At 36.5% G+C, this 72,089-nt stretch overlaps 2 long non-coding RNA genes and 1 pseudogene across 2 annotated transcripts; 2 read left to right on the top strand and 1 right to left on the bottom strand.

The window, feature by feature from the left end:
• Nucleotides 1-7,637: 7,637 nt before the first annotated feature.
• LOC148697391 (uncharacterized) lies at nucleotides 7,638-8,849 on the top strand. The gene is made up of 2 exons (XR_015961219.1): nucleotides 7,638-8,198; nucleotides 8,288-8,849. It is a non-coding gene; the product is annotated as an uncharacterized LOC148697391 (long non-coding RNA).
• A 36,262-nt stretch (nucleotides 8,850-45,111) lies between these two features.
• LOC148697390 (secreted RxLR effector protein 161 pseudogene) lies at nucleotides 45,112-45,840 on the bottom strand (annotated as a pseudogene).
• A 16,664-nt stretch (nucleotides 45,841-62,504) lies between these two features.
• LOC148697389 (uncharacterized) lies at nucleotides 62,505-66,376 on the top strand. Its single transcript, XR_015961218.1, has 5 exons — nucleotides 62,505-62,717; nucleotides 62,785-63,006; nucleotides 63,516-63,882; nucleotides 65,158-66,024; nucleotides 66,174-66,376. It is a non-coding gene; the product is annotated as an uncharacterized LOC148697389 (long non-coding RNA).
• The last annotated feature ends 5,713 nt before the right edge of the window (nucleotides 66,377-72,089 follow it).

The raw sequence follows: 72,089 nt of genomic DNA, 5'->3' as shown, positions 1-72,089 counted from the left end.
AAAGACGTACAAATGTGAGATGTCAACTCGTACCAGTCAACAATTGGAGCATAGAATAAGGTTGGGTTGAGACAAGCTTCAGACAAACTAACATGATGCATGAAGTACTGCATGGCCCTAAGTAGATACCGAAAGTTTAGTGCACATGACCAAAGTCTAAGCGATCATTTGAATACACTTAGGGATTGTGATTCTCCTTATGTATGTACATTTATTTATAGTGAATCATGAGGGAAGAGTAACTTGTCCTCCAAGTAAATATAAAGTCTAATAGGATGAAATCACTAGAATAGTAGGTAATCATAAACCCAATCTAACTAGGATTTACATAATCACACATGTACTAATAATGTTCACAACATCATTTGATTTATTAAAAAAAAATGCGATAGCTCAAAATTGCATGAACTATAAGGGTATTAAGTTAATAAGTCATACAATGAAGCTCTAGGAGAGAGTAATTGAGCATAAACTAAGGCAAGAGACACGGGTCTCAGACAACCAATTCGAGTTCATACCAGGGTTCTCAACCATGGAAACAATCTATCTCTTACAAAGATTGATGGAAAGATATAGAGATATGAAAAAGGATTTGCACATGGTCTTTATAGATTTGGAAAATGCGTATCATAGGGTCCCAAGAGACATTCTTTGGAGGATTTTAGAGAAGAAAGAAGTACGAGTAGCATATATCCAAGCTAGAAAGGATACGTATGATGGAGTAAGGACTGTCATAAGAACTCATGAAGGACAAACCAAAAGCTTCCCCATAACCATAGGGTTACATCAAGGCTCATTTTTCAGTCCTTACCTGCTTGCATTTGTAATGGATGAGTTATAGGGACGTATTCAAGATGATATTCCTTGGTGTATTCTTTTTGCAGACAATATAATGTTGATAAATAAAACTCAGGAAAGAGTAAATGCGAAGCTTAACCTTTGGAGAGAAGTGTTAGAATCTAAAGGTCTTCACCTAAGTCGTTCAAAGACAAAGTATATGGAATGCAAGTTCAGTGCAAATGGAGGCTCAAATGAGTTAGGGGTGAGGATTGGAGATCAGGAATTACCAAAGAGCGACCGCTTTCGCTACATATGATCTATCTTGCAAAAGAACGGAGAGTTGGATGGAGACCTCAACCATAGAATACAAGCTGGATGGATGTAATGGAAGAGTGGATCCAATGTGTTATGTGACTGTCGTATGCCACTGAAGCTCAATGGAAAATTTTATAAGATGGCAATAAGGCTAGCAACACTACTACAAAAGGGTCTTATTGTGTCGGTGGCTGGTGTCGCTTTTATAAAACATTGCGGCGCTTAAGACATTACAACACCTACTTTACATGGTGTCGGAATTACTGTCGCCTATAACCAATATAAACTGTTAATGTCGCTTATAACTGACATAGATTTTTTTTTTTTTTTAATAGTGGTGTCGCTTTTTTTCGACATAATGTCAGCGTCGGTTAAAATAAGATTGGTGTCGCTTTTTTTCGACACTAATGATAGTTTTTAAATATTTTCAAAGCCAATGTCGGTTGTAGCCGACATGAGTTTTAATTTTTATTAAATATTTTGAAATCCGGTGTCGTTTGTAATCGACATAAAGTTAGCGTTGGTTAAAAGAAGACTAGTGTCGCTTATACCACACTAGAGAAAGTTTTTAAATATTTTCCAAGCCTGTGTCGCTTGTAGCCGACATAGATTTAAAAAAAAAATTAAATATTTTGAAACCCGATGCGGTTGTAGGCGACAGATTGGTGGCCTTTATATACCCTCTAGAATAGGCCTGGCAAATGGGTCGTATCTGTTGTATTCGTGTCGTTTTCGTGTAACACCTGTTATCTTAACAGGTTGTGTCGTGTCACACCCGTTATCTTAACGAGTCCTTAACAGGTCGGGTCACTTTACCCACCAGACCCGTTATGACCCCTTCAAGAAAAAAACAAAAATTTCTTAATTTTTCACATACCACACATTGCCACATAAATATTACTTCAAAATAGTAAAACACATTTGTCGTTTAAGTACTACATCTACACTCGAAAATAAGAGCCTAATAAATAAACATCCATACATTACTAGTCTATTACAAAATATTAAATGTGCAAGGATATGCAAAATGAAAGAGTTTTTGTTTTCAAGGTTGTGAAGCCTTTCTCAAAAGTTTAAACCTTGCCAATGGAACTCAAAGCTTGCATGTTATTCCTTTTACAAAATCCTTAATTTTCATCGATCATCATGACATAAGATTTTGTGGTATCCACTAGTGTAAATATTTTAAATTGATAATCAAATTAGTTCATTGTATTCATATAGGATCAAGGAGTGTAGTGATGCGAGATTGTACTTGACACTCAAATTAAACCCTCGTTTGACAATTGTAGTAGAATGGATAAGTGAGGGATCGTTCTAGACCGGGGATTAGGAGGGCTTGCTAAAACCTTCTAAATTGACTTAAAAACATAAAAACTAAATTAAAATACTCTTAACAAGATTACTATGACTCAGAAAGGCTTTGAAAAACTCAAATTGTCTAAAACAATCAAATTGACTCAAATAGAAGCTAGAACTTGATTTAGACGAATTTGCAATTGTTTATGACTCCAAAAGCTTAAAGATACAAAAATAAAACAAATACGAATGATTAAGACTTAACAAAATAGGGGGGGGAATTGTGGTTGGATGATATTAAATTAAAAAGACAGAATATAATTAAAGACAAAATGTAAATATGAATGTGATAAAAATATGGATGATGGAATAGCTAAGGGGTTTTCCTCCACACATGTTACACTTGCATACAAGATTGATTTTCGGTTGGTCTTTCGATAAATTATGAAACTCAATGCTCCAAGTTAATTAGGTCCGTTTAAATTAACTTTCAGATTTCCCTAGATTCGTTGGATTGAATGGAATACGCATTACAACCAAATTATTCTTAATCAAAGTCCCTAACTATGGAATACGCATGATAGAGACATTCAACAAAGATCATTAAATTCAACGGAAATCATAAACATTGACGAGGCATTCGTTACTATGGATTACGCATGAAACTTATGCCAAGAATTCGTTTAACGCGATTGTTTATAAGCAACCTCCACTACTTGTGAATATAAGTTCGTAACTATTAGGTGAAACTCACTTATATTCTAGCGTTATATTCATTCAAATGGTTAAACAAATTGAATCCACAACTTATGAAATTCCAACCAAAAGTAATCAATTCATAATGCAAGCATAAACATGTATTTTGAATCACCCCCTAGCTAAAGGGGGGTTTAGTTCCTCATAACTTTGAAATCAAAGAAACACCTAAACATTCCAACAACTCAAACGTGAATTGTATGAACGTTTAGGCACTCTTCTCTTCCCTTCTCATACGTACAAAACAAAGAGAATTAAATTTAAACTTTGAAATCAAAGAAACACCTAAACATTCCAACAACTCAAACTTGAATTGTATGAACGTTTAAGCACTCTTTTCTTCCTCGTTGTTGTAGCACAAGATCTAAGGTGAGCTTAAGGGCTTTAGGTGTATGTGGAATGGAGTAGGGAGTGGTTGGAGATGGAAGAATGAAGGAGAAAGGGAAACTCACGGTTAGGGAAAGAATGGAAGTGTTTGAGGGGTGTTGTGTGTGAATGAGATATGAGATGTGTATGGAAGAGTAAGTGAATTTTGAGGAGTGTTGGATGCTTATTTATAGGTGAAATGGGGGAACAAAAGAGGGAATATTGCAGCTAGGAGGGGATGAATGATTATGGGTGCATGTGTTTGGAATAATGAAGGGGGAATGTATGTAATAAAACAACTAGGAAAAGTTATGAAAAGCTGGAAATGGGAGTGGGAACTCACGGCAAAGTGTTTTGGGGATGGTTCTTTGTGGTTGTGATGCATGTGATCACATGTGTTGATTGCTAAGGTGTGTGATGATGAGTGTAAGTGGAATAAAGAATGAATGAAGGCATGTGAATTAGGTGGGAAAGAGGTGGAAATGGAATGTTATGCAATGATAATGTCTTGTAAAGATACTAATAAATAATGCATGTAGGGTTAGGAAATAAAATCATAACTTAAAGGGGGAAGATTAAAGGGTGTTGAAAGGTTTTGCATGGCTTTGAAGTGATTGTGGATTGGGCTAGAGTTTAAGTACATGAATTGGACCCAAATTGCTCCCCCTTGCATGGCAAGGAATGGTGTTTGTGTTAAGCCCAAGGCAAGGTGAATGTAATTGGGTTAGGGCCATTGTTTTGTGTCTTCAAGTGCATACAAGGCCTTCAAATTCGTCCATCCTCTTGGCTCCATGGATAAGCTATCCAATCCATGCCCAAAAATGCTCCAAATGGCCTCAAAATGCACTTTCTTGCTCCCTAGGCCCTTAGAACCTAAAAACACACAAAAGAAGCATAAAGGACTAAAATAACGAGAGAAACATAACGTAAATGCACGAGAACAAGCCATTTAAGTCGCATGAATATGCTCCTATCATGTAGCTGTAAAAAATCATCAAAATCGGAGTTAAAATAACCGTTAAATCGTGATTTTTTGGTGTATGTGATCTCAAAGTATATACAAACATGTTTGACGGTTGGATCGTTGAAACTAGTTTCGCAGAATGCGTATGCCATCAAAATAATAGATTCACTAACACTTAAGAGTTTATTCATACTTTCATTAAGTATTAACATAAGATTTTGTGGTATCCACTAGTGTAAATATTTTAAATTGAAGATTGAGTTCATTCATTGTATTCATATAGGGTCAAGGAGTATAGCTGTAAAAGATCATCAAAATTGGAGTTAAAATAACCGTTAAATCGTGATTTTTCGTTGATAACCGTCGAAATGTTTTGTCCCGTTACTTGATCTCTGAAAGTTTTTTTTTTTGCAATTTTTGGCGTATGCGATCTTGAAGCATATACAAACAAGTTTGACGGTTGGATTGCTGAAATTAGTTACGTAGAATGCGTTTCCCATCAAAACGATAGATTCACTAACACTTAAGAGTTTATTTATGCTTTCATCAAGTATTACATAAGATTTTGTGGTATCCACTAGTGTAAATATTTTAAATTGAAGATCGAATTCATTCATTGTACTCATACAGGGTCAAGGAGTGTAGTTGTAAAAAATAATTAAAATCGGAGTTAAAATAACTGTTAAATTGTGATTTTTGTTTATAATCGTCGAAAAGTTTTGTCCCAGTACTTGATCTTTGAATGTTTGTTTTTTGCAATTTTTGGTGTATATGATCTCGAAGTGTATGCGAACATGTTTGACGGTTGGATCGTTGAAACTAGTTTTGTAGAATGCGTATCCTATCAAAATAATAGATTCACTAACACTTGAGAGTTTATTCATACTTTCATTAACTATGAAATAAGATTTTGTGGTAGCCACTAGTGTAAATATTTTAAATTGACGATCAAATTATTTCATTGTATTCATATAGGATGAAGGAGTGTAGATGTAAAAAATCATCAAAATCAGAGTTAAAATAACCGTTAAATCATGATTTGTCGTTTATAACCGTTGAAAAGTTTTGTGCCGTTACTTGATCTCTGAATGTTTGACGTATTAGAGGATAACGATGCAATTGATGATTATGTCATACCAAATTTGGATGATCAGATACTTGACCATGAAAATTTCCATACAAGGGTTGGCGTGGAAGAGACTCATTTTCATGAATCATTACTGTTGCCTACCCAGTTCACTAGTTATGCCAATGCTGACGATGACATAACGAATGATGACATGGAATAAATATATTAATTGTTTTATGTGTTTTAAGTATTAATTAGACTATATTTTTGTTTTTTATTATGTATTTTATTTAAGTTCGATTTTATTTAATAAAATCTTAAAATGTTATATGAGGTAACACAAAAAAAAGGGTAAATTACACTTTATCACCTCAAGTTTGGGGTCGATTTCAATTCCTTACAACATCTTTAAAACATTTCACTTTCATTCCTCAAGTACTATTTTCTTTCAATATAATACCTCCGTTACATTTTCCATCCATTGATCCGTTAAGTGCGACTGCCACATTTATGCCACGTGGCAAAAAAAAAAATTTAATTTTTTTTTAAAAAACCTTAATCTTCTAAATTAAAAAAAAAAAAAAAAAAAAAAAAAAAAAACCAAAAACAAAAGCTGAACCCGTAACCCCCTACCCACCTAACCTGCGGTCCAAAAGAAGAAGAAGAAGAAGAAGAGGAGAGGAAAAGAAAGATAAAAAAACCCATCTTCATCTTCCCCGACTCCCCTTACTTGCAACCCACCCCTTTCTTCCCCCTCCCGTCTTCCCCAAACCCATCGTGCACCCATCCTCCACCTCCTCTTCCGCACCCACTACCTGCAACCCAGATCTTGTCTTCCCCAATAAGGAGTGGGATATGTAGAGGAAGGAAGAAGATGCGTGTGAGGGTGGGTGCGCAGGGTTTTTTTTTTTTCCTTCTTTCTGGGTTGCAGGTTGGGCTCGGGTTGGGGAGGGGGAAGATGGGTGCACGAAGGAGGTGAAGGATGAGTGCGGAGGAGGTGGTGGAGGATGGGTGCAAACGGATGGAAAATGATGAGGCTCCAACCCGAGAGAGGGGGGATATGGCATTTGGGTTTGATGGGGAGGGGGGTATGGCATCTGGGTTTGGCCGGGGGTGGGGGGATATGGGATTTGGGTTTCCCGGGGGGGGGGGGGGGGGAGGATATAGGATCTGGGTTTCGCGGGTGTTGGGGGGATATCCGGGTTTTTTCTTCTTGTTCAAGGTTCTAGGGGTGGGGGAGTGGGGTGATGGGATTTGAATTTTCTAACCTTTTTTTTGTTTTATTATTAAATTTAGAAGATTAAGGATTTTTTAGAAAAAAGTTAAAAAAATATTTTTTTTTGCCATATGGTGCACATCTGGCAGCCACGTGACATAAATGTGGTAGCCACGTCAGCACTTAACAGATCAATGAATGGAAAATGTAACGGAGGTATTATATTGAAATAAAATAGTACTTGAGGTATGAAAGTGAAATGTTTTAATGATGTTGAAATGAATTGAAATTGACCCCAAACCTGAGGTGGTAAAGTGTAATTTACCCCAAAAAAAAAAAAATTCTCGTTATTTTTTTTTGTATGGGAAATTTAAAAAAAAAAAAAAACTATTTTCCTTGCATTGGTTAGATAATTTGAAATACACTAGGCATGAACTTTCCCGCTTGTTCTAATATAGTGTTGTTTTAAACCGACGCCAAATGCATTTAAACCGACGCAACGTGCAGTTCATTAAAGCTTTTCAGACTATGGTGTCAGTTTGAATTGACACCAAAGGTTAACTAAAGCAACGCCATGTGAATTTAAAAAAACTATGTTAGAAAGTGGTTGTTTGATTTAATGTATCAGTAAAGTGTGTCAGTGGTGGTGTCAGTTTGAACCGACACCAAGTTTAACTAAACCGATGCTACGTTTGGTCCAATAAATGTTGTCAAAAAGTGGGTGGATTTAATTCGACGTAATGCATGTCAAAAGTGGGTGGCGGTTTTAACCGAGACTAAGCCTCACTTATTGTAACGCCAATGGGTTTTAATACGACGTTAGGGACTTAATGTCGGTTTCAACCGACGCCAACTCAGCATCCATATTCAAATCCCCTTTTCCCCATTTCATCCGTGCTTTCATTTGTTCCCTTATTTCAGTCTCTCATTCTCCTTCCCAATTTTGTTCGTACTTCCATTCCATCTCCCTCTTCATTTGTTCCCTTATTTCAGTGGGTTTTTGTACTTCTTCTTGCAGATTGTTTTGCTATGGATCATTTTGAAGATGAGCAAGCTGATGAAATCCAATTCGAAGAAGAAGAAGTCAAAGGTGGACCATTTTTAATTTATTATGGTTATTAGTTTCAGTTTTTTGTTTTGTAGTCTAACTAGTATGATGCCCAAATTGAAAATTGTTTTTTGGTCCTTGGTTTTTGATTCTTTTTTTCCTATATTGATAAGGAACAACTCAACGAGGACGAGGACCCTCAATTCCCAACTGGAAGGAACAACCTTTTTCTTTTGATGTGTCTGGAAAATGCATTAGTGAAAATTCTAGTGCTTTTTCAAAATATGTAGCGGCGGAGGTTAGAGATTATAGAAATATTCCGTTGGTAAGAGATTAGCGCATGATCAAGGAAGATCGCAGGGAAGCTTTCTAGAATAGAATAAAGGTATAAATATTTTTTCTTACTTGAAGAGAGTATAATAAGTCAATGTTTATAGTAATAATTAATTTGCTTGATTTTTTTTATGAGTATAGGAAACTATTATTTTCAAGAAGATAATATGGCGAAAGAAAAACATTATACTAATAAACCAGTCAAGGAGCACGAGAACACACCTCCTAATGTGGATCCTCGATAATGGGCTGATTTGGTGTCCTACTAGAATAAAGAAAAAACGAAGGTAAACTTTTTATTATAGCTTGAAATTTGTTTAATAAATTCTTTTTTTTTCTTCAGGAGATTGCTGCAAAAAATAAGCATAATAGGCGGTTGAAAACAATGAACCACACAACTGGTGCAAAATAATTCTTCCAGAAGATCATCTAGGAGTTCAGTAGCAGTGTTGATGACTGAGAACAATGAATTGAAAAGGAAGGTCAGCTAATGCTAAATGGTTGGCGGTAACATTTATTAATTTTTTTATTTTTAATATATCTTGTGTCGCTTATAAGCGATGTCAGCACCTATGTCAGTTTTATCGAGATGTTAGGTAATGTCGGTTACGACCGATAACAGTTTGACTATTTTATTTATTTAACTCAAGTGATGTCAGTTGGAAGCGATAGTAACTGTGATATTTTAATTGTTTATATGTTACTTAATGTCGGTTTGGAGCGACGCCTTTGTTCCTTTCTATGTCGCTTATAAGCGACGTCAGTACCTATGTCAGTTTTAAGTGACGCCTTTGTTCCTTTTTATTTTATAGTACTTTGCTTCATGGTGGTGGATTAAGGGGCCTTAGCGATGTCAATACCTTTTTTGTGATGGTAGCATTGGTCTCGGTTCCTCTATCCAACATTGCACAATTTAATGTCAAATTTTTACCAATAATTCGACAATAGTGTTTCTTGTCGTTTTTACTCTGACAATAATATCCCCTTTTGTAGTAGTGCAATGCTTTATGGTACAGAATGTGAAATCTCATTCCTTGATTTCACTGTTATAATCTCCATATTTGTATTATTGAGATTTTATATTATTTTTTGAGAATTTATATTAATTCATTTGAATTTAGATTTTAATTAAACTAGTTATGAAGTTTGAAGTTTGGAAATTAGTTATTTAAAATTTGTAGGCCTTTCGATGTCACAATTTATATTTTCGAGTAGAGCACGATCTCACGAACGCTTAGGCGCAAACCGTTCATGAAACAGAGCTATAACGAAGGACTTATTAACATTTAAAGTTAAGGACATTTTGATAATTCTCCTTCAATCTATAAGGCTCCAGATTTTCTGGAGCAATAAGAAGTGCCACATGTGTGCCTGGGATGAAAGGAAAACAAGAAAAATGAGAAAGATGAACGGCTAAGATGGAAAGGAGAGGAGAGAAAAAGGAAAGATAGGGGGAACCGATGGACCAATCAGAAACAGAAGAAATGAGGGAAATGAGGGAGGGGATAAGGAGGGGGAAAAAAAGACCTCAGTCCTCTTCATCTCCTCAGGCGGTTTTTTGTCAATTTTTCTGGCAAACCATGTAAAAAAAAAAAAACACCTGGAAAACACTACACGACCTCCCCTCCACCAATTCCACCCCAAAAATGAGAAGAATTGGCCTTGAATTGGTGAAACCTGCACCAGTGGGTGCGGTGGTAACTTATCGAAGATCCACCAATTTTGAAATGATTTATTTCGATCACCACCATTTTAGCATCATCTTGAGGCCAGGAACAAATCCCAAACAAGTTTGGGGGCGATGAAGCTATTTTGGAGTCGAATCAATAACACCTAAATTCAAGGGTTTCTGGCAAGTTTGAGTGAAATTGGAGCTTTTCCCAACCACATTGACCTTGGTCACAGGTATGAAACTTGTTCTACTCATTGAGATCTACAATTTTTTGAATTTTGATAATTTTTGGAAATAGTTGAATTTTCTAGCGAGTCGAGACGGCCGACCACCACCTGCGGCGGCATGTGGCTGTAACACGTGGGCCAAGACCCCACCTACCCTTCCTAGACTAAATTGAATACTTTGATTCCATAGGGGACGTTTGATTGACGAAATCTCATCGTATGACTATAGTTTTAATAGAGACCGCCACTTAGTCAATATATGAATAGACGATCCGACCATTGGATTGTCACCAAACCTAAATACATTATAGTACATAATATTTGAGGATATTAGAAACTGATGGATGGGGAATTTGACATATGGATCTTCCTGAATTAGATTTCTAAGTTTGTAAAACTAAATGTTGGCCACCGCATAACTTTAGCGATTGGCGAAGATCCGACCGTTAGATTGTAACATTCGTGGGAATCCCGATGTTGGGTGGCTCTTCATCAGCGTCTGCATTCCTTCTAGACTGCATAGCTGGCTTGTCCGTGTTCCTTCACGAGCTTCTCTAGGTAACTCTTCCAAGTGTAGCAGTCGTCAGTTGTGTGACCAGGACTTTGATCGAATTCGCAGTACTTGGTATGATCCAACTTGGAAGTATCTCCCTTTGATTGTTTTAGCAGCTTGAACCATAGCTTATTCTTAATGTGGCGAATGATTTGGTGGATTGGGATCGAGAACTTTAAGTAGTTCTTGATCGTCGGGCATCCTTTAGTCTAGGATCAGTCCCTATGTTTGGCCCTCTGTCTGCTTGTATTGTTGTACTGCTTTCCGTCTTCCTTTTTTCTGAGTTACTGCTGATTCTCTTCAAGGCTGCTTAGGTGCCTTGTCTGCTCGCCGAGCCTCATCCCAAAGTGCATGCTTCTCTGCTAGAGCGAAAGACTCCGCCAGAGTCATATCTTCTTTCATAATCCAAACAATGGATGATCTACTAAAAGTCCTTTTTGGAAGGCTGCACTAGCTATCGAGTCATCGCATCCAACTATCTTAGCCTTCTCTGCTTTGAAACTCTTCATGTAGTCGTAGAACGACTCTTTCGGATTTTTCTTCACATTGAACAAATGATTGGACTTCTTCTTAATCGAGCAGTATGACGAGTATACTTTGGTGAAAACCAAGGAAAAATCATCAAAACTCTGGATGGATAGTGGCAATATGGTGTGAAACCAATCTTGCACCTTACCTTGTAAAAGGGTGGTGAATATCTTACACATAAAAGCATCGTTGTTCTGGTAAAGGACTATGGTGCTTCAGTAATGATTCAAATGTCTTTCCGGATCTCCACTCTTTTTTAAAATGTGAAATGTGGCATGTTAAACTTGCGTGGAGGCTCTGCCTGCTCAATCTTCTCCATGACTGATGACCTGCTCATATTGGTTATGTCTCGTCGTAGTGCCTTATCAGTGACCTCGTTACTTTGGAAGTTACACAATCGCTCGGTCAATAGCCTCTCTACTTCTTCCTGAATTTGCCTTTGTTGGGATAACAGAGCTATCGGCTGCCCCCGTTCTTGACCTGCTGGTCTAGGCTGCTCTTCTATATACTCAGCCCGTCTACGCAACGACTGCGGTGTATATGGTACATCATTAGCTGGCAAGTGAATTTCTTATAGATTGCCAATTGAACTTGAGCTAGATTGAGTGATTGTATCTTTCTGTCCATCTTCCTACCTACTCCGATGTGAGGTGGAAGATACTCTTTATGGGCCCAGCCACGAATGAACATTTCGCTTGGAAGGTTGATCATGTTGATCATTGGAGTGTGGTTTCAACCATGAATGTATGCTTGTCTATGGGCCTAACAGAGAGTGCACGCTCCTCCACGCGCTAAGACATGAGTATACACTATTTTGAGGGCCCAGTCGAGAGTGTAAACTGCTAGAACACTTGGTTCGTGGCTGGTCGAGTGGCTGCTAACTAGGACGCTGCTGGAAAGGTTCTTCGTCTACTTTTGTCCTACTTCGAGACACCTCGCCAGGGGCACGTTGCATCTCGGTAAGCTACAAAAGCTGATTCACCAAGGTCGTCTATCGTGAGATGGCGCTCGTCCACTCTATGACTTGTCAAGATAAGTGTTGCTTGTCATTTGGGTTGGAAGAGCTTAGACATAATGCTTCTTCTTGAGTAACGGAAGTGTAATGGACTTCGAGCATGAAATTTCAGTTAGAAAATGTCAAATCAGCAGAGAAATAGGGTGAGAATGCCCCCGATTTAATTATCGGCCCAAAAATCTAAAGCTAGGATAGTTAAACCCGTCATGGACCGGTTTGGGCTACTTGGGACACCACTGGAGTGGGTTGGGCCACGGAAGTGGGATGGATTGCATGTGACACATGTTGGGCCTTAGCTCGACTCGGTAGGTCCAGGGCTTGGGCACGTGGAGCTTGGAATGGCGTGGGGCGCTGGTTTGGCGTGTCTTAAGCTCGTGGGCCTTGGGCCGTTTATAGAGCTCGAACTTGAGCTGCTAAGGCAGCGGCTTAGGCTGCCCTTGGCGTATGGGTTTGTTGTTCCCCATGAGTTGTGGGCCTTCCAAAGGTGGCCACGGTGGTTGCTGCTGTGGTGGTTGCTGCGGTGGTGCCCCATGATGGTGCCATTCTACTTGCCATCGCGTTGAGCCTCGTGGATCGCCGTGGTCCTAATTCTTGAATGTTAGAATTTTCGTTCGTCATGGTTTCTGAATCTCTTGTTATTGTACTTTTCTTTTACGTTGATTCAAAGAATTTTTATATAAAAAAATTCTAGGAATGAGAACGTAGGAAAAATCTACAAATGAACAAGAAAACGAAAAACCTTGAATACGAGAGTCTTTTTTCGAGCGTTTAAATCAAGGCTCTCAATGAAAGCACCAATTTATGGATGCAAATTTCCGCCTTCTTCTCCTTGGACGAAAATGTGCCTGCAAAATAATTAACACCTTAGGTCAAGGCCAAGAGCCTCATGTGCCCATGATGAATGAGGGGCTTTGGTCGTAGAACCTCCGATGCCAAAGTTAGAGTTTGTGAGAGAAAGTGTTTAGAGAAATTTGGAGAATTTTAGAAAAGGATTGGACTTAGGTTTTTAGAGAAATGAGGGGCTATATATAGGGGTGTGGCCAGCCTTATTTGGAGAAATAGGGACCGGCCACTTATGGTGGTGATTTGAGTGTAACTGCAATCAATTAGGGAATTAATCAATTAATTAGCTAATCAACCTAATTCGAAAAGAATAATTTGGGAGCTACCTTGTGTGAAGGATTTGATGAGGATTGATAAAAAGGGTTTGAAATGAATACCATTTTGATCACCTTTGACCTTGATTGGGCCGTTATTGTCTGTTACATGCACGTGGGAATCCCGATGTGCCTCGAGGGTAATTTTGTCCTTTTAACCCAAAAGTCTACGTGTCGCCTCCATAATTTTCTTAATTTTTTTTGGCTCTACACACACTTCGACTATGATCCAAGGGCTCACATTTAATCAAAGCATTTAAATTGTAGAAACCAATCTTCATTTCTTGCAAAACATTTATGCACTAACACTCATTTCTCAGTGTTTGGCTGCTTTCACACCAAGAGCATTTCTGAGATACTCAAATCGATTCCTAGTAAATGCTTTGGTGAATGTGTCTACCAATTGCTCTTCTGTCTTGCAGTATATCAAATCAATTGTCTCATCTTGGAGTGCATCTCTGATAAAGTGGAACCTTCTGCTTATGGGCATTGTTTTCTAATGAAACACAGGATTTTTAGTCATTGGTATGGTTGAAGTGTTGTCACAGAGCAATGGTGTAGAATCAACTTGTTCTTCAACAAAATCAGCTAGTGCAAACTCTAACCAGATTACTTAAGTTGTGGCTTCTGCAGCACTAACATACTCAGCCTCTGCGGTTGATAAAGCAACACTTTGTTGTTTGACAGATGCCTAAAAGAATACCGATGAGCCAAAGGTAAAAGCACAACCAGAAGTGTTTCTCATCCCATCATTACTTCTTGACCAATCATTGTTATAGTAGCTAATTAGCACTGTAGATTTACCCTTCTCATACTTAATCCCAAAGTCCAAAGTCCCTTGAATGTATCTCAGGACCCTCTTTGTTGTTCACTTGTGTTTCCTCGTTGGATTATACATATATCTAGCTAATAGGCATGCTGCAAACATCACATTAGATCTTGTTGCAGTTAAGTACAGCAAACTGCCAACAATTTTCCTGTATAATTTTTCATGAGCACTTTCACTTCCGTTAGATTTACTTAGTTTTTCATTGACTACAAGTGGTGTAGCCACATATTTACAGTCCTTAAGTCCAAACTTCTCCAGTAACGTTTTTGCATACTTCTTCTGGTGAATGAATAAACTTTTCTTAGTTTGAATCACTCACAAACCAAGAAAGTGATACAAAAGGTCCATATCAGTCGTTTCATACTGTTTCATCATTTCCACCTTGAATTCATTAATCATATCTTTAGAACTTTCAATATAGATGATGTCATCCACATATAGTGAAACAATCAGAATACTTGAACTAGTGGACTTGATGTATAGAGTAGCATCACTTGGACTTTGTTTTTACTATACTTCACTTATTCCGAAACTTCTAAGCACTGGTCAACTTTGTACCTTTAGAGACTTACTGAAGGATTCACGCTGAGGCATTCCTGCTGAAGCACAAGATTTCTCTCCAACCAGAAGGCCGATCATAACACGACACCTGTTTACATCAAAATAAAAGAGATCATTCTCCTATAGTTAATCCCTAATGCCATTATTGTACTTAAACTCGTCATTAGAATTCACTAATGATGATTATACTTGAACCTATGTATTATGTAAACTCTTTACTATTAATGGGAACTTTTCTACCTTATGGACATAGCCCAACTTAGGGTGAACCACTTACATCTTGTGTTTGCTTCCCTATCTCTTTCTGTTTACATATTATCTTCACTAGGTGACCAAAGCAACTATGCAAAGGTCACAAACTTGACACTTTACGTTGTTCCAAAGTCTCACCGATTTTGTGCATCATCAAACTCCTTTTGAAACCAAATTTGTTGAAATAAGTATCAATTTCATCGTACCAAGCTCTGGGAGCTTGCTTTAACCCATATAATGCTTTCTTTAATCTATATACTTTATCTTCTTGATACCCTAAAGTTTCGTCCATATACATTTGTTTATGCAGAACACCGTTTAGAAATGCAGACTTGACATCTAATTAGAACAATTTCCAACCCTTTTGAGCTATGAGTGCAATCAAAGTTCTAATAATATCTAATCTTACAACTAGTACAAAAGTCTAAACTAAGGTCAACTCATGGATTTTTGAGAATAACCTTTACCTATTAATCTTCCCTTACTCTTTTGCACAGAACTATCCAAGTTCGATTTTGTCTTAGAAACCCATTTAACACCAATAACAGGTTTATCAGATGGTCTGTTAACCATTTCCCAAGTACAATTATTTTCTATCATCTATCATCTCAACTCAGTACTCATTGTTTTCTGCCATGATTCATCTTTTGATGTTTCTTCAAAGCACTCAAGTCCAATTATGCATAAATTACATCTTTCATATACTTCATTCAAACTTCTGAACTTGAGAGGAGTGTGAAAATACTTTTGTGGACATGTAATGCCCTTTCCAGTGACATTACTTGCAGAAGAAGCAAGATCAATACCACTCAAATCTTGAGGTTCTTTTGGTGAAGGCAGTGTTTCTTCAAGTTTAACTGTACTCCCTTCATCTTTATATACTTAGTGAACATCATCAGCATTGATTGACAACTTCATAGTCTTCTCAGCCTTTGACATCCAATCCCAATAAGCATTTTCATTAAAAATCACATCCCTAGATATAACCACTTTCCCAGTTTCAAAGTTATGGAGCCTATAACCCTTTTCACATCCTCCATATCCTAGAACTATATACTTAGAACTAGTTTCATCCAACTTTTGCCTTAGTTGATGTGGAATGTAAGCATAATATAGAGATCCAAACACCTTCAAATGCTTGACTCCAAGCTTTCTTCCAATATAAGCTTCTAAAAGAGTTTTTCTTTCCAAAGCATTAGTAGGACACCTGTTCAGTATATACACTGTTGTTAACAGCTTATGCCAAAAATTCCAGGGGATATTCTTCTCAATCATCATGCATTTGCCATTTGAACACTGATCTTATTCTTTCTTTCTTTTTCCAACACCATTTTGTTGTGGTGAGTATGCCACAGTAAGTTGTCTTTCCAATCCCAAACTTTCACAAAATTAAGTGAACTCCAACGATGTATATTCACCTCCTCTGTCACTTCTTAGCTATTTTAGCTTGTAGCCACTTTTTAACTCTACAGTTGCTTTAAACTTCTTGAACACAATTAATAGGATCATTATTAAAATGGAAAAGTGCAATCATCCATAAAGATGAGAAAATATTTGTTTCCAGCCTTTGTAGGAGTTTGCATAAGACATATGTCTCAGTATACCAATTTTAGAGGGAATAGTTCTCCAGTAGCGTATCTTGGAAATGCATCTCTACTGTGTTTGCCAAGTGCACAGCCTTCACAAATTGTTTCAACATACTTCAATTCTGGCATACCAACCACCATTTCTTGCTTCTGAAGTTGTTTCAAAAGTGACCCAACCTCATATGCCAAATCCTTGCAGATTGGCAAACATTGGCTCTCATTGCAATTTGTGTTCCTGAATGTAGATTCAAAGGGAAACTTCTGTTGCTTTTCATTAGATCTTTATTACCAAGTTGGAGAGAGTACAATCATCATAAATGTCAACCTTATTTCCTCCAAAAATGAGAAAATAACCATGCTCCATCATTTGCCCCACACTTAAAAAGATTTTCCTTCAAAGTAAACCCCAGCACCACTTCTCTGATATACCTTTTCCCCAATTTTATTTCAACTACCAAATTTCCTATTCCAATAACATCAACAAGTTGCCTTGTGCCCATTTCAACATTGGCAGTCACTCTTCTATCACTATCAATTAAGAGATCTTCTCTACCAATCATATGGTTGCTACAACCACTGTTAACATACCACACATCTTCAAGCTTATTTATAGTAGTAACATAACGGGCATAAAACATGGTAGGAGTTTCTTCAACATGATTGGCATAGTTCACATGCTGAATGGCCTTCTTGCTGTGACAATCCTGTTCAATATGCCCAAACTTATCAAAGTTATGGCATTTAGGCTTTCGCTTAAACCAACAATCTCCAAAATGTAATGTGTCACAATGTTTACAGCCGTGTAAGTGAAGATCCAATTTTAAATGATATGGATAAAGACATTTTCAATTTTAGCGACAAGTCTAATTACAGTAATGTTGATCATTTAGTTGGCGACAGATACATTCGGAATTTCATATCTGATGACACTTTTTTCGTTAGGGATAGTAATAGGGACAGTTATTCCATATATTTTGATATTGAAAATAAAAATTTTGAGATTGACAACAACCGTTCTTTTCTAAGTGAACTAAAAAGTTCTTTTTATAGTTATCAGACTTCTAGTTATATGAATAATGCACCCCAAAGTGACGATACTCGCCACGATCGTTACATGTATGATATTAATTCTCATCATAGTTGGAATAATCACATTAATAGTTGTATTGATAGTTATCTAGGTTCTCAAATTTGTATTGATAGTTATATTTTAAGGAATAGTAACAATTACAGTGACAGCTACATTTATAGTTACATTTGTGGCGAAAGCGTAAATAGTAGTAAAAGCGAGAGTTCCAGTATAAAAACTAGCACAGATGATAGTGATTTTAGTATAAGTTCTAATAATTTAAATGTAACTCAAAAATACAGGCATTTGTGGATTCAATGCGAAAATTGTTATGGATTAAATTATAAGAAATTTTTAAAATCAAAAATGAATATTTGTGAACAATGTGGATGTCATTTGAAAATGAGTAGTTTTGATAGAATCGAACTTTCGATTGATCCCGGTACTTGGGATCCTATGAACGAAGACATGGTCTCTCTGGATCCCATTGAATTTCATTCGGAGGAGGAACCTTATAAAGATCGTATTGATTCTTATCAAAAAAATATAGGATTAACTGAGGCTGTTCAAACAGACACAGGTCAACTAAATGGTATTCCCGTAGCAATTGGTGTTATGGATTTTCAGTTTATGGGTGGTAGTATGGGATCTGTAGTGGGTGAAAAAATCACACGTTTGGCCGAGTATGCTACCAATCAATTTTTACCTCTTATTCTAGTGTGTGCTTCCGGAGGAGCACGCATGCAAGAAGGAAGCTTGAGCTTGATGCAAATGGTTAAAATATCTTCCGCTTTATACGATTATCAATTAAATAAAAAGTTATTTTATGTAGCAATCCTTACATCCCCTACCACAGGCGGGGTGACGGCTAGTTTTGGTATGTTGGGAGATATCATTATTGTCGAACCCAATGCTTATATTGCATTTGCAGGTAAAAGAGTAATTGAACAAACATTGAATAAGACAGTACCTGAGGATTCACAAGTGGCTGAATATTTATTCCATAAGGGCTTATTCGATCCAATCGTACCACGTAATCCTTTAAAGGGCGTTCTGAGTGAGTTATTTCGGCTACATGCTTTCTTTCCTTTGAATGAAAATTAGATTAGAGCCTTAGAGTCTTAATTGAATATTTAATAAGAGTATTAATTTAATAAAACTTAATAAATTTTTTTATGTGTGGTGATCAAGTAGTTATTTAATTTATAGGAATCAAAGTCAAAATCCGAAGAATGGATTTTGACTTTGGTAACATAAGATTGAATTGTAGAAAGAACCATCTGGATCATTTTTTTATTGATATTCCTGGTTACTAATACTAACTAGGAAATCTCTATTAAACAAAAGAGTGAATTCTTTCAAAATAAAAGAGTGAATTCTTTCGCTTTCTTCGGTGGAATTAGTTAACAAGGTCTTGCATCTTTCTATATCTCCCAAAAATAATCCCCCACTAAGAATCCTTTTTGTTGGATCGTATTATAACGAAATCTTTGGGAGTTTTTAGGAAATACTTTAAAATTTTATTAAATTATGAAATTTCTAAGACAAGAAAAGATAATAACTACTAATACGAATATAAAAAGGGTGGATTATCGTGTATATATATATATATATATATATATATATTTCATGTAGAAACATGTAGAAAGATGAATTAGAAACATGTAGAAAGATGAATTAGAAACATGTAGAAAGATGAATAGGTCCATTTATTTATATATTTATTGTATTTTATTAATTAATATATATTTCTTAAAATATATACTTATAGACTCCCTATCCCTATTAAGTATATTATATATGAATTATAAGATATCTTTATAACAATATAAGGTTCAAATATAAAACAATAAATATAACAATAAATAACAGGTACAAATATTAAATCGAGGTACCCATTCTATGATAACTCTCAACAGTCTCCCCTCCATTTTTGTGCCTTTAGTGGGCTTAGTATTTCCGGCAATTGCAATGGCTTCTTTATCTCTTTATGTTCAAAAAAACAAGATTTTTTAGATACAACAAGGACAAATCTTATATATATATATATTTTTTTTTTTCTTTTTTCAAGACTTACTTGGATCATAACACGGATATCTATTTAGTAAAATATGGTATAATATGCGGCTTCCTTCGGGCATAAGCTCTTATGTATGTGTAAACATGATAAATGAATTATAACTATTTTCAAATAGATCGGGATCGGGGAGAATTTCTGGAATGTAAAGTCAATATATCTATATGTATTAGGAAATCATATGAAAAGGATGTTATTATTTTAGTTTGGATCTAAGAAATTCGATGAATTATCCCTAAAGGTTCACATCATAATAGTGCTGGTTGATGAGAGTTACTTCGGAAACAAAAAAAAGTAAAAAAAAAATTATTTTTGTTATTCTCCCAATTCCAATAAAATGCAACTAGGTCTAGTTAGAGTATGAGTTGGCGATCAGAATGTATATGGGTAGAACTTATAGCGGGGTCTCGAAAAACAAGTAATTTATGTTGGGCCTTTATTCTTTTTTTAGGTTCATTAGGGTTTTTATTGGTTGGAACGTCCAGTTATTTTGGTAGGAATTTTATATCTTTATTTCCCTCTCAGCAAATCATTTTTTTTCCACAAGGTATCGTGATGTCTTTCTATGGGATCGCAGGTCTTTTTATTAGCTCCTATTTGTGGTGCACAATTTCGTGGAATGTAGGTAGTGGTTATGATCGATTCGATATAAAAGAGGGCATAGTGTGTATTTTTCGTTGGGGATTTCCTGGAAAAAATCGTCGCATATTCCTCCGATTCCTTATGAAAGACATTTAGTCCATCAGAATAGAAATTAAAGAGGGTATTTATGCTCGTCGTGTCCTTTATATGGAAATAAAAGGACAAGGAGCCATTCCCTTGACTCGTACTGATGAGAATTTTACTCCACAAGAGATTGAGCAAAAAGCTGCTGAATTGGCCTATTTCTTGTGTGTACCAATTGAAGTATTTTGAAAAAAGGAACTGAAGAATGAATACTTTGCAAGAGATAAAAAACTCAAGAATCATCTTTTTTTCTATAGCATAACTTAACTGAAGTTTCTTCAGAACGCTTACTCGAGCCAAAGCAAACGTATATGAAACAATTCTAAAACTAAATTGTTTATGTCCACAATTTTTTTTATGCGTATGTAAATCCACTTAACTCAATTCAGTAACAAATCTAAATGATAGATTCATCATATATCAAAACAAAACATTTCATCATAAAGTAAAGAATTTTTTTCTAAATATTTGATATTTTGATAGAACGGGAGTTCTTTCGTCTCAAAATCCGACTACTATAAATTTGAAGAGGGCTCTTTCTTATTCTATATTCTTTCTAAATTCAAGGACTAACCACTGTACTGAATCACAAAAAAATCCGGAAATACATCGATGACTTGTAATAGAACTTATGCTTGATAGAAATATTAGTATCATATAGAGTCGACGAATGAGGTGCGTTCATTAAAAATTTTAAAATTCACAGACGAAAAAATGGCAAAAAAGAAAGTATTAATTTCCCTTCTATATCTTGCATCTATAGTATTTTTGCCTTGGTGGATCTCTCTCTCATTTAATAAAAGTCTAGAATCTTGGTTTACTAATTGGTGGAATACTAGGCAATCCGAAATTTTTTTGAATGATATTCAAGAAAAGAGTATTCTAAAAGAAATCATAGACTTAGAGGAACTCTTACGTTTGGATGAAATGATAAAGGAATACCCGGAAACACATTTACAAAAGCCTCGCATCGAAATCTACAAAGAAACGATCCAATTGATCAAGATGCACAATGAGGATCGCATCCATACAATTTTACACTTCTCAACAAATATAATTTGTTTCGGTATTCTAAGTGGTTATTCTATTCTAGGTAATGAAGAACTTGTTATTCTTAACTCTTGGTTTCAAGAATTCCTATACAACTTAAGCGACACAATAAAAGCTTTTTCTATACTTTTATTAACTGATTTATGTATAAGATTCCATTCGCCCCACGGTTGGGAATTAATGATTGGCTCTGTCTACAAAGATTTTGGATTTGCTCATAATGATCAAATTATATCCGGTCTTGTTTCTACTTTTCCAGTCATTTTAGATACAATTTTTAAATATTGGATCTTTCGTTATTTAAATCGTGTATCTCCTTCACTTGTAGTGATTTATCATTCAATGAATGACTGAAAAGTGATCGAACGATCCAATTATAATATTCGTTACTTTGTACATAAGCAAAACATTCAAAATTGTACTTACTACCCATCCAAGGGATTCCTCCAATATTCCAGTAAAATTATTTATATTTAATATTTAAGTAAATAGCAAAATTATAGATAGGGAACTATACTAGCGACCTACCTAATTTTATTGTAGAAATTTTCGGGATCAATGATTGGACCATGCAAACTAAAAATACCTTTTCTTGGATAAAGAAAGAGATTACTCGATCCATTTCCGTATCGCTCATGATATATATACTAATCGAGGCACCCCTTTCAAATGCATATCCCATTTTTGCACAACAAGGTTATGAAAATCCACGAGAAGCGACTGGCCGTATTGTATGTGCCAATTGCCATTTAGCTAATAAACCCGTGGATATCGTGGTTCCACAAGCGGTACTTCCTGATACTATATTTGAAGCAGTTGTTCGAATTCCTTATGATCTGCAACTGAAACAAGTTCTTGCTAATGGTAAAAAAGGAGCTTTGAATGTCGGGGCTGTTCTTATTTTACCCGAGGGGTTTGAATTAGCCCCTCCCGATCGTATTTCGCCCGAGATTAAAGAAAAGATAGGAAATCTGTCTTTTCAGAGCTATCGTCCCACTAAAAAAAATATTCTTGTGATAGGTCCGGTTCCTGGTCAGAAATATAGTGAAATCACCTTTCCTATTCTTTCCCCGGACCCTGCTACTAAGAAAGATGTGCACTTCTTAAAATATCCCATATATGTAGGCGAGAACAGGGGAAGGGGTCAGATTTATCCCGACGGGAGCAAGAGTAACATGGCTGGATTGCAGTTTTTCCTTGTTGATATGTAGGCCTATTATCCCATTTCTTCCCTTTAGTCTTCCAATTTTTTTGAGGTTTGAAATTCTGATTTGCATTAAACTTGTTTTTCTTGGGAGCTAAGCTAAGGCTTGCAAATGCCTTCTCTGTGTGATTCTCAGAATGTCTCTCAATTCTATGCTCATGTCCTTTTAGAATAGCATCCAAATCTTGAGCATAAACACTTTCTAGATCCTTAGTATTCTCAATCACAGAAGCAATGTTGTCATAAGACCTACTAATCAATAATTTATGCACAACTCTTTGATTAATCAGATCCTCACCATAAATTTTCATCTGGTTAATTGAATCAAACAGTCTATCAATATATGCAGATAATGATTCATGCTCAACCATTCTAGTGTATTCAAAATCACAGCATAAGACTTGAAGTTTCACATACCTTACTTGTTTATCTCCCATGAACTCTTGCTTTAACACATCCCAAGCTGATTTTGCCCTCTTTTGTGTAGCGATTCTCGAGAAGATTTGATCGGAGACAACTCCCTAAATAATGCCAAGAGCCTTTGCATCCTTGACAATATTTTCCTTCAAGAGCTTACTCTCATTTGCAGTGAGCTTTTCCTCCTTCTTTATTGAATCAACAAACCCAATCTCAACTATATCCCAAAGTTCATGAAAATGAAATATAGTAATCATTCTGATTTTCCAGAAATCAAAATTCTCTCCGTTGAAAATTGGTGCTCAGAGATTAGTGCCACTCAATCCAGCCATGTTAGACTTGTTATCGAGAAACCCAGAACTTTCAGAAGCTTCAGATTTCTTTGTAACGGCGCTCGATTCACCTCTCGTATCTCTGATACCTTGATTCACAGATTCACATCCAGATTATGAAGGAATTTGGCTTTGAGGCCATGTTAGAGTATATTTAGCTTGAGTGTTTATCAATAGAGGTAGTGTGAATGAGTCCTGCAGATTTGCAGGTTGCTCGAAAATGGCAGAGAGAGAAAGAAGGTGCTAACAGTTCTTGGATTCCATTCACAGTTCACACACTAAGTGTGATGAGTCTATTACGTACCATTACAAATAGATAGGAAAGAGAATGAGAGTTCTCTCTCTTACATTAAAGAAAATCCATCCATTCATTCATCTATCCTATGAGATAGTTACATGTTGCAAAATTAATCTGTTAATTAAATGAATTTAAAATGCACACTTAGACTATAATCCAAGGGCTCACATTTAATCAAAGCATTTATATATATTGTAGAAACCAATCTTCATTTCTTGCAAAACACTTATGCACGAACACCTACTGAATATATATTTCTAGTAGTAGTAGCTGCATGGCGTGCATGAAAGAGCAACATGGCTGTAGATTAAATTATATACGTGACAAAAGACAGCATACCCTACAAAAAGGTATTAAAATAATTAATTACATTTCTTATACAAGTTGAATTCTTCGAACTTCCAAGCGAACGGTTTCCTCTCTGATCTCTTCCTTCTACCTCTTTCTCTTTGTTTTAAAAACTCGAGTTCGTCGATCTGAGACGGCAGTTTATCTTTGTTTTCCTTCTAAGGGAATGCAATAGAAGAGCTTCGATCAAAGCCTAGGAGATCATCGAAGCTGCAAACATTTGTAGAGAGAGATCATAGATTGATCGAGAGGAACGAGTTTGGTTTAGGAGACGCTGGGGTTGAGACTGGAAGCGGTGAACTCGCCCATTCGCATGCTGCTTCCTCTCTTTTCCTCCATCCCTTTGCCTTATTGGTATTCCTCGGTTTTGGAAATTCGAACTGATACCGTACCATTCAATCCTCATATTGTTCGGTTTCGTACTGACACCGTGAGAATAGTAGAAAATACCGAACTGACCAGGTTCGGTACGGGACGCTCCATGTTCGGTTTTAGTTTCCGGTTACGATGCCCACCCCTACTCACAGCTCATCTACTATATATATATTTCCCACGGTATTGTTTTGCGCCCTTCTTATTAATTGGTGTTTATCAAAGAGACCTTAATGTTACTTTTTTTTTTTTGGACAAATAAACAGATCTTTATGTTACTATTTGGGCCTAATGACAGTTTGGACCAAGAAGGGCCGACCCGAGAATCGCGAACCTCGACCTAATAGACATCCTTTAGGCCAATGGGCTTTTGGCCCACAAATAGGGCTGTAACGACCGAGTCCTTATGAAGAAATGACTTTTGAAGAGATCTGTTAGACGGCTCGATCAAGTCCTATTTGAACTAAAATTACCAGAGATCAAGCCTTGGATAAATATGAATTATCCCAAGGATCAGAAGGCCTACGTAGTTGGATAAGATGAATTAGTCTTATAAAGAAATCAAATTCATAATCCTAGTTGGAGTAAAAAGGCCCAAACTAGTTGCATATGAAGTTTTGGCCACTAAAGCATAAGAGGAATATTCAAGGAGATGCAAACACTACTACAATATTAGCTTTAGGTCTTAGATCATGGTGGTGGTTTAATAAGCCATTATGTCAGATAAAAGATATCTAACACATCATTCAGGTAGTGTCGAATAACAATTAAATAATGTCGGTTATATCTAACATAAATTCCTGGCGGCTATTTTTTAAAAATATTTTTAACATATTCCGGCGGTTTTTAAGTTAATGGTGGCAGTTATAACCGACAGAAATTGACTATTTTATTATTTTAGTATTCTGGCGATTATAACCGACAGAAATCGACTATTTTATTATTTTAAAATATTATATTGATTATAAATAAATAAACACATGGTTTAAATATTTTTTTTTCACTCATGACCCTGTCGGATATAACCAACATGAAAAAAGCAAAATTTTTGGCGATCGCTAGAATAATCTCTGAATGTTTTTTTTTTTCACTCATGGCCCCTTACCTAACCTCTTAATTGTATTTTTTTTCGATTTTTTACACATGCTATCTTAGAGTATATACAAACATATTTGACGGCTGGATCATTAAAACTAGTTTCGTAGAATGCATATCCTATCAAATTGATCGATTTAACAAACACTCAAAGAGTTAATGTTATACTTCCATTAAGTATAAAATAAGATTTGTCCACTAGTGTAAATATTTTAAATTGAAGATCTAATTCATTCATTACATTCTTATAGGATCGAGGAATGTAGCTACAAAAAATCATCAAAATCGGAGCTAAAATAATCGTTAAATTGTGATTTTTCATTTATAACCATCAAAAACTTTTGTTCTTGATGCGTTACGAATGTGACACACAAATTAAACCCTATTTGTGATAATTGTAGTAATGATGTAAGTAGGGATCGTTCTAACCGGGGATTAACTAGGGGTGCTAAACACTTTAAACTGACTCAAATAAATAAAACTAACCTTTAAAACACTTAACTCACTTAAAAAAAACTCAAAACAAGTTCACAAGACTCAAAATAAGCTAAAAACACTCAAAACTGCCTAAAAACACAAACTGGGCAGTTTTGAGCCTAAACACAAACTTGGACGAAAATTGGTTCTAACTTGACTCAAAACTCTTAAAAACACAATCTAAAACATAATTGAACCAATTCGACACTCTAAGACAATTGGGGATTTGGCTTGGGATGAAAATCAAACAAACAAAACAAGAATGTAAACTAGGCAGATTTGGACGAATTTGAAGGTGTTTGTGACTCCAAATACTTAAAAACACAAAATAAGATAGATTGTAATGACTAAGACTTAACAAAATATGGGGGGATTGTATTTGGACGAAATTAAATTAAATGGACAGATTGTAAAGAAAACAGATTGTAAAACAAATTGTGATGAATCAATGGATGATGGAATAGCTAAGGGGTTCTTCTCCACACATGAAATATATGCAACGTAAATCAATTTCCAGTTATCAATTCAATAAGTTATGAACCTCGACACTCCAAGTTAATTAGGTCCACTTAAATTAACCTTCAGATTTCCCTAGAATCATTGAATTGGATGAATATGCATCGCAAACAAATTATTCCTAACAAGTTCTCTATATGAACAACATGATAAAGATACAAGTTAGAATCATTACGTTCTTTGGAAATCATAAGCATCGACAAGGCATTTGTAACTATGAAAAGCATGATACTCTTGCCAGGAATCTACTTAACATGATCGTGACTAGCGACCTTCACTACTTGTGAATATAAATTCATAACGATTAGGTGAAACAAACTTATACCCTAGCACCAGATTCAAGCATGCAAATTAAGCGTGCACTCTCAATCAACATACAAGAATAAGTTCTAAATCAAACGGTTAAGCAAATTGTATTCATGACTTATGTAACGATAACTGGAAGTAATCAACTTATTTCACATATATAATCATGGTTTCGAATACACCCTTAGCCAAAACGAATTTAGCCAATCATACTCAAAGCAAAACAAAGATTACATGAATTAGACATTGAAATATAAGATAGAATACACCTAAAATTGTTCAACAACTCAGAATGAAGAGCCAAACAATTGCATGAATCTGTCTCCTTTCCCTTGCATGTGGCAAATTGGATGGTGGTGGTTTCTGGGCTGTTTTGGTGATGTAGAATGGATTTTGGGGTGGTTAGAGGCACGGCAAGGGGTGTAGGTTGGGTGTGGATGAGTGTTTAATGGTTGGAAGGTGGTGGAGAACTCGGCAAAGAGGGTGGAAGAAGGTGGTGCGGCTGCTTGTGTTTCTGGGCTGTTTTATGATGTTTTGGGATGAATGGATGTGTGTGGGAGTGAATGGACGAATTTCTGTGGTGAATGATACTCTAGGGTTCGGCCAAAGGATGATTATATGTGTTTTAGGAAGTTAATAACATACCTAATTAAGTTTTGATTCAGATTTCCTAGTCTAAATGGAAAAGGTAAGTGAATAAAGTCCAAATAAAATTAGAAAAAGGGGATGCACGAATTTAAACAAATAAGGAATGTCCTTGCCTTGCAAGGAATTAGAAATTAAACCCCTTGCACAGCAAAGAAAGGGGATTTAAGGTAAGAAATGAAATTGGTGCAAAAGAAGGAAGGAAAAGTCAATTCCTTGCAAGAAATCAGAAATTATGACTTTAGGGAAAGTTTTAGAACTAGGAAAGTGAATTAAACTAGGAAATAAGAGTTTGAAATCAGGAAACATAAGGGGAGGTGCGGCATAAGGTTTAGGGAAAGGTAAGGCATTAAACAAGAGGTGTTAGAATAAGGGAAAGGTCCTAACACATATGAAAAATAGGGAAGTTTGCACAAAGAAAGGGAAACCACCTTCTTTGCACGGCAAGGAAGGGAAAATTTGCAAAGAACCTTTGTTTGTTGTCCAATGGTGCTCGGGAGCCATCTTAAGTGCTAAAACTTAGAGCGTTCTTGATTTAGGAAAGGTCAACCAAAATAGGAAACTTTGGCTTAACTTTCCTACTTCAAGTAGGAATCCTTGTGTGATTAGGAATCCTTGTCCAACTAGGAATCCTCATGTGAGTGGGAAACCTCCTTCAATTTGGAAACCTTCTCGTAATTGGAATCCTCATCGTAGTAGGAATCCTTGTCGTAGTAGGAATCCTTGTGACATCAACTCTTCAATTTCGTCCATTCCTTTTGCTCCAAGCATAAGCTATCAAATTTGTGCCCAAAAGTGCTCCAAAAGGCTCCAAAATGCATCATTTCGCCAAATACGTCTTATGAACCTGAAAACACACAAAAGAAGCTTAAAGAACTAAAATAACTAAGAACTAATAACATAAATGTATGAAAACAAGCAAATTAAGTCGCATAAATATGCTCCTATCAGTTCTATTACCTAATCTCTGAATGTTTGTTTTTTGCGATTTCTAACGTATACGATCTTGAAGTGTGTACAAACAAGTTTGATGGTTGGATCATTGAAAAACGTTTCGTAGAATACGTATCACATCAAAACGGTAGATTAAACCAATACTTAGAGTTAATGTTATACTTCCCTATCAACTATAAAATAAGATTTTGTGATATCCACTAGTGTAAATATTTTAAATTGAAGATCGAATTCATTCAATGCATTCTTATAGAGTCGAGGAGTGTAGCTGTAAAAAATCATCAAAATCGGAGCTAAAATAACATTTAAATTGTGATTTTTCGTTTTTATCCGTCGAAAACTTTTGTTTTGTTACCTAGTCTCTAAATGTTTGTTTGTTGTGATTTTTTACGTATGTGATCTCAGAGTGTGTACAAACAAGTTTGACGGTTAGATCATTGAAAAAAGTTTCGTAGAATGTGTATCGTATATTTTAAATTGAAAAACCTAATCTCTGAATGTTTGTTTTTTGCGATTTCTAACGTATACGATCTTGAAGTGTGTACAAACAAGTTTGATGGTTGGATCATTGAAAAACGTTTCGTAGAATACGTATCACATCAAAACGGTAGATTAAACTAATACTTAGAGTTAATGTTATACTTCCCTATCAACTATAAAATAAGATTTTGTAGTATCCACTGGTGTAAATATTTTAAATTGAAGATCAAATTTATTCATTGCATTCTTATAAGGTCGAGGAGTGTAGTTGTAAAAAATCATTAAAATCGAGCTAAAATAACCGTTAAATTGTGATTTTTCATTTATAACTATCGAAAACTTTTGTTCCGTTACGTAATCTTTGAATGTTTGTTTTTTACAATTTTTTACATATGCAATCTCCAAGTGTGTACAAATATGTTTGATGGTTGGATCATTGAAAAAGGTTTCATAGAATTCATATTGTGTCAAAATGGTAGATTAAACAAACACTTAGAGTTAATATTATACTTCCATTAAGTATAAAATAAGATTTTGTGGTATCCACTAGTGTAAATATTTTAAATTGAAGATCGAATTCATTCATTGCATTCTTATATGGTCGAGGAGTGTAGCTGTAAAAAAATCATCAAAACCGGAGCTAAAATAACCATTAAATTGTGATTTTTCGTTTATAATCGTTGAAAACTTTTGTTCCATTACGTAATCTCTAAATGTTTGTTTTTTACAATTTTTTACGTATGCAATCTCAGAGTGTGTATAAATAAGTTTGACAGTTGGATCATTGAAAAAAGTTTTGTGTAATGCATATCGCGTCAAAACGATAGATTAAACAAACACTTAGAGTTAATATTATACTTCCATTAAGTATAAAATAAGATTTTGTGATATCAACTAGTATAAATATTTTAAATTGAAGATCGAATTCATTCATTTAATTCTTATAGGGTCGAGGAGTGTAGCTATAAAAAAAATCATCAAAACTGGAGCTAAAATAACAGTTAAATTGTTAATTTTCCTTTATAAATGTCGAAAACTTTTGTTCTGTTACCTAATCTCTGAATGTTTTTTCTTTGTGATTTTTTACGTATGCGATCTTGTAGTATCTACAAACAAGGTTGACGATTAGATCAATGAAACTAGTTTTGTAGAATGCATATCTCTGTTAAATTTGCCTAAATTTTGAAGTGGGAAAAGTAATTTGTGCTAAATTTTTATCTATGTTTTTCAAGTATTGATTAGACAATATTTAGTTTGTGTAATGCCGTTTTCATTGTACAATTATCTTTTTGTTTCTTTATTGCATATTTTACATGGGTTATTATATATTAAACCAAACAATTATTTATTTAATTTTTAAAAACGTATTCTATTTAAATATATAATATTTATTTATTTATTAAACCAAACGATTATTTATTTAATTTTTAAAAACGTATTCTATTTAAATATATAATATTTATTTATTTATTAAACCAAACAATTATTGACACATCCTGACCTAAATCAGGGCATGATGGCCGTCACGTGAGAGTGATGTAACCATGTGCACAGTGCGGAAGCAATAATGATATAGAGAAATACGAGTGAATAAAAAACCAAACTACTAAAAGTACTAGCTAAAGTAAGGTGCTCGTGCGAGATTAAGTGTGAAATACACAATCAGAGCATAAATAGCCTAAGTGCAGTCTGATTGGACAAGTACTAATTATACAACACTAATGTGAAAATTAACTTGACACACAAATTAAACCCTATTTGTGACAATTATAGTAGATATGTAAGTAGGGATCGTTCTAGACCAGGGATTAACTAGGGATGCTAATCTATATAAATAAGACTCAAAAACACTAAACTAGACTCTATAGACTCAAAACTAGCTTTAGACACTTAAAACAGCAACCAATACTCAAAAAGACTCAATTTTAGACTCATAAGGGTTTTGGACGAAAATAGGACTTGACTTGACTCAAAAGACTCAAGGAAAACAAGTTTTGACTCAAATACGAAGACTAAATAACATGGGGATTGTTTTTGACGAATTTTAGACTCAAAACAAAAACTTTGTAGAAAACACTTTTGAAAAACGAATTTAAGTAAAATAAATGGGTGGAAGGCTAGTTAGAGGGTCCTTCTCCACACATGATATATGCATACGAACAAATGTCCAGTTATTACTCCTTTAGACTATGGATGATAACGCCCCAAATTAGTTGCATCGCACAACTAACCCTCAAGTTTTCCTTATTTCATTGAATTGAATGAAAACGCATTACAACCAAATTATCTTTTTCAAGTTCTTTATATGAGATGCATAACAAAGATACATATCAAAAGTCATTAAGTTTTGTGAAAACTATAAGCATTGACAAGGCACTCATCACTATGAAACGCATGAGACTCATACCTAGGATTTACTTAACGCGATTGTGACTAGCAACCTCCACTACTTGTGAATATAAGTGAATAACAATTACGTGAAACCCCCCTATACTCTAGCATCACGTTTATGCATGCAAATTAAGTGTTAAGCCCCAACCCACATACATAAACCAGTTTTAATAACTTAGATAAGCAAATCACATTCATGCCTTAAGAAATAATAACCGGACGTAATCAATTCATATAAAACATATAATCATGGCTTCAAATTCTCCTCTAACTAAAAAGAAGTTAGTTCCTCATGTTCGTAAAACAAAGATAATTAATTTTAAACATTGAACTAAGACTAAGGATAGAAAGAACCAAGAAAAACACTCCACACTCCAATGGCATGCACGGCACTCCCTTGGATGGCAGATTGCACAAGTCCTCCTCTCCTTGCTTCCTTGCTTGCGGCACTAGGGTGGTGTAGAATGGATTGTGGTGTTTGATGGATGAAAGTATGAATGAATGAGTGAGTGGATGATTGAATGGTGCGGCATAGGGCTGTTTATATAGGCTAATTAGGCACACTTAGTGAAGGAGAAGGATTTCACAATCCCATTGAAAAAGGGTTAATTCAAGGCAGAAACCAAAGGGGAATGGGATAGGTAGTGCACGGCTAGGATTAAGGGTCTTCTAGAAGGATAGGTGCGGCACACATGTAGGGAGAAGATAAGGTGTTCTAGAAAGAGTGTTTAGGGCAAATTCCTAAACCTAAAGGGACAAGAACATATGATATAAGTGTAGAAGAAGGATTGCAATTCCTAAACCTACAAGGAATGGTGTTCATGCGGCATTCAAATGGATAAAACTTCTAGAAACTGAAATAGGTATTTAAATGTGTAATTAATCCCCTCTAATTAGCTATATTTAAGTCCTAACCTGATTTGGATAGGATAGGATAGGATAATGTTAGAGTTGGGAAAGGATAAAGTTGGATAAGGTTAGGATAAGATAAGGTTGGATAAGGTTCCTTATTTCTTGCTTCTTCCTTATCTTCTTTGCATTTGGACTTCTTCCACCAGATTTGTAGCCTTTCCTAGCCCTTCTTGACTTCAATTTCGTCCATCCTCTTTACTCCATGGTTAAGCTATCCAATCCATGCCCAAAAATGCTCCATTTAGCTCCAAAATGCCCTTTCTTGCTCCTTTTGCCATTAGGACCTAAAAACATACGAAAATAACTTAAAAGACTAAAATAAATAGTAATTAACTCACTAAATGTAAGGAAACAATATAACTAAGTAGCATAAATATGCTCCTATCAAACACCCAAAGGTGATCCTGCATTTGTGATGTTATGTCAGAACCACCGTCACAATCCCCATGAGCCACCAAAGCACTTCTACCTAAAACCTAGAGGGGCACAAAACAGAAAGTGTGAGTGGGAAAAAACAAAGCTTTTCAAAATCATTTCATTTCTCAAAAGTTCTAACCCTTCGTCGTAAAACCTGTATAATTTCCTAGAAAATATAATATGTGCTATATCAAAATCATGCTTAGGATGAAAATCCATAGAAATATACCATGCCAAATATCTCAATGAAATGCCATAAGCAATCCAATTAAAATATATGACAACCAGCATGCCTCGATCTAGGTCGGGGTGTGTCAGTTATTATTTTATTTTTTTAAATCATAACAAATTTTTGGGGGGATTTTTGCCGCCATTTTTTTTTTCTGTCGGTTATAAGCGACAGTAATGAAAATTTTTTTTCGGTTTATATTTTAAAAAATGTTTCTATGGGTTTTAACGACAGTAATGAAAATCTTCCAACATAAAACCTCTCCATCTCTTCTTTGCGCCGATGCCTTATCCATTCCCCTTTCCTTCCCCCTTTTCTCCTCTTCGCATTTCCTTTTCTTCTCTTCTCTTCTCTTCTCTTCTCTTCCCTCCTCATTTCCTTCTCCTTTCCCCCTTCCTTCCCCTTTTCTCCCATCCCTTCCTTCTGTCGGGTTCAACACTTGCAACTGAGAGCCTTTGGGATGCTGAAGCTCTTGGGCAACCTCAATTTATCCTCTTTTTGCCTGATTTTATTTTCTCAACAACCAAACAGGCATCAACTTTTGATTTCTTGGAAACCCTAATTATCTATTTCTTCGATTAAAGTGATGTAGGCTACGACGAGAAGTGGCAGAATTTGATTCAAAGAATCGATTTTGCTTGGGCTATGAAGAAGGACAAGAACAAGAAGCAGGAGAAGAGCTCGAAAAAGAGCGCGGCGACGCAGTGGCAATGGCAGAGCATGGTGGAGAACTTGCAGCTAGCACACCAGGAGCTCTCAGTTATCATAGATCTCATCAACATTGTAAGTATTTCGATTTTCATTCGATTTTGGGGAGAGATTCATTTGAATGAGCAATGCTTGCTGTGATTGAAGTTATGTATGATCTTGCTACTTCCTAATGAAGCTATGTCTGATCTTGCTATGATTGAAGCTGTAAATATGGAAGATGCAGTGAATGCAGGATATGGAAAATGCAGAAAGTGCAATGAATATGGAAAATGCAGAGAGTGGTTGTTTATATTTTTTTTATTATTAATATATTTTCTACCGATTTTATCCGACAAGAATGATTTTATTTATTCTTATTAATAAATTCTCTGTCGATTATAGCTGACAGAACTTCTATCGGTTTTTAGTATTTTCTGTCAGTTTTAGTCGACATAAATGCTCTTATTTATTCATTATTAATATATTCTCTGTCGATTATATCCAACACAATTTCTGTCGGTTTTAGAGTATTTTTTGTCGGAAAATTCATTTCCTAATGATGGTAATTATGTCGCTTATTATATCCGCCACTGCATTTATTTTCTGTCGGATTTTGCTTAAAATTCGACAGTAATATACGTTTCTTGCCGGTTATCATAGCGACACTAATAAATAGTTTTGTAGTAGTGGGAGCCGGTACAATCCCATCAGAACTCTGCCTCGGCAGGTTTGTTTATCGCAGAGGCTTCATTTATTCATCTATAAATAGAAAAGGTTCTGCAACGGAAGACGGCGCATTCAACTCAACAAACAAATCAAAAGGCTCTACATGATAACCCTCTCCCTATGCGAAACTCTTCTCACATCCTTGAGAAAGATACTAATTATCCTAACCCTTCCTTCAACACATATTTAGTTTGGCTAACAACACTTTCTTGACAACTGGCGACATCTTCAGTTTGGACTAACGACACTGGAGCCGTAAAACCAAGCAATGTAGGAGCACCTTCAGTTTGGATTAACAGCACTGGGACAAGTTGGTTGGTTATCTATCCAAGTTTCAAGGACGAAGAATTTTTCCATTCTTTCATATTAAAAGGTCATCTCATCAGCTTCAGGGAAGTGAGATATTTCCAGGTTACCCCTTGTTCAGCACCACAAAAGCCGAATTAATTATTGAACTTTACAGTAATCTAGTAACCTAGTATTCAGGTTTTAGAACCCAAAGTTGACATGTGTTCCTTCCTCGACTGTAATCACTTTAGTACAGAAGTCAGCAGCGCATTTAACACCATCAACACCTCCATTTTACTCCCCCACTAAGCTCAGTTGTGAGTTGGCACGACCGCTTTCACAAGAGGACATAGTTAGTTTATAGTTACTTGGCATACGTTCCATGTAAGTTTTATAATTTCTAGGGTCAATAGTTACGGAGAACGATATTGACCTAATTTTCTATTATTACAAACAATAATACTACTCTAAGATACATTAAAGAAAGAAAGGAGGCTTTGATCTTGAGATACATGGCTCGAAGAGAAATACCTATCCCCTAGAAAATCATACCTCTTGTATATTTAATTCTTAAAGAAACAAGATTTTCAAATTTCATGCAATAGAACTTCCTAAAATACAACAAAATATCGTAAAATATTTTTTGAAAAAATCTTAAATATTTTCCTTTTATAAAACCAAAAATTCAGAAATGATAAGAGAAAAAAAAAATGAGGCGAGACCTTGTGAGAGACAAAGAGAGATTGTTGGGTTAGTTGAAATGACAAGTGATTTTAAACTGATTGAAAGCGGTTTTGATGAAGGTATTTTTAGAATCAATTCTTAGTAAAAATGCATGCAAGTGAGTCCTGGATCAATATTTGCAGTGCTTCCTAGAAGAAGCACATAAATGGTGTTTTTTTTCAAAATGCATTTCAAGTGCTTTCGGAATAGATCTGACAACTTCTTATACGACTTGTTAACACGAAAATAATTGGGTCATACTATAAGAACCCATTAACAACGGGTCTTTAATAGGTTTACATCAGGATGACACGCGGGTAACTCGTTTCGACACGAAAAGAAAAAAGTTATTTGATGATTTTAATTTTTTAAACTACTAAAAAACATACTATAAGAATACAATAGCCATAATGGTAAATGTATATATTGTATATTAAATATGTATTATTGTATTATTATTCTATATAAATTTAAAAAAATTAAGTTTTATTTATTTATTTATTTTATAGCATGCTATAGGAAAAGAGTGAGATTAAAAATTATAGAACACTTTAAAATTAAAACTATCAAGTAATTTAAAATACCAATTTACCAAACACATTAAAAAATTATAATAATTAATTTACAATTGTGACAAATGTGAAAAAAAAAAAATGCAAACTTTCGTGATCACATCATCTACACTTCGAGGATGGGTACATCGTCGTTTAAATTTTTAAAATCATACAAACCCTCATGAATAGTATTTTTAAGGGAATTCAAAATGAATAAAATTCATAATCAATAATGAACAAGTCTGAAAAATATGGAAACATATATAAACGCTCGTGATTGCTTTCTCTGCGCTTAGACGATAATTACATGGTCTTTTAGATTTTTAAAACCCTACAAATCTCATGAATAGTGTTTTTTATTTGAGTGTAAAATTAGCAAAATTAATAATAAACTATTGAAGACAACATATCAAGCCAAAGTTCCAATGCCATTTCCTATAGTGATTGATGAAAATTGAAAGGTTTTATTGTAAAATAATGTGCAAGGTTCCCCAACCTTGAAATACATCCCTTCAGTTTGCATGTCCTTGACCATTTGATATTTTGTAGTAATGTACTAATATTTTTTCATTAGGCTCTTATTTTGGAGTATGTAACACTTTAAAGACAAATATATATATATATATATATATATATATATATATTTGAATATTTATGTGACAATGTGGTATACATATAATAATTTAGTATTATGTTTTTCATTTTCATTATTCATTGATTTAAAGTATATTTTCTTTAACGATTAATGTCACATCCCGGCCCAGGCCCCTACCACATCTCGGGCTCAACTCAACCGTAGCATGATATTGTCCGCTTTGGGCCCTTTCACACCCTGCGAACTCACATGAGAACTTCCCAGTGGGTCACCCATCCTAGGAATGCTCTTGCACGCTACTCGCTTAACTTCGAAGTTCCTGCGGAACCCGAAGCTAGTGAGCTCCCAAAAGGCCTTGTGCTAGGTAGAGATGAGAATATACATATAAGGCTTACAGGATCCACACCCCTGGGTGATGTGGGATCTTACAATCTACCCCCTTTAGGGGCCCGACGTCCTCGTCGGCACACTTCTAGCCATGGATTGGCTCTAATACTAAATTGTCACATCCCGGCCCGAGCCCCCACCACATCCCAGGCTCGACTCCACCGTAACACAATATTGTCCGCTTTGGGCCCCTACCACACCCTCACAGTTTTGTTTTTGGGAACTCACATGAGAACTTCCGAGTGGATCACCCATCCTGAGAATGCTCTCACACACTACTTGCTTAACTTCGGAGTTCCTACGGAACCCAAAGCCAATGAGCTCTCAAAAGGATTCGTGCTAGGTAGAGATGAGAATATACATATAAGGCTTACAGGATCCACACCCCTGGGCGATGTGGGATCTTACAATTAACGGGTCGGGTCATATTATCTGATAATATTAACGGGTCGATTTTGGGTCGGGTCATATTACCCCTTTACTTTAATGGGTGTTACACAATACGGCCTATTAAGATATCGTATATATCACGAAAACAATACAAACGCAGAAAAAACGACATGAATGCCATGTCTGTTTTCGAACTTAAAAACACTTTAACTAAAAGTATTTTTAGCTATTTTAAAATTACTTCCAAACGAGCCGAAAATATAACTTTTGTTTTGCTAATTTCTTTCATTCTTGTTTAAATCAAGTTCTGAAAATTGAACTTTTGTTTGTTAGCTTGATATATATTACACGACAACATAAATTTTTTGGCTTATAGTAGTTTATATAATTTGTTAGTAATTGTTATTAGATTCGAGCAATGCTTAAATCTAATTCTTGTACGATGATGAGTTGTGTTGGGTCGAGTCGAGGTACTAAGCAGGTCAAAAATCTTCAATTTGTGTACAATATACGTATTAAACGAGTAAGAAATTTGAACACGATCTGATCATTAAATGAGTACCATGTCATGGAAAAGGATCCTCGTCGGATTCTTTTTCTGGGGATCCTAGGGATTTTTTGATAGTAACCGTTCATTGTACATCATATGGTCAGAAATCATTTTAAATTTTAAAATTTAAAATTAAATATAAATAGTACTTAACGAAAATTGACCACACGATGTACAATAAATGGTCACAATCGTAGGATCCCTAAAAAAAAGATCCAGTGAGAATCATTTTCCCCCTGTCATGACTAGATAGCCCATTTATTAAATAATTTGGACGGAATTTCTGTTTGGGTAACCTATAACCCCTTTTAACTCATGTTAAACTTGTAACAAACTTAACTCTTAATGGTTTAGAATAATTTCGCTTGTAATAAACTAAAATAGAAACCCTTTTAATAGTGATGCTATATATGCACGTATTTGCCATAGCCCTATGGTCTTCTAGTTTTCTAGGGGTTGATTTCATAATCTCTTACACTTTTTGATACAACGATAGTGGGAGAAGGAGATTGGTTTAAGCTTTACAATAGACCGACATTAATTAATTTTATATCAAATTACTTGTATAAAAATCGAACTTAAGACCTCTCATTTATATGAAAAAGTAATATTATTAGACTCAAGTGATAGTGGCTAATTATCTCTTCCACTTTTGAGGTTCTTTTCATCCCAAGTTAGTCCGTAACATTTAAACGTGTGTTGAATAAGGATATTAAGAAGCAATTTATAATTAACCTTTTTTTTAGGACAATGATTGTCTGCCCTCCCACTTCCGGTGCCTTCCCGTGCCCTCCTGTTTTGTGCGGTTAAAGTTAAGCCATGTCAACATTTTATATTGTTTTTTTTATAGAGATAATAAGACAAAAATGAATAATAATATAAAATGTTGACGTGACTTAACCGTGACCACACAAACAGGAGAGCATGGGAGGGCATCGGAAGTGAGAGGGCAGATAATCCTTGTCCTTTTTTTTATTAAAGAAGGTGGAAAGCTTCCTTATTTTGTTGGGCCCCATCTCATGTGGCAATTCACGTGTGTGATAAAAAGGTACCCTTATGGCCCTTGCCCCAACCCGAACAGGATTCTATTTGGACTCTTTTGGTGAGAATTATGAGAATTCATGAATCGTTTTTGTTAATCGTACATCGTGCGATTAGTTTTTGTCAACTATTGTTTATTTTTATTTTTAAATAAAAATATTTAGGGTAAATTATCCAAAACTACCTCAATTATGGGTCGAACTACAATCTCATACCTATGTTTTAAACATTGCAATATCATACCTCAACTTATGAATACGTTGCAATATCAAACATATTTTAAGTTTTCTGTCAATTTAACTGTTAAATGATGACGTGGCAAAAGTGGGGCCTACTCATTCCCCAAACTAAAATAAAAAATTATTTAATTATTAATAAGTTATTAATTTTTTATTTCACAATCTCTACTAATTAATAAAACACTCATTGTCAACCAAAACTCTATAAAATTACCAGGTTAACCAACAGAACATGAATAAGAAATATGGGGCAGAAATGTAATTTCACACCATCAAATTTTGCTGTTTTTTTTTTTTTCAAAACCTCACGTACATGTAATCCTAACATATCCCTAATTAAAAAAAATTAAAAATTAAAAAAACTTCTTAATCTCACATTCTCTATCACTCTCTTCGTCTCTCATTCTATTTCAAAAACAAAAATAAAAATTTTTCTCACACTAGTATTAATTAAAAAAAGAACAAGACTTGGCTGCTGAACAATTCTGCAGCTATTTTTGCTTATACCTAATCATGTGTGAACATGTGTCCAAGTTTTGATTAACACACATGTCCACATGGAAATTGGATACAAGAGGAATTGTTCAGCAGCCAAGTTAATTCCGAAATAGGATCCTCTCCTGAGCAAATGCTCGGAATCCTCATGACCAACTAACATGGGCCATTAGATTTTGATCCAACGGCTACAAATAGGGAGCCCCCCTAAAAGTTTTAATAATTGTAACCGTTAGATTAAAATCCAACGGTCCGTGTTGGTTGGTCACGAGGATTTCGAGCATTTGCTCAGGAGAGGATCCTATTCCGGAATTAACTTGGCTGTTGAACAATTCCTCTTGTACCCAATTTCCATGTGGACATGTGTTTTAATCAAAACTTGGACACATGTTCACACATGATTAGGTATAAGCAAAAATAGTTGTTGAATTGTTCAGCAGCCAAGTCTTGTTCTTTTTTAAATTAATACTAGTGTGAGAAATTTTTTTTTTTTGTTTTTGAAATAGAATGAGAGACGAATAGAGTGATAGAGAATGTGAGATTAAGAAGTTTTTTTATTTTTTATTTTTTTTAATTAGGGATATGTTAGGATTACATATAGGTGAGGTTTTGAAAGAAAAAAAAAAAAGCAAAATTTGATGGTGTGAAATTACATCTCTGCCCCATATTTCTTATTCATGTTATCTTTTAATTAGAGGGTTAAACTGGTAATTTCATAGAGTTTTGGTTGACAATGAGTGTTTTATTAATTAGTAGAGATTGTGAAATAAAAAATTAATAACTTATTAATAATTAAATAATTTTTTATTTTAGTTTGGGGAATGAGTAGGCCCCTCTACCTCACTAATAGTCAAAATGTAGAACCAAATTTGGCATCTTGAGGAAAAAGTAAACAAATTTCAAGCTTTGGTTCAAATTTTTATACTGCAGAAAAGATAAGAAGTTGACTACAATTCTACTATTTTTATTGTTTATTTGTTTGTTCTTGGTCGAGAGTTCTTTTGCCATAATTCTGGATGCAAATTTCTTCCTCCTTGTTATTGGACAAAATTGCATCTACAAAACAAATAACACTTTAGGTCAAGGCCAAGAGCCTTACGTGCCCACGATGAATGGGGGAACCTCCGATGCCAAAATTAGAATTTTGCGAGAAAAGTGTTTGGAGAATTTTGAGTGTTTAGCAAGAGTGAAGACCTAGCTTTTTAGAGAAAATGAGGTAAAAATATATAAGGCATGGTCGGGCCCCTTGGGAGAAAAGGTGACCAGCCTTTTGGGTGTTTTTTGGGTATTGGTAGTTTAATTAGCCATTAATAGATTAATTAGGTAATAAATCCATTAATTAGCTAATTAACATAATTTAAAATGAATGTTTTGGGGGTTACCTTGAGAAGATATGATGAGGGATGAATGAAATAAGTTATAAATAAATACCTATTTGGGCACTTTTGACTTAATTGAGGGATGATTGTCCACTGCTCACGTGTAGAAATTCTCGTGTGCCTCGAGGGTAATTTTTTCCTTTTCACCCAAAAATCCATGTGTCGCCTCTTGATTATTTTTGGCTCCACAAATGTCCCACACCTATTGGGCTGCTCGCAAAACAGGGCAACGGGTGTAGAGATTTTCTTGCTTTTGGAAACTTTGGATTGTTTCCTATTTCGATATTGATTCTCTCTTTAATTGGAAATTAGATCCTTCTAGGAAAGAGAAATAAATTTCTCTCAAAGCCTATTTAAGTCCACCTTAAGTGGATTATTAAATCAACATTGGAGAGCAATTTATTCTACCCTACAAGAGAGAGAAAGCTTAGAGGATATTTGTTCCCCCTCCTCTAGCAATCTTCTACATCTTGCCTATGCAAAGGATCGTATTTCGTTGCTTGCTTCGTCTTCTCCGCGCCGCACCGAGGTAAGAAAAAATTAATTTTCTCGTCTTCTTCTTGGATAGTGCTATCACGGGGCAATTGTCGGGGTGGTGCAGCACATCGGCTGGCAGGTGTCAGGAGTCGGCTTGGCATGGGCCGAGGAGGTGTTGTGGCAGAGACCACTGCTTGAGCTGCATGGCTTGGCTAGAGCCAAGGGCAGTTTGTGCGGCTGGGGTCGCGGATTGAGGCACTAGGGCGCAATGCTAGGCGAGCGGCATGGCTCAAGTTTTTTGGGCTCTGATGCGAGCCAGGCTGGTGATTAAGAGAAATGAGGAGGTCGCAGGCCACATAGGTTGCTAGAATGTTGGCTATACAGACATCCTGCCTGTTGGTTCGAAAGAAAAAATGAAGGAAAAACCAGTATAGGTTGAGCTCCCCTGCTGAGTACCGTGAATAGCTTTGGCTACTTAGTTCTCTTCGCTGGGAGAAATGTGACCTTCTCCCAAGAGATAAGGTAACAAGGATCAAGGCAGATGTATTGGCTCATTTGAATGCTGTCATGGAGCCTATTATGAATGAAGGTGGAAAGAAGAGATATTCCCTGCTTGCTCAAGAGATGCCGGTTGAGAAAACTGAAGACTTCATCCGCTATTTGTGAGGGTCCACCTGCTGCTGAGAGGCATTGATTGACATGACTTCTTCCAATGGGAAAAAAAATGAGGCTGCTAGATATGAGCATGTGGCGTCTGCTATGTCGAGAATGGCTTGTACGATTGCTAATAGATTGCTCAGCGTAAAGGTTTTATCATGCCCCCAGTGCTGAAGTTCGTACCAAGACGTCCGTTGGGAACCAAGTCCAGTTCACCTTTGAAAGGCTTGCTATTATGAAAAGTGATAAGGTGGACTATGATGCTAAAGTAGCATCAATGCCTATTCCCTCTACTATTGAGACTGATTCGCTTGCTGGGAAGGAGAAGATTGCTCGCATGGGTAGCTGTGAGAAATCCACTAAACATGCTTCTAGGGACGATGCTGAGATCTATGTGCTCATGAAACCAAATCTTCTTGAAGACATGGACGTTTATGCTAAGTTTGTTGATGGTGTTAGAAATGTTTGTTTGCCCAAGTTCCTTTGCGAAGCATACGACCCAATATAGAAAGATTGTTCTGCTTCATGTGATGCAAATATAGCAAGGCTGTCAAGGAGGTGGCGAAGACTATAGCAGCTGAAGCTTATTCTTCGACCGAGGAGATCAAGAAGTTGGATTCTGAGCTTGTTACTTTGAAGGGGTCTAATATTTCTGCCCCTACTTCTCTGCAACTTGAGACCGCTCGCCAAGGGATCGTTAACTTGAAAACTAGGCTTGACGTGATCCAAGTTAAGTATGAAAGTGCAGAGAAGGAAATTGGATGTTACATACCTTTGATTCAAGATCTTGATTTTGCAGTTTCTAAGCTTTGTTTCTTTGCTTATACAAAGGATGAAGAGCTGATTGCTGTTGATAATCAAGTGATCCACTTCAGGAGAATCGTCAATAGGCTTGAACCCCAAGTGTTGGAACTTCAAGGTGTACTGAAGATCAACGAAAGTCTAAAGAAGAAAGTGGATGAGCTATAGCGCTTATGTGTTGGTCTGCTCGAAGAGAATAAGCAGTTGAAGGGTGAGAATGATGGGTTCGAGGTTTCGAGACCTTCTCTATTTCTTCGGAAGACTTACTTGCTTTTACTTTTGAGGCTTCTATTGGTGAAGTAGTTGGAGAAATTGGTGCCCAAGCTAGGGCAGCCGGGGGTGAAGCTCTGGATGATGTCGATGCTAAAAACATCGCGGCTGTTGAAGGTGTGACGACCAAGTAGTCGTGGGATGTCCTGAAGGAAAAATTTTGTCCTAGCTAAGAACATGTAAGAACATTTGAATACATAGGCATACTAATAACACTTTAAAGTAGGCATGCATTCAAAAACAATTCATAAAACCCATGACTTTCAAAGCCTAGTATATGGTGAACCATAAGACTCTTTAACAATATTAAAGAGAATAAGAATTTAGAGATTCTTTACCCTTGAAGCTCATCTTTGATTACACAAGGGATTCACCCAAGTGGAGGGCCTTCAAGTCACCTCCTTGCTCCTTGGATCTTCCTTGTGATCCTTGTGATTTCCTCCCTTTTAGTGCTCCTTTTCTTCTTTGAGGATTTGAGGATTTGTTCTCCAAAAACACCAAAGGTTTGGTGTCTCTAAGTCTCCACACCAAAGATGTAGTGTGAAGATGAAATGGATGACTTAGGGAAGAAGAAGATTGCTAGATGTTCCTCCCCTAAGTGGCCGGCCTCTATGTAGAAAATGAGAGAATATGTTTCTCCCAAATTCAATTAGAAAACCCTAATTAGAAACAAAGCTATAAAGATGACTTTATACTTCATCTCTTTGGTTAGTGGCAAACTTGCAATTAAGCAAAAGTTCCCACTACCCTTGATATGGCCGGCCTCCATTTGTTATTGGGCTTAATTGCCCATTTTGTTTTAGTTGTCATACAACTTAAACATAATGGGCCTTGTGGACCAAAACGTTTTTGTGCCCCGAAGCCCAAAACTAACTTAAACGCCCAATACGAACGTTTCGTATAATTAATTAACTATTTAATTAATCTTGACCATTCTTCAATTAAACCATTTAATTGCTTATCCATTTCATATAATTTCTTCACTTATATCCTTACTCGGTGTACGATCCATTAGGTTCCAATTAGCGAGGTAGTGGGCGATTAACCACATTTCAATTCTCCCTTAAAATTAGTGTTTGCTAATCTTTAGGGCTTCCACAAACCATGGGTGACGCCTAGCAGCATGTCATGGTTACCCAAGCTAAGTAGAAGTGGTTGGAGAACCTATCCAGTTACAACTACAATGCAATACGGTCCTTCTCTAATACAATACTCTTAATCACATTGTTTAAGTGATAGGTTGTTTCATGTCTACTATCCAATGTGATATTTCTCTATATGATTCAATTGAATAAGATTTGGAACAAACTTCCTTAGTCATATTCATATGCTTTGGCCAAAGACTCTCGAATCATATCTTAGAGTATTCTCCTTTCACCATGGAAGGTTAGAGATCCCTTGTTGTGCATTCATATGCCTACATGACTAGATAGCTTGACCCCAACAATGCCGTGGACACTCCAATGGAATGTCGTTGACATAATCAAAGATCAAGGACCTAACCATTAGACATCAATGATGCCTCAGGTCAAAGGACTACTTTGCATATTGCAACTATTGAGTTCCCACATGACATGTATGTTCGAACTCTCGTTTGATCATTGTTCAGTGTACTCGATTACTCTTTCGAGCACCTATGTGTTTGCCTTAGTGTCCAACACCAAATGACTTGAGACTAGTTCATACTCACGCTTGAGTCGACGTAACACATACTAACCTTAGCGGATTGTCAATGCCCAATTGGCAATCCTATGGCTAGGAACGTTTTAGGAATGAACATAAGAGAAAGGTCCCGTTAATTTAACTAACTTAAATCACTTGTCTCTTAGATCAAATACATTCCTTGGATTCCCTTATTGCTTAAACACAAGATACTATAAATAGTGATTAACAATAAGCTTTGCCCTCTATTAAACATATAAAAGTTTAACACAATAAGTATTCCAAAAAGCTATTACATCAAATGAGTGGCTTTGTGGGCATACTTCCAACAATCTCCCACTTGCACTCAAAGCCATCTTCCCATGTATCTAATACCCATCTTTTCCATATAACGGTCAAGCTGGATTTGAGACATTGGCTTTGTCAGTGGATCTGCGACGTTATCGGCTGAAGCAACTTTGAGGATGTTGACTTTCCCCTCGGCAGCATATCTTCTAATGATATTAAAGCGCCTGTCAAAGTGCTTGTTCTTTTGATGTGCCCTGGGTTCCTTGGCTTGAGCTATCGCCCCACTATTATCACAGTACAAAGTTACTAGTGATGTAATGGTTGGAACCACTCCAAGTTTAGTAATGAACTTTTTCATCCAGAACGCTTCTTTGCTGGCTTCAGCGGCAGCGACATATTCAGCCTCTGTCGTGGAATCGGCAATTACACTTTGGTTCTTGCTTTTCCAGCTGACAGCCCCACCATTCAGAGTGAATACATATCCGGAGTTGGAACTTCTATCATCGACGTCAGATTGGAAATCTGCGTCTGTATAGCCTTCCACTCGCAACTCTGTCGCTCCTCCATAAACGAGGAACATGTCCTTAGTTCTTCTTAAGTACTTAAGGACCGTCTTGACAGCTGCCCAGTGTTCTGATCCTGGTTTAGATTGATATCGACTAGTAATGCTCACAGCATATGCGATATCAGGCCTTGTGCATATCATGGCATACATAAGACTTCCTATGGCGGAAGCATAAGGAATCATATTCATATGCCGTATCTCTTCAGGAGTCTTAGGTCCCATGGACTTAGAAAGATGAATTCCATGTCCTACAGGAAGAATACCTTTCTTAGATTGTTCCATCTGGAACCTACTTAGCACCTTATCAATGTACATAGATTGGGATAATCCAATTAATTTTCTGGATCTATCACGATAGAGCTTTATCCTAAGTACATAAGATGCATCTCCTAAATCTTTCATGTGGAAGGTTTTGGACAACCACACTTTTACAGAAGAAAGTACTGCAGTGTCATTCCCGAATAGTAATATGTCATCTACATATAACACTAGGAATACAACTGCTTCCCCAACGACCTTTTGATAAACACAATTATCGTCTTCGTTTTGAGTAAAACCAAACGATTTGATTTCAGTATCAAAACGAATGTTCCAGCTCCTGGAGGCTTGCTTAAGTCCATAAATGGACCTCTGAAGTTTGCATACCTTAGTCTTTTCAGACTTGGACACGAAACCTTCGGGTTGAGCCATATAAAGCTCTTCCTCTAGGTAGCCATTCAGAAAGGCTGTCTTCACGTCCATTTGCCAGATTTCATAATCATGGTACGCAGCTATAGCAAGCAAAATCCGAATGGACTTAATCATAGCTACAGGAGAAAAGGTTTCTTCATAGTCAATCCCTTCTCTTTGCCTGTAACCCTTGGCTACTAGTCTAGCCTTATAAGTCTCCACGTTCCCATCAACGCCTATTTTCCTCTTGAAGATCCATTTGTTTCCAACAGGTACTATACCTTCTGGAGGGTCTACAAGAGTCCAGACTTGATTTTGATACATGGAATCCATCTCGGATTTCATGGCCTCTTGCCATCTATTTGAGTCAATGTCGGACATTGCCTCAATGTAGTCTCTAGGGTCTTCCTTTGTGTCATTGTCACCTAGAAGGTATAATTCCCCAAAGTCTTTGTCTAAGCCATACCTCCTAGGTGGCTTACTAACCCGTTCAGATCTACGTGGAGCTAGGGGTTAAGGAACAGGGTTGTCAACTTGTCGAGTGCTTGTTTGTGGTTCATCATTAATCTCATTAAGTTCCTTCAATTCTATCTTGCTAGTTCCTTTAAGAACTAATTCATCCTCTATGAATATAGCAGTTCTGGCGACAAAGACTTTCTAGCCGTCAGGGTGATAGAATTCATATCCATAGGTTTGTTTAGGATACCCCACAAAATAGCATTTAACGGATCTCGCTTCAAGCTTTCCAGCATCTTGTTTCTTAACGTATGCTGGACAACCCCAAATCTTAAGATGTTTAAGACTTGGCTTCTTTCCATACCATATCTCATATGGTGTTTGTGGAACAGATTTAGAAGGCACTGCATTCAGCAAATAAGCTGCTGTGTGTAGTGCATATCCCCAGAATGATATTGGTAGATCAGCGGAACTCATCATAGAACGAACCATATTCATCAAGGTTCGGTTTCTCCTCTCAGAAACTACATTATGTTGAGGAGTTCCTGGTGGAGTCCACTGTGATACAATTCCACACTCTTTGAGATAATCTAGGAACTCATTACTCAGATATTCACCCCCTCGATCCGATCTTAGGGTCTTTATCTATTTCCCAGTTTGCTTCTCAACTTCATTCTTGAATTCTTTGAACCTTTCAAAGGATTCTGACTTGTACTTCATAAGATACAAATAGCCAAACCGAGAGTGATCGTCGGTGAATGTGATATAGTAGGAGAAGCCTCCTCTCGACGTAGTAGACATAGGTCCACATACGTCAGTGTGGATTAACCCTAGAATTTCAGTGGCACGCTCTCATTTCCCAGTGAATGGAGATTTGGTCATCTTCCCCAGTAGACAAGGTTCACAAGTTCCCATGAGGTCATTACCTAATGGGCAAAGATATCCATCTTTCGACATCTTGCGAATCTTATCCTGGCTTACATGTCCAAGTTTAAGATGCCAAAGTCTAACTTGGTTAACTTCTTCTCTAGCCCTTTTGGGTTTTGAGGTATTCCCGCTTTCAATACAGTGCATCCCACTGTTCGTCTCTTGGTGAAAAAGTCCCTCTATCATATTACCATGAGAGATAATACGACCGTTCAAGTATAAAGTGCAACTCATTTTGTCAAACAATACTGAGTGCCCATCTCGTAAAAGCTTAGAGATAGAAATCAAATTCTTTATACATGAAGGAAAATATAAACAATTTTTAAGTTCCAGGACTTCCCCAGAGGGTAGGTTAAGCATATAGGTGCCTATTGCTTTTGCAGAGATTTTAGTGCCGTTCCCAACTCGCACAACTATCTCCCCATTGCGCAGTGTCTTGCTCTCTGCTAGTCCCTGCATCGTATTACAGATATGTTGACTAGCGCCTGAATCAAATATCCAGGAATTGGAGCTCACTGTAAAAGCACTTTCTATGACCGAAATAGTCTCTTCAAAAGTTCGTGTCATAAGGCTCGCAATGCATACCCTGTATTTCTTCTTCCAACGTTCATCCTTTCCACAATGAAAGCATGTTCCTTTGGATTTCTTTGCCTTCTTCTTATGTAACCTTTTCCTTGTTTTTGCATTCTCACTCCCACTTTTTGAAACATTTTTCAAATTTACAGCACATGTCAATCATCTCGTTAAAAGTATGATCGAATCTATTCACTTTATAGTTTACAATAAACTTAGTGAAATCATCCGAGAGATATGCAAGGAAAAAGTCTTGGGCCATTTTGTCAAGTATAATGGTGGGTAGTATTTTAGGCATGTCGTTAACTACATAACATAACAGAAATCGTATTAGATTGTTGATTAACTACTTGATTGGGTCTTGAATCAAATAGTACCACCCACTATTTTTGGCAAATTCCATATCCCTCAATAGAATCCGAGAGTTATGTTGAACTCTTAGCGGGGTATGGGAGACTCACCATTACCAAGCCCACCTCAGAATTATATCATGTTGGTTAGCAAAAATAATGATGAGAGAATAACACTTTAGTCATTTACAACTCTTGTAATTACCCATCTAGTTTGGCCTCTAGAGAATGAATGCCTCAGAATTATATCATGTTGGCACCATTGCACTTAGTTAAGTTATTCCCACCATGCTTAGTTTATGTAGAGGTTCAAGCATAACCTCAGAATTATATCATGTTGGTCATACTCGTTGTCTACACTCACCTCATCATATGTTTATGGACTCCTCCTGGATGTAAGCACATACTTTGAACTTCCCCATTATAGGGTGAAGCCGGTGCATGAGTCACAAACGATTGGAGCCCACCACGGTGGAAGGCCTACGAAGAAAATGTTCAAAACATCTCTCGTTTATCAACTTAATATTCGTTTGTTGAGGGAGTAGTTTTGGGCTACATCAAAACATTTTAATCATATTAAAAGAACATGGCCCTATCATAACTATTGGTCCAAGTTAATATGAATTAGTAGCATATAATACTCCCACTGTTTCGTTGAAACAAGCGAGACTATATGGAACTACTAACGAACGCATTGCATCCTCATATGGACTATATAGTCATATTAGGTTTTAGGATGATTATGAACTATTTGATTTGATCCAACACGAGCCTTGTGTTGGACCTTGGGTTTAAGGTCGATAGTTGTTGATTTTAGTTACGCATTTAATCCAATTAAACCGTTATTTCCTATTGGGCGTTGGACCCAACTATTCCAATTTGCATACATATAAACAAAGAGGAATACATGAAATAATAAGAAGGGCTTATGCCCTTTTACAACACAAATAATGGGCTTATGCCCTTTACAACAAATTGAAGGACTTATGCCCAATACAACAACTTGAATTAATCAAATTACATTCAAATCTACATTACTTAAAACCCAAGCATTCATAATGTAAATCGGCCAATCACATAGCTCAATTATCGAGGCCTTTGGTTCATAATCACCCTTTTCTTAATTAACTAAATTAACTAAGAAGGCAACTTTAAACAATTGGTTTTTGGATCCATAGAATTGATTTAAATGGAACTAAATATAATGAAAATCAAATTCTCATTAAAGAGACAAAACAATTTTTGTTCTCATTTTGTTTTGGGCCAAAAACAATGACCACAACAATTTGGGTCACTTTGTTAAAACAAAAACTTTTGGGGTCAAAATGCAAATACACAAAAGTATCAAAACTTTATATAATTGCACAAAAGTCTCTCCAACACCTTTTTCTAAAGGGTGGCCGGCCATTTGAGAGAAAATTTGAAAAAATTCTAAAGTTTTGTAAGTGGTTTTTGGTAGGTGAGACAAAGGTGACTTTGATGGTTTGTAAGAAAATGTTTTTTATAAAACTTTAAAATTCTTTTAGTCACATCTCACCAATAACTATCACCCACCATTTGAAAACAAAACTTTATGAAAAACATAAAACTTTTGAATCAAAACTTCAAAACCTTTTTGTTCTTGGCAAGAACTTCAAGAAATATGAAGAACATACATGAAAACTCATAATAGCTCCATGGATGTTTTCTTTCACCAAAAACTCAAATTTTCACAACTCAAAAGAGGGTTAATATCCTAGGGTACTTAGGGGTTCCAAAAAGCACATTAAAACCATTTTAACAAGGCTAACAAGAACCCAAAAACTCACCCTTTGGATTTGGCCGAAAATCCCAAAACACTTGGCACCAACTTTTAGTTCCATTATTCATGCTTTAATGAAATACATCTACAACATTTGAGATGCTAAATTTTCAAGCAAAATTTATATTCAAAGCAAGAACAAAGCTTGTAACATTTACAACACTTAAATCACAAAATATGAAAAATCACAAAACCCAAAAGGATCCACCATAAACTAGGCCTAGGCTCTTGATACCATTTGAAGGAAAAATTTTGTCCTAGCTAAGAACATGTAAGAACATTTGAATACATAGGCATACTAATAACACTTTAAAGTAGGCATGCATTCAAAAACAATTCATAAAACCCATGACTTTCAAAGCCTAGTATATGGTGAACCATAAGACTCTTTAACAATATTAAAGAGAATAAGAATTTAGAGATTCTTTACCCTTGAAGCTCATCTTTGATTACACAAGGGATTCACCCAAGTGGAGGGCCTTCAAGTCACCTCCTTGCTCCTTGGATCTTCCTTGTGATCCTTGTGATTTCCTCCCTTTTAGTGCTCCTTTTCTTCTTTGAGGATTTGAGGATTTGTTCTCCAAAAACACCAAAGGTTTGGTGTCTCTAAGTCTCCACACCAAAGATGTAGTGTGAAGATGAAATGGATGACTTAGGGAAGAAGAAGATTGCTAGATGTTCCTCCCCTAAGTGGCCGGCCTCTATGTAGAAAATGAGAGAATATGTTTCTCCCAAATTCAATTAGAAAACCCTAATTAGAAACAAAGCTATAAAGATGACTTTATACTTCATCTCTTTGGTTAGTGGCAAACTTGCAATTAAGCAAAAGTTCCCACTACCCTTGATATGGCCGGCCTCCATTTGTTATTGGGCTTAATTGCCCATTTTGTTTTAGTTGTCATACAACTTAAACATAATGGGCCTTGTGGACCAAAACGTTTTTGTGCCCCGAAGCCCAAAACTAACTTAAACGCCCAATACGAACGTTTCGTATAATTAATTAACTATTTAATTAATCTTGACCATTCTTCAATTAAACCATTTAATTGCTTATCCATTTCATATAATTTCTTCACTTATATCCTTACTCGGTGTACGATCCATTAGGTTCCAATTAGCGAGGTAGTGGGCGATTAACCACATTTCAATTCTCCCTTAAAATTAGTGTTTGCTAATCTTTAGGGCTTCCACAAACCATGGGTGACGCCTAGCAGCATGTCATGGTTACCCAAGCTAAGTAGAAGTGGTTGGAGAACCTATCCAGTTACAACTACAATGCAATACGGTCCTTCTCTAATACAATACTCTTAATCACATTGTTTAAGTGATAGGTTGTTTCATGTCTACTATCCAATGTGATATTTCTCTATATGATTCAATTGAATAAGATTTGGAACAAACTTCCTTAGTCATATTCATATGCTTTGGCCAAAGACTCTCGAATCATATCTTAGAGTATTCTCCTTTCACCATGGAAGGTTAGAGATCCCTTGTTGTGCATTCATATGCCTACATGACTAGATAGCTTGACCCCAACAATGCCGTGGACACTCCAATGGAATGCCGTTGACATAATCAAAGATCAAGGACCTAACCATTAGACATCAATGATGCCTCAGGTCAAAGGACTACTTTGCATATTGCAACTATTGAGTTCTCACATGACATGTATGTTCGAACTCTCGTTTGATCGTTGTTCAGTGTACTTGATTACTCTTTCGAGCACCTATGTGTTTGCCTTAGTGTCCAACACCAAATGACTTGAGACTAGTTCATACTCACGCTTGAGTCGACGTAACACATACTAACCTTAGCGGATTGTCAATGCCCAATTGGCAATCCTATGGCTAGGAACGTTTTAGGAATGAACATAAGAGAAAGGTCCCGTTAATTTAACTAACTTAAATCACTTGTCTCTTAGATCAAATACATTCCTTGGATTCCCTTATTGCTTAAACACAAGATACTATAAATAGTGATTAACAATAAGCTTTGCCTTCTATTAAACATATAAAAGTTTAACACAATAAGTATTCCAAAAAGCTATTACATCAAATGAGTGGCTTTGTGAGCATACTTCCAACATGTCCAAGCTGCTAAAGTGTAGTCTTCTGTAGCCTTTAGGATTTTCTTTGTTTTTCCTTGTAGCTCTTGTTTTTCTTGAACTCCTTTGGCCTTTGCTAGTTGTTTATAAACATACTATAAGCAGACAGGCCCGCATAACCTATGCAACCGTAGGTGTTGGTGTAGAACTTTGCAAAGTTGTTAGCCAAAGGGTTGGCAACCGGATTCCTTACTTATAGAAACAGACAAGTTCGCGTAACCACTAGGCTGTTAACCTTGGCTTTCTTTAATTTTGTAGGTTGCGTAGCAAGTATCGCAACACTTTAAGACTTGGTGTAGGTTGTTCCACAATTGGCAGAGGTGAAGCTTATTGATTGCGTAGTATGTCGGCAGTGGATAAATCTTCATATATGCACGCTAGCTTGTTTAACCTTTCACAAGAACGTGCGGTTGCATAAGTCTAGCGTAGTTTTACTGCTTGAAGGGCAAGCCGTAGGCAGTCTTTCGGACACCGTAGGCTACCTTAGTGCACTTGGTAGCAGCTTTAAGTTTCCAGGGTAGCCGTCGATAGAATGTACTGCGTAATGTGCCCCTTCCGTCTCTAGGGCCCGGTTCCCCTCGAAAAGCCAAAAGACCAAAAATCTTTCAGTTAGCTAAGCCTTGAAAAAGACCATTGTGGCTACTTCTAGGAATCCCAGCTCAAGCCATCGTGCATCTAATTATACTAAGGCAGCCAAACTCATCCACATCTGGATATTCAGAGTGTAGAGTTTATCCTCCTATCTTGGAGAGTTGACCCATGTGGGTGTCGGAGAATTGGTTTACCCTTTCGCACTGGAGAGCAATTAGTTTACCCTCTCATACTGGAGAGCATGGTTGGTCTTTTGGGGGCGCAATTCCTGCGATGAGTCCCTAACAAGGGCGCGGTCTTCATTTGAAGTGCATGAATGATCAGTTATTGTAAGCATGCAACCAAGCCAAGTTGTGATTACTTTTAAATTCCTCATTGAAAAATGAGTGAAACAAAAGAGAACTTAGCTGTAAGGTAGCAGCTACATAACAAATAGTCATCGGCTTGTGAAGTGGTGCCTGTCGAGCTGCCTGAGCCTTCGAGCTTTGATGTAGCGGGAGGTCATACATAGTACTTTATCATATTGTAGGTGTTCCACTGATTTTCGATCTTTTTGTCGTTTCATGGTGGCGAGGGTGTAATTACTCTTACCGCCTACTCTACTGATCTTGTACGAACCTTCCCAAATGGGATCCATCTTTTTGGAGCTTTCTCTATGAGCAGTGATGAAGGTTTTTCTTAGGACTAGATCTTCGGACTAGAACTGCCAATCTTGGCCCTTTTGTTGTAACTAGAGATAAGCTGCTACTAGTAGGCTGCGATGCGGGTGATGGTCTGGTCCCGCTTATCCTCTGCCAGATCTAAGCTTATGGTCATCTCCTTACTATTCTGCTCAGTGCTTAGTAATAGAGTAGTGATACTTAGCTTGATGACATTGGGATAAATGATTACTTCTGAGCCAAATGCCAAAGAGAAATGAGTATCACCGATTGCTCGTCTTTTGGTGGTGCGATATACCCATAGACATCCGGGGAGTTCGTCTGGCCATTTTCCCTTCTTGTTGGTGAGGGATTTCTTGAGGCAATCAAAGATTATCTTGTTGGATGCTTCGGCCTGCCTATTGCCTTAAGGACATCTCGGTGTGGACATGTGCTGCTTGATGCCATACTTTTGGAAGAACTTCGCCAAATCTTTGCCCACGAATTGCGGCCCATTATCGTTGACGATGGACTGAGGGATGCCAAATCGGCAAATGATGTTCCTCCATATGAAGTGCTCTATGTCTGTCTGAGTCGTGGTCGTCTTGGGCTCTGCTTCTACCCATTTGGTGAAGTAGTCGGTTACCATGATCATCATGTCTCTACCCCCAGTAGCAGGCTGCATAGGTTTTACCAAGTCAATTATCCACTACATGAACGCTCAAGGATTCATCTGCGGGTGTAGCTTGCTGGCAGGCAGTGTTGGTATCAGCTTGTAGCATTAGCAATGGTTGCATTTTTGTATTAACTCCTTAGCATCTCGGTGCATGGTAGACCAGCAGTAGCCTGGGCTAAAAGCCTTATATGCTAAGGATCGACCTCCGGAGTGATTTCCACATACGCCTTCGTGGATTAAGCTTAGAACCTTCAAGTCATCGGAGGGCGTTAGGCAGTGGAGATGTGGTCCGGTGTAGGATTTTCGGATGAGAATGGTGTTCCACATGTAGTAGCATGCTGCCTTAATTTAGAGCTTCCTAGACTCCAATCTTTCGTGAGGAATGTGCCATTGACTAGGTAGTCCACAATGGAATCTTGCCAATTTGGAGTTGTACTAACCTGTGACACCTCGGCTGTTGATTTCTCTTCTGTGCTTAGCTCGTCTAGATACTCCACCGGAATTAGCGTTAGAGTTGGTGGTCGAGGGCGGAGCTTAAGACGGCTAGTGCATCCACGTGAGCGTTGTCTGCCTGTGGAACTTGAGTGAGGGTATAAGCCTGAAACGCCTCAAGTAGTATGGTTAGTGATTAGCTGGGAATCGAATGAATTGCGAGCTTTTTCACCGTCAAGTCTTTTGCCATTCGGAGGCCTGCTAGTAGGGTCTCATACTCTGCTTTGTTGTTGGATGCTTTGAAGCCTAGAGTGATCGCCTGTTCGGGCATCGAACTGTCTGGGGTGACAAAGATTATGCCTTCCTTTGAACCTTTGTAGTTGGATGTGTCATCGAAATGCAAATGCAAGAAGTCTCCATTGAGTGAAGCAGGCACGGCTAGGGCATGCTCGGCTACCTCTGAGGCATTGTTGGGCTGCTCTGTTGCGTTGTGAATGCATGGTAGGGAGTCGTGGAGCTAGGGCCATGTTACACATAATAGGAAATGCTCAACTGTCGGTATTGGACCACTCTAGAGCTAAATTATGGAGCAAGGGTAGGCTAGGGCCATGTGATATGCAGCAAGAGATGGTGCTCAACTGTCGGTACATGTTGCTCCTATGTAGAATCTTTTGGGGCGACGAGGACAAAACTTGCTTCCAAGTGTGCACTTCCAATGTTCGTCTTCCCTTGGCATGTCTTTTAGGTTGAGTTGTTACGTTCGCCAGAAAACTTTACATTCACTAGGGTCTATGCTTTTATCGTCGTGTGTCTAGATTGGGCGGAATAGTAGGTCATGAGGATGACTGCATGCATTTGAAGGTAAAACTTAAGTTTTTGGGTTACAACAACTATCGCCAAAGTTAGCTTCTGAATTTCTAGTAGTATCGAGGAGAGCTTTTGAATTGTGGAATACCCAACTCTTCTCGTATGATGATAAAGCTTATTGCTGCTTCAGATATTGTCAAACATGTGAATAAGTCATCTGCTGCTTCCGGTTTGGATTGTAGGGAAGTGATGTCGAGTACTTCTTCAAGTCCTTGAATGTGCATCAGCGAGCCTCGTCCCAAATTGCATGTTTTTCTGCCAGAGCGAAAGAGTCTACCAGAGTTAGATCTTCTTTCATGATTAATTTTTCGAATAACAGGTGGTCTGCTAGAAGTCATTTTTAGAAGGCTGCTCTAGCTATAGAGTCATTGCATCCAACTATCCTTGCCTTCTCTGCTTTGAACCTCTTCACATAATTGTGAAACAACTCATTTGGGTTCTTCTTGACATTGAACAAATGGTCGAACTTCGTCTTGATTGAGCAATAAGATGAATATACTTTGGTGAAAACCAAAGAAAGTTCGTCGAAACTCCAGATGGATTGTACCGGCAGGGTGTAGAACCAATCTTGCGCCTCACCTTGTAGAGTGATGGCAAATATCTTGCACATTAGATCGTCGTTGTTTCGATAAAGGATCATTACGCTTCGATAGTGCTTTAAGTGTCTCTCCGGGTCTTCATCCCCTTTGAAAGATGTGAAATGTGGTATGCTGAACTCGCGTGGAGGCTTTGCCTGCTCGATCTCGTCCGTGAAGGGTGACCTGCTTATGTTGGTCATCTTCCGTCGTAGTGCCTTGTCGATGACCTTATTAATTTGGAGATTGTGCAATCACTTAGTCAAAAGTCTCTCTACTTCTTCCTGAATTTGCCTTTGTTGGGGTAGCGGAGCTCTCGGCTACCCCCAATGGTGACTTGCTGGTCTAGGCTGTTCACCAAGGTCATCTGTTGTACGAGGGCATTTGTCAACTCAATGACTTGTCAAACAGTAGAGTTTTGGCATAAGGCAGTGTGGTTAGTTGGTTTCGTAGCCTTTTCAGCTCGGGTTAATAAGTTCTTAGGGGTGTTCTACACCTAGTGCCTTAAAGCCCTAGTGGTTTAGGTGTTATTGACCTAAAGCTCGCTACATGGGTTGGATCGAAAGCTTAAAAGAACCGACATTGCACGACCACTACTGTTACTAAAAAAAAAAAAAAAAAAGATGAAGAAGAAAAAGAAAAATAGTTATATTGAAAGTTAGTAGTGTGAAATAAAGAAGGACGAGAGGTAAGGGTTTTAGTCGAGTCTCCTTAGCTATGTTGATTCACTTTACACCAAAGGAAGTTCTTGAATTCTTTTCTAATTGATTCTAAATGGCTTAGACTTTGTGGTGGGATTGGTTGGAACTTTTGAAAAGATGTTCTGATTTTTAACATGTTCTATGGATTGCAACTTTGAAAGTGGAAATTTTTGTCAGTTAGTTTTAGTTAAGTTTTTAGTTTTCATTTTTGTTTTCTAGTTTTATTTTTCTTGAGGACAAGCAAAAAGTTAAGTTTGGGGGTATTTTGATGAGTCAAATTCACATTATATATTTTACCCTATTCTTAGTATACTTTGGTTAATATTTTGGAAGAATTTTGATACTTTGAATTGTATTTCCAATATAGCACTTTCGACTTCTTCTGGAGTAAAACATGGACAAATGGATGAATTTTGGAGTAATTCCAGTTGGAGGACGTTCGTAAGTCACTTGGCTTGATCTTGTCAAAATATCAGATTTTTCCACCAAGCAACGATTTTCTGGCGATAAAATAAATGAGCAATGCGCAGTGCTGGAATAGTGATGGTTTGGCCTTGAATTGCGTTTTTGGAGCCCAAGATGACCTCGGATGGGTTCATGGCCTTCTGGAGATGTGTTCCCAACGTCCTAATCTTCAAAATAACCTATTACGGGCCAGATTTGGAGGAGATTTGAGGCTAAAACATGGCAGGACATTTTCTGTGCAGTTTATCCTAACTTAATTAGGACTTTATATTTTAATATATTTTATTATTGGCTAGCTTCCTAGTGGAAATAAGAGACTTCGTTCCTAGGGTTTGTGCAGCTGGCTTTGAGGGAGATATTTAAGGTTTTAGTCAGCCCTAGTTTGGGATGAAGCTTTATTTTATGCTACTTTGGAGACAGAGAGTAATTGCTAGGGTTCTTGGAGATTTTCTACTTGAAGGTGTTTTCATTCCTTTTATTCTTAATAATATTTTATATGAATTTAATTATGAACATGCGTAACTACTTCCTTTTGCTAAGGCGAAGCCTTAAGCCTTAGCATGAATATGTAATTTTTATTTAATTGCTTACGATTGATTGCATGCATACTTTGAATTATTGATCACCGTGATTAAAACTATCTAATTGTCTTAATGCCTGGCCACCATTAGGATCCTTAGAAAAGTAATTTGATGCAGTTTTGGTCAGAAGGTTCCCTGAAATTGATGCTGGCTTCTTGTGATTAATAATTGTAATTTCACTTAAGATGAACACCATATCTTAAGGGTTGCATGGTTTTTCAAAAGGTTTTCATAAAGCATAATGAGTCTTTCATGTTCAGATTTGATCCGAATATCCGGACGAGTTGCATGTTAGATTTACGTTCTATGTTGGAGGTTCTAAGTAGAATATAAATTAGGAAAACCTAACCTTCAAAGTGGCATGTGTAGATCATAAGTAATTGGTAAAAATACATAGGATTGCTAGGTGATGGTGGAACCCTAGTGCTTTCTTTAATTTGATTTCTACAAAACTATTTCTTTTTTCTTCATCTTTAATATTGCATATTAGTTTCTGCTTTACAATAATTAATTAGAATTTGGTTTGTTTCGAATTATTTAATAATTCTTCTGGAGAACGACCTTATGAGAACCGTATATACTACAACAACCTTGTCATTCTTGCAAGTAATATAGGAGTTTTTAACCTATTTGCGTGTGTGATAAAATCTCTATCAAGAAATTTGTATTTAAAACTCTTTTCTTTTATCATATTTGTTTTTAAAAGTGCTTTTATAACTTGGTATTTAAAACACTTTTCTTTTATCATATTTGTTTTTAATTAAAATTCGTTTTTAATATTACTCAAGTTTCAAATCTCTTTTCTTAACTTTCAATTTTAAGTATTTAATTAGAAATTGTTTCTACATATATTATCCAAATAGTCCTTGAGGAGAACGACCTTGCATGAGCATCTATACTACATCATCCTTGTATTCTTGCAAGTATTTCATGTGATTTTGACCCTATTTGCATAGACGTTAAAAATCCTATCATATCTCCTTGAGCAGTGGAAGTGTGGTTTACTCCAGGCGTGAGATTTGAGTTAGGAAATGTTAAATCCGCAGAAAAATATGAAAATGATCCCGGTTTGATCATCGGTTCGGAAATTTGAGTCGGGAAGGTTGAACTAATCTTGGATCGATTTAGGCTACTTGGAAGGCCACGAGAGTGGGCTACTCGATAATAGCAGGCTAGGTCGTGGGAGCAGGCTGGGCCACAAGAGCAGGCTGGGCCATGGAAGCGGTCTGGGCCATGAGAATGGGCTGCTCAGTGGGAGTAGGCTGGGCCGTGGAAGTAGGCAGGACCACGAGAATGGGCTGCTCGGTGGGAGCAGATTGGGCCATGGAGGCAGGCTAGGGCACCTCAGTGGGCTGCTCGATGGGAGATGGCTGGACCATGGGAGTAGGCTGCTCAGCGTGTGGCACACGTGGGTGTGAGGCTAGTGCTTGGCTTGGCAACGTGTTGGGCTTCGAGTGACATGGCTTGGGCCGTGACTTTGGTGCTGTAGGCCTTGGAAGGCACGGCTTGGGCTTGCTTAGATGTCATGGCTTGGGCCGTGGTGATGACACCATGGACCTCGCCATGGGTGGCCATCGTGGTGGTTCCCATGGTGGAAACTCGTGGTGGTGGTGCCACTCAACTTATTGTCACATTTAGCCTCGTATCGCCGCGGTCCCATCTCTTGAATATTGGAATTTTCACTTGTTGAATTTTCGAAATTTCTAGCCATTGTACTTTTCTTTTACGTTTTATCAAATAATTTTTGCAAATAAAAAATTCTAATAATAAAAACGTACGAAAAATCTACAAATGGACAAGAAAATAGAAAAACCTTGGATGTGAAAGTCTTTTATGAGTGTCGGACTCAACTCTCAATGCAAGCACCAATTTGTGGATGCAAATTTCTTCCTCCTTGTTCTTGGACAAAATTGCACCTGCAAAACAAATAACACCTTAGATCAAGGCCAAGAGCCTCACGCGCCCACAATGAATGGGGGAACCTCCGATGCCAAAGTTAGAATTTTGAGGGAAAAGTGTTTGGAGAATTTTAAGTGTTTAGCAAGAGTGAAGACCTAGCTTTTTAGAGAAAATGAGGTAGAATATTTAAGGCATGGTTGGTCCACTTGGGAGAAAAGGTGACCGGCCTTTTGTGTGTTTTTTGGGTGTAACTGGTAGTTTAATTAGCCATTAATATATTAATTAGGTAATAAATCCATTATTTAGCTAATTAACATAATTTAAAATAAATGTTTTGGGGGTTACCTTGTGGAGAAGATATGATGAGGGATGGATGAAATAGGTTATAAATAAATACCTATTTGGGCACTTTTGACTTGATTGAGGGATGATTGTCCACTGCTCACGAGTAGAAATTCCGGTGTGCCTCAAGGGCAATTTTGTCTTTTTCACCCAAAAATCCACGTGTCGCCTCTTGATTATTTTTGGCTCCACAATAATAATAAATTTAGATTGTTACTAGACCCACCCCATTGTCCTATTTTCCCACCCACCTTATAAGTTCACCCATCATAGAAAGTTAAAAATACTTAATACTCTTTCTCCACCCACTGTTATTCTTGTAATATCCTAGATACAATTAACATCATCTGACTCAATTCAACAACAACCTTCTTCCCACCAAAAACAATTTTTTCTCTCTGGAAATTTGGAGGGGAAGGCCTTGATGTGGCCCATTTTGACTAGGAGGAGGAGGATGAGCGACATCCACGGTTGAAGTTGAGTTTTATTATTTGTGAGTTCAATTGAAATGGAGGAAGGAAAAGATTAGGTTGAAGTGTCAAGCCGATGGAGGATGGATGCCATCAAATTGGATGGGGTGGGTAGCTCATGGATGTGGGGAGTTGGTTGCTGGGCTCTTCATTTTTCTTCTTAATTTTCAATTTTTCACTTTTTTTTTTTCTTCTTTCAATTATACCAAAGCAACAACTAACAACAAAATGAAATTCAAAGACTCTAAACAATTTGGACGAAATTGGGTGTTTAAATGGGTGAATTGCTAGCTAGAGGGTCCTTCTCCACACATGACACACTTGCATACAAATTGATTTCCAGTTGCTTTTCCAATAAACCATGAACCTCAACACCCCAAATTAACCATGAACAGCACTAATTAACCCTCAGATTTTCCTTAAGTCATTGAATTGGATGGAATACGCATCGGCAACCAAACTATTCTTCAATAGTTTCCTACATGAACAAGATAATAGAGATACAATCAAAGATCATTAAGCTTTGCGAAAATCATAAGCATTGACAAGGCATTCATAACTATGAACAACATGATACTCCTGCCAAGAATTTACTTAACACGATTGTGACTAGCAACCTCCACTACTTATGAATATAAGTTCATAACGATTAGGTGAAACTCCCTTGTATTCTAGCATCAAATTCATGCATGCAAACTAAGCGGGCCCTCTTAATCAACACACAAGAATAAGTTCTTAATCAAACAGTTAAGTAAATTGTATTCACGATTTATGAAATCACAACTGAAAGTAATCAATTCATATTGCAAATATAATCATGGTTTCAAAGTCTCTTCTAGCTAAAACAAGTTTAGCTCCTCATGTTCGCAAAACAAAGATAATTAAACTTAAACATTGAAAACAAAGATAGAATACACCTAGAAACACTCCAGGTGGCTCCTCCTTCCTTCCTTGCTACGGCACAATGGGGATTTTCTGAATTTAGGCTCTTAAGGTGTGGTGGATGGTGTGGTGTTCTGATGGTAAAGGGTGGTGGTTTATGAGTGTTACGGCATCATGTATTTATAGGGTGAAGGGAAGGCACGAAATTGGACTGAAAATGAGAGGAATTAGGACTCCAAATCACCAAAGAAAAAGGACACTTCCAATCAAATTCCAAGAAGGACAAGGAATGGTCCTTGTGGCAGATTCTAGAACTTCTAGAAGGGTTACATGTGGCATAAACTTAGGGCACGAAAATAGGGCTTCTAGAACCTAATATTTAGGTGATTTAATGTGAAAATGAGTCCTCTTTGCAGCTGGAATTAAGGTAGGAAAAGATTAGGATAGGATAAGATAAGGTTGGATAAGGTTTGGATAAGATAAGGTTGTTTGGATAATGTTCCATGTTTCTTGCTCTTTCCTTATCTTCATTGTCTTGAACTTATTTCTCCAAATTTGTAGCATGTTCCTAGCCTCTTTTAACTTCAAATTCATCCATCCACCGTGCTCCATGCATATGTTATCCATTCCAAGCCCAAAACTGCTCTAAATAGCTCCAAATTGCACTTTCTTGCCAACTTTGCCATTAGGACCTACAAACACACGAAAATAGCTTAAAAACACTATAATAAATAGAAACTAACTATGTAAATGCAATAAAACAAGCTAACTAAGTCGCATAAATATGCTCCTATCAGGCGACAGTGAGAGAAAGTGAGAGCGACAGTGAGAGAAAGAGAGATTTCAGGGATTGGTAATCCTATCTCGTATTTTCCTCTCATCTTTGTCACACTCAACCTCTCTCTAACCCTTTCTCTTTCACTTTCTTTCAGACTCTCCCTTTCTCCTAACTCTCCATCTCGCTCAACTTTAGTCCTAACCCTAATTTGTTCTTTCATTCCTCAATTTTCTCCATTCGAGCAATGAAAAATCGAACTAGGCTTTCAGATTATTGATGCACAGGGATTCACGGACAGAGAAAGGGGGGAGAGAGAGAGAGAGTTGATTGAGGGAGTTAGTGAGTATGGGCTTGCACAGAGGGAAGAATACAGAAAGAGAGAGAGAAAGGGAGATAACAATTACACAAAGACAAGGAGAGAGACAAAGAGAGATCGCGAAAAGAGGAGGATGACGAAGATTGAGGAGGAACCCATGTCTGCAGAGAGTGAGTAAGTACTAAACCAAAGCTTATTTTCTAATGTATCTGTGATTTCTTTGCAAGATGCTACTGCAATACTCAAGTCCGTTTGGAAAATAGAGAGGGCACGGCTTAAGGATCTCGGACCCAAGGTAAAATGTAATAATCTCTGGCTCCCTTTACTGATGTACGCTTGCATGCACTAAATCTGTGAATTTAACTTATGCAAGTGCATTCTCTGTCCCAAAAGTTTTTGGATCCAAAGTGGTCAGGATGCTAAGTTAGGAAGGTTAATTTTGTCCTATGGTTTGGGACGGATTAGGATGGATCTAGGCGGCTGTCATTCGATAAGGGTTTGGTGAATGAGAGCCATGCCTCCTTTGAACATAGAGAGAGGGAGAGAGTAGCAGGTTGTGTTTTATCGTCTTCGCTGTACCATTAGTTTGATTGCCTATCCCTGAGTATTTGAGTCGTGTTTTATACTTTTTCTTTTGTCTGGAAGATGACTTCTGATTCCTATATTAATGAGATGTTCAATCTTCAATCCTGCTTAGAAGCAGTGATCACCGCTTGTTTGATGAAAGGTACAAATGAAACGGTTGTTAATATTTGGGAACCAACAAAGCTCCTTATTTTGGGGGTTTGTTTCTGTTTTTGGAAGGAGAACAATTTGGAGCAAGTGACTCACAAAGTTAAACTTTGATATCGAAATTAATGGAAACCCATTGGTATGATTTCTTCATCTGAAATTTTTGATTGCCCAATTGGTTGTTTCATCAATTAATTATGTGCAAACATGTATGTGTAATTTTTTATTTCTTCCAATTAAATGGTAAGATCAAATTAAGCTAAGAACTTTGGGTTTTGTAAATGTTGTGTAATTAAACTATTCATATTATCAATTAATTTTGAGCAAACATTTATGGGTAGTTGTTAATTTCCTTCAATATTTGATAATAATTCAATTAAAGTTGAGAACTTTGTATTTTGTTCATCACCTGCCGTAGATTTTACTTGGCTGAGAAAATGTAGTTTCCTTGATATTATTCATGTTTTGTTTTCTTTCAAATTGCATTGTAATGGGTTTCTTTGGAAAAAATAGTTCTTAAGACCAATTGTGAGGTTTGTTCTTATGTGGTACATGACTGTTTCTATATTTCTTTTGCACGGTTGTTAGTATTTGTAGTTGTGATTGGTGTTGTCCTACATGTTCGAATTTGGATAGTCTAGGGTTTCTGATGAGTTTTCTTTTTGTGGGTAAGCCTGGATTTCCCAAGAAAGTGAGTGATTGGATGGAAAACAAACAATGCTTGGATTTCCTCTTTGTATTACTTGTTTGGTTGTTTCTTAAAATTAAATTGTAGCAAGTATAAATCAACTCTCTCTGTTTGTGGGTTTGGATGGATGTATTTCCTTCTTGCATTTTAATTCTTATCATGTGTTTGGTTTCTAAGAAAATGTGAAAATCAGGAGGGTAAAATGAGGGATTGGATAGAAAACAAACAATGCCTGGATTTCCTCTTTGTACTACCTGTTTGGCTGTTTCTTAAAATTAAATTATAGCAAGTATAAATCAACTCTCTCTGTTTGAGGGTTTGGATGGAATTTGTATTTCCTTCTTGCATTTTAATTCTTATCATGTGTTTGGTTTTTGAGAAAATGTGATAATCAGGAGGGTAAAGTGAGGGATTGGATAGAAAACAAACAATGCCTAGATTTCCTCTTTGTACTACTTGTTTTGTTGTTTCGTAAAATTAAATTGTAGCAAGTATAAATCAACTCTCTCTATCTGTAGGTTTGGATGGAATCTGTATTTCCTTCTTGCATTTTAATTCTTATCATGTGTTTGGTTTCTGAGAAAATGTGATAATCAGGAGGGTAAAGTGAGGGATTGAATAGAAAATAAACAATGCCTGGATTTCCTCTTTGTACTACCTGTTTGGCTGTTTCTTAAAATTAAATTGTAGCAAGTATAAATCAACTCTCTATCTTTGTGGGTTTGGATGGAATCTGTACTTCCTTCTTGCATCTTAATTCTTATCATGTGTTTAGTTTTTGAGAAAATGTGATGAACATGAGGGTGTGATATTTCTTCTTAGAGAAATCTTTATTTAGCAATTAAACAGGATAGTATTGTTTCCAAAATATTCTCTAAATTTTCGTGGGTTATTAGGTGAATATGTGGCCATAGTGATTTGAAAGAACTTGAATGCTAACTTTGATGAATTCTAAACTTGCAGACATTCTTTCCTGCAATGACAAGGATCATGGGAACATTTGGTTCAAAATCACAATCGGTTGAGACAATCTCCAGTTGTTTGAAGGCAGGAATGTCTGGTATTGCTCACCTACTATGTTTAATTTTCATTGTTCATCTGTCTGATTATGCTTTTGATTTTTTCCATCTCCCTTCATCTATAATACTTTAGTAAAAGGATAATAAACATCGTCTGAGACTTATGCACCTCCGTTTTGGCGATACAATTCGTTGGAATAAGTTAAAGGTAAGGGTCACCAAATCATACTATTTTTGTTGCTATTTATTTCCTTGCTGAACACGATGAATCGAATTCTCTTCATTTACATTCTTGCATTTAAATTTGCAAGTCAGTTTATCGTAAATAATATTCAATTTTTGTTGTCTTTGATTCTACTGAGTTGCAGTTTTATCATCTATTTGTAAAACCCATTTAGACTCACAATTTTTTTGTGTGGTAAAACTTAAACTAAAGCATTATGTATATCCAAGATTGAAGGAGAAATTTAAGTTAAATTAGATGGACGCCCAATACTAGGGGTGACGTTGGCAGGTTGTAACCATATCAGTAGTCGATTTTATAAATTAAGTGAAATATAAGACTAACCCAACAGGTATCATAAAATAATGTGGAACTACTTTTTTCTCTCTCAGTACTCAAGATATCATTCCTCACTTGGCCAAAAACGATAAATTGTCCCTCATGATGTGTTTTCCATGTTTGAATATTTTGTTCATTCAGTTTCAAGTGTTTTCTTTTTGTGTATAAGAATATCTTAGTAACTCATTGTTTTTTCTTTCCTTTAGGTGGTACAATAGTTCTATTAATGATGGTCATTATTTTTCAAATGATGCTGTCGAATTTCAAGATTGAAAACCGCTGGTTTTCAATCTTTTTGAACAAGTTACCTTTGTATGGTATCAAAACTATAATTTTTATATAGCAAATAAAATTTGTTCCTTCGCTGTGGTAATTTTGTTTAGATTAGCTTCTGTAACTTAGGAATAATGAATGTCACAATTGATGATAAGTTGATACTTTGTTTGGAGCTTGAATTGTAGATCTGTGCAAGATATCCATATATGGATCAATGCTATGGACTCTTCTCAACCTATGGACCTCAAATTTTAGTGTGTCTTCCATCATTTATCCTACCTCACTATGTATGGAGCTATTACATTTGCAATCATATTAATTCCTTGAAAACAATATTTATATTTCTCAGTAAACTGCTAAATTTGGAATATACTATCGTTTCCTTGCTGGTACATTAAAATGAAAATATGAAAAGTAGTCTCAATCTTGCCTAGGGGTGTTGCAAGCCAATTCGATGCTACGAGGCACTTCGTTTAGGTCTATCTGAGGGAGAGAGGTGTTGGGTGTTTGAGGCAAGGGGTTTTAGGGATTAGGTTTTGGTGGGATTTGACTGATTAGGTTTGGGTTTTTGTTTGTGCGATTGGCAAAGAGATGAGGGGGGTCCAAAATAGGATTAGGAGATTTGGTTTAGGGTTTGTAGAGTCAGAGATAAGAGGTGTCCAAGAGAGATGTGGGAGGATTTAGGCCAGGGATTTTAGGGATTTGGTTTAGAGTTTGTTTTTGCGATTTGCACAGACAAAGAGATGGGACAAGGGTGAGAGAGATGGGAGGATTTTTTGCAAGGATTGAAGGGAACAGGTAAGGGAGGTATGGGTATGGGTTTGTTGTGATAAGGTTTAGTAATTTCCAATATTCTTCGACTCTTTTTAATCTGCAAAATCAAATTACCTATGCAATTTATAACATGCAATCAGTTTCTTTTTAGTTGAGTTCAAATAATGTTGATTGTGCTGTTATAAAGCTCTTTTTTATAGTTAGGTTGAAAATCATATTGATATATTCTTTATTTAGTTGGTCCAATCTGTAACAGATGAGATTGTTTTGTTTGATGATTCAATCAAAATTTGATCTTTATTTTTTTGTGTGAAATTATAATGGAATTGCAAAGTATATCTTAGATTCTTGGTTGCATACTCACTTTCCCACAACTATTATATTATCTCTTGACTAGATGGATTTTTATAATTTCCTGGATCTACAGTTACAATGCTTTTTATAATTTTCTAGATCTATCATTTTTGTTCGTTCATGATTATGTTGAATGTTTTTCAGGTTAAATGCGTCTTATTCATATAGTTAAGGCTGGTGCATTCAAGTCCCGCAGCATCGCGCGGGCATATTACTAGTTAAAAACTAAAATGATGGGTTTTGGTGATTTTGATGAAGGGTGGTACAATACGGACGCTTGATGATGATATAGACGCCGGCAAGCACGAGGACTGCGGGAACAAGGTGCCACAGTGGCATTCCAAGAGGATGAGAGCCCCCACCCACCATGTTGCCTGCACCTCCGGGTCAAGCAAAACCAGAAAGATTTCATTTTGGATTATCAGCGCCTGCGAGTGTAGTTGTTTTAAATTGGATTATCAAGCCCTCCCTCCATATCTTTTTCTTTTGGGAAATATTTGAGAGAGTAGTTGTTTCAGAATTTTATTTTCTTATGTAGGCGACGGGGTGGGGTGGGGGATAGGGTGGGGAAGAAGATAAATGGTAATCTTCTTTTGTTTTTTTTTTATGTTTATAATTATATAGAAATAAAAATTATTTTTTATTATTTAAATATTTTTAATTTATATAATAATATTTAATTAGACTTGTGGGATCCAATTACTTGACACATCAGCACTTAACAGAATTTTTGACGGAATGACCACATTGATTTGCGACATTCAATTTTAGAGACTACATTGATCAATTTTCAATTTTAGGGACCATCTTGATTTGATGGGTTAATTTCAGGGATCATTTGTGATAAAAACCCTAACAAGATTTATTAGTACATCATTGACGTGCTAATACATTGTAGACGTGAGTTACAACTAGGGACGTTATGACTTACACCTTATCGTGACATTTAACGTTCAAACTACAAGAAATGTAAGATTACAATACGATGATTCAAAATTACACTCCAAGGTTATATAATTATTATAACGTTCAAGTTAATTATAAAGAATGACATGGTTATTACGATAACAAGGTTGGTAGTTACATTGTTGACGTTCTATTGCATTGTCAAGGTAGGTTTTTGTACTTGAACGTGATTGAATTACAAAATCAATGTTTATTATTACACTGTTGACATACTATTACATTATAGACGTATGTTATTACTGTGGAACGTCATAAACTTACATAACATCGTAATCATTTTATAACATGACGTCATCATACAAGGTACAAGGTACTTTATGTTGTAAACGTTTAAATTAACACTCTAAAGCTACATAATTATGTTAATGTTATATTTAATTATACTAGATGACGTTGGTATTACTATGTTGTCCTTTACAGTGTGGATGTTATATTACATTGGTAAGGTAGTATATTAATAACTGAATGTTATTGCGTTACAATTTTAACATTCAAAATAAATGATACCGCTACCTCATTTTTTTAATAAGGTACCGTAGATGGACCTTATTTTTATACCAGTTTCATTATTTTCTTGATTTCTTTTCGGTGAATTTGGTAGATTTTTACTTAGTTTTGTGTTTTCTTACGTTTCAAGAGTAAAGATGAAAAAAAAAAAAAGTGAAATGAGCAGTATTGGGATTGAAACGAGTTTTGTATCCTGAGAGTATAGATTGCATGTACAAATTAGTCAACTTGACGAGTTAAATTGGACTAAGAAACCATTTATTGAGCCTTATGTATATCATAAATACACCAATTCAGTAGAGAGGAGAAAAAAAGGAAAACATAATTAGTATATGGATGAATCGTAAAATTATTTTCAAAATAAAAGGGGAGACCGATTAGTAATTATATAAGTGATCAGTTTGGAGAGACAAAATTTTCCAAAAGGGATTTGAAGAAAGAGAGACTAGTTGGACAATATATAAGTGAACGGCCAGTCGGCACTACTACAAGTGACAAGAGAAAAGTTCTCTCATTCTCTCAATCTTTTCATTTTTTTTTTTTTAACAATCGATATTATCTACATTAAGAGGTGGGAGAGTAGACTAAGCTTTACACTGGCTAGCCATAATAATGTGGTTCAAATTCGCCTTTGGCAAGAATTATACGTAAAATCTCTCACTTACAAGTAAAGAGGAATACTACTAAACCGTAGTACTAAATAGCCTTAATCTTTTCATTAAAAACCAAAAACTTATTTTTAGTAAAGACTTGAGTATTCTTGATATCCCTTGTGTGCTTGATGTTTATATGAGAAGTATACAATTCTTTGATGAACAACAAGCGTAATGTTGACTTCATGGTATATAGAAGGCTAAACACAATTTCCCTATCCACATAAGTACTGGAGGCGAATTAAGTTTGAAAAGGGTTGTAGTAATTTACGTGCCTTGAAACATCCTACTTAGAATTACTTGGCCATAACTCACCAGCCCTATATCCATTGAATAAAAATTGGGTACGGTTTGAATTAACCTTCCAACCCACTCAAAATTGCAACCCATTTGGAGGCCATGGCCACTTTTATCCCTCCATCATAATGGTAGCTATAATTTGTAATATCCAAGGGGCATCCCAAATTAAAATCAAGTGACTATTAGGTAGTTCAAGTTCAATTAGACGAAGGCCTCCTTTGTTTCGTGAAAAACAAAAATCAAGGGAAATAAGCTAGTTATTTATAGTGATCCACTGCAAGACTCATTATTAAAAATGAATTTATTTTTGCTCATCGCTCTCAAGTGGTGTTAATACTTAACACCATACTTCGTACATTAGATTAGTTTAAATTTTGAGATTTATGTTTATCCACTACAGAAATCCTAAAAGTTAAACTCATTCAATGATGATAAATACGATGGTAAGCATTACTATCACTTGAGGGTGGTGAGCAAAAATATTTCCATTATATACAAATAATGAGATATATCAATTTTCTAGAGCAAAGTTTCCCTCTCCTTGGTAAGAGGTGAGTATAAAAATAGTGGGAGTGAGAAATCGAACTAAATCAGGATAAAAAAATTTGAAATAATTGTATCAACCAAAAAAGTCAACTTAAGTTCAAGAATCAAATTGGATTGATTTAGACTGTTCCAATATCATCTGGCCAAAACTAAATTGGCTAAATTAGTTAATCTAATATTTAAAGCTGACACCACTTTTCTTCAGTCTCGTGGTATTCCTCTTCACTAATAAGTGAGATGTCTTAGGTTTGATCTCGCCAAAGGCGAATATGAACCACATTATGGCTAGTCCATTGTGAGGCTTAGCCTACTCCCCCACCCTCTCTTGATAATATCGTTTGTTAAAAAAAATATTTAAAGTTGACAATTTTTTTTTCGTCTCATCTTTTCCTCTCATTTCTTCTTTTGAGCCGCATCGCCTTCATAATTTTCTTGTTTTTTTTTTCTTCAATTCTTCTATTATTTGTGTTTTTTTTTCTTCTCCACTGTGCAACTATCGTGGGTCTAAAAGATGTTAGATGCTAATCAGTCAGCAGGCGGCGAATTGGGGCCTAGGGAATAGCGAATTTAAGTATATTTATTATATATTATACAAATTAATTAAATATGTTGTATAATATATATACAAATAAACATTGAATAATATGTTATTTTTTAAAAGATTTATTATATAGGTTTATTATATATTATAAAATAAAAGTAGTGTAATATTTTAAAGCTGTTATTATTAATTTTATAACCTATGGGCTCCTAGGATAGCCCCAAACCCTTAAAACTACATAGAAAAAGCCTCGTTTTTATATAAAAGTCAAAATACAAGACCTTGGCTTTCCCTGCAAATCAACTCCACGCCTCACTTCTCTGCCTCAAGAGCATCAAAAGAGCAGCCGCAGTGATAAACTCTGCCTCCAAACCCTAACGCTGTCATCTTCATTTTGTTCTCCTCCATTATATCTCTTTCTTCTCACCCTCTCTTACTTCTTCTATGCATGGACCGTGAAAGGTAGAAAGTTTGCCGAGGCTCCACCGATACGATTGGGGATTGTAAAAGTGATGCAAGAGTTGTAGCGAGTTGGGAGAGTTGCAGCGAAATTCAAACCGCCTAGATTGTCTCCTAATACTGCCTAGAACGCCTATGCGGTCACCTAATCCTACCCGCCATAACTGAACATTTTGGCCAAAATCAAGTCGGAGCTCTATCGTCCAGCGCCTAGATGTCGCGTAGGTCGATTTTTAGAATAGTGACATATGTGCTTTTTCTTATTTCTTTGCCATGCCGGGCTCTACCCTGCCACTCTTTCTTCTTGTTTGCTCTCTCTTTTCTTGCACGTCTTGCTTTTTCTTATTCTTCTTCTTCTTCTTCTTCTCTGTCGCTATTTCTTTTTGTCCGCTCTCCCTTTTTCCCTTCCCTCTTTTCTTACACGTCTTGATCAACATCTAGATCTTGTAGAGTTCCATTTGTGGCTGAGTTTTGGTTCCATTTATGGCTGTGTTAAATTTTGTGGTCACAATATTTAGGTTTTATGTTTGTGGAGGTGAAGGAATAATTTGAACATACTAAGTTCATGGAGCAACATATATGCATGCATCTAACATTTAAATGATGAAGTATGCTTGTATGCACTCAAAAACAAAACTTTAACCATGAAATCCAAAGCTTAGTAGTTGTGAACCAAAGCCTAACCCAAATTCCCAAAGAGAGTTAAGATTTGTTATACTTTTGAAGATCTTTTTTTTCCGTGCAAACGTTAATCTCCCAATGAGGGCCTCCAATCCTTTGCATCTTTGATCCTTGATTCCATGGATATGGATGAGGGAGCTTTGCATCTTAGCTCCTCATCTTCTTAGATTTAGATGGAGGAATAGATTCTCCAAAAGCCACCAAAAGAGGAGGCCTCTATGTTTTGGCCCCAAGGAAGGATTGAGAAAGGAGATGAGTGATGTAGGAGGAGGAAGATCTAGTATCATTCTTCTATATGGCCGGCCTTTTAGAGAGAAAGA

This window comes from Pyrus communis, chromosome 4 (assembly GCF_041283825.1).
Source record: "Pyrus communis isolate YQ-2024b chromosome 4, ASM4128382v1, whole genome shotgun sequence".
Lineage (NCBI taxonomy): Eukaryota > Viridiplantae > Streptophyta > Magnoliopsida > Rosales > Rosaceae > Pyrus > Pyrus communis.
The sequence above is the reverse complement of the archived record's forward strand: the minus strand, read 5'-3'. Positions and strand labels throughout refer to the sequence as shown.